At 47.0% G+C, this 72,089-nt stretch overlaps 1 protein-coding gene across 1 annotated transcript; it reads left to right on the forward strand.

Annotated features, from left to right (window-relative positions):
• Nucleotides 1-19,602: 19,602 nt before the first annotated feature.
• LOC120944251 (glycophorin-C-like) lies at nt 19,603-59,530 on the forward strand. Its single transcript, XM_040358235.1, has 3 exons — nt 19,603-19,757; nt 54,527-54,571; nt 58,656-59,530. Exons 1-3 carry the CDS (start codon nt 19,625-19,627, stop codon nt 58,850-58,852), a joined length of 375 nt encoding a protein of 124 aa, XP_040214169.1. The 5' UTR covers nt 19,603-19,624; the 3' UTR covers nt 58,853-59,530.
• The last annotated feature ends 12,559 nt before the right edge of the window (nt 59,531-72,089 follow it).

Genomic DNA, 72,089 nt, shown 5'->3' on the forward strand with positions numbered 1-72,089 from the left:
ACTCCAGACTCCTACTCAGACTCTTCCTCAGAGACTTTAGACACGATACAGTTCTACAGTTCTGACCCGCTGCTCTCCACCATTTTTTTTACTGGGGTTGCTGGGCAGCCGATGGGGGCCCCCCAGGCAAGTGGGGCCCCCGGGCAACTTGCCAGCGTGCCCAATGGAAAAGACAGCCCTGTTCCCGCCCAGACCATTTTTTAGCTTTCAGTGCTGTTGCACTTTGAATGACAATTGGGCGGTCGTGCTACACTGTACCCAAACGACATTTTTATCATTTTGTACCCACAGATAGAGATTTCTTTTGGTGGTATTTGATCACCTCTGGGATATTTACTTTCTGCAAAAAAAAATAAAAAAATTACCGAAAATGTTGGAAAAAAAAAGTTTTTTTTTGTTTCTGTTATAAAACATTGTAAATAAGTATGTTTCTCCTTCACTGATGGGCACTGATGGTACTGCACTGACGGGCACTGATAAGGCGGCACTGATGGGCACCTATGAGGTGGCACTGATGTGGTGGCATTGATGGGCACTGATAGGCGGCACGGATAGGCGGCATGGATGGGCTTGGATAGGCGGCACGGACGGGCACAGATAGGCGGCACGGATAGGAGGCATGGATGGGCTTGGATAGGCGGCACGGATGGGCACAGATGGGCACACATAGGCGGCACGGATGGGCACGGATAGGCCGCACGGACGGGCATGGATAGGCGGAACGGATGGGCACGGATAGGCCGCACGGACGGGCAAGGATAGGCGGCACGGATGGGCACCGATAGGCGGCATGGATGGGCACTGATAGGCAGCATGGATGGGCACTGATAGGTGGCACGGATGGGCATATATGGACACTATTGTATGTGTTGTACTAATGGATGCCAATCAGTGCCAAACAATGCCTGCCAATCAGTGATGCCCATTGTGGGCACTGATTGGCATCCATTGCGGCACTGATTGGCATCCATTTTTGTATCCCTGGTAGTCTATATGGCAGTGGGCATCCCTGGTGGTCCAGTGGGCATCCTCGGGGGGGGGGGGGGGGCTGTGCTGATAATCGATCGCGCGAAACGGTCGGTCCGTTCGAAGGTTCTGGTGCGAACCTAACGGGGGGGGAGGGATGTTCGGCTCATCCCTAATGTTGAGCGCTGAGCCTTTTCTTTTGAGCTTATATGCCTACACACATGACTCTCCAATTACTTTAGCTTCAACCTTTGAACCCCTATCTCCTATATTAAGACAATAAGGATCACGGATTGCTTCATCATTCCCATTTATCATTTTCAATTTTTTTTTCCGGTTTCCCAACATTGGGATTTTGAATTATATTCCCTTTTTACTTATTATCTTTTTTTTAGCGCTTAATGTCCTGAGAGATTTTCTTTGGACTGTTTGGGAATTATCGGCATGTTACTTTGAAAACAATACTTTCTTGTCGCCTCCTGATTTTGTTCCTATTTAGCTATGAGCGCAGTAAGTTGCCTGTTGAGACATCTTGGCCCTGTTTGCTGGATTTTAACATGTCCGTTTAACCATAAGTTTGGTGCATAGGATTAAATCTATGCTTGTTTTTTTATAGCTTGGTCTCTATATATCCCATGTGGTTGGGCACGGCCCTTTTCACTCGACCTTGACCGTTGGACCATTTCCCATCTTTATGGAGTACCGCATGCATTTGCCCTTTGCAGTGGCGGCTGGTGCTCAAATTTTTTTTGGGGGGGGGCGCAAACGAAAAAACAAAAACAAAAACAAAATTGCAGCCTCACTGTGCCCATCAAACGCAGCCACTGTGCCATGCCATCAAACGCAGCCACTGTGCCATGCCATCAAATGCAGCCACTGTGCCATGCCATCAAACGCAGCCACTGTGCCATGCCATCAAATGCAGCCACTGTGCCATGCCATCAAACGCAGCCACTGTGCCATGCCATCAAACGCAGCCATCATGTGCCATCAATTGTCACCACTATGCCATGCCATCAAACGCAGTCACTGTGCCATGCCATCAAACACAGCCACTTTGCCATCAATTGTCACCACTTTGCCATCAATTGCCACCACTATGCCATCAATTGCCACCACTTGCCCATCAATTGTCACCACCAAACAGAAATCCCCGCGTACACGATACGCGGGGACGTGGCCGCGCCGTCGCCGCAACGATGACGCGGCGACGTGCGCGGCCCTGGAAGTTCAATTCTTCCACACATGCGTCAAAGTGATTCGACGCATGCGAGGGAATGGCGGCCGCTCGGACATGTACGGTGAGTCTGTACAGACGACCGAACATGTCCGACGGACAGGATTCCAGCGGACAGGTCTCTTAGCATGCTAAGAAACATTTGTCCGCTTGAAAACAGTCGGGTGGACAAATGTCCGCTGGAAACCTGTCCGGTCGGCCGTACACACGACCGAACATGTCTGCTGAAACAGGTCCGCGGACCAGTTTCAGCAGACATGTTCGGTCGTCTGTACAGCCGAGCGGACAGGATTCCAGCGTACATTTGCCCGCCAGGCCTTTTTCCAGCGGGCAAATATTTCCAAACTTGTTTAGAAACAGCCCGCTGGAATCCTGTCCGTCGGACATGTTCGGTCGTCTGTACAGACCTACCGTACATGTCCGATCAGCCGCCATCCCTCGCATGCGTCGATTGACTTTGACGCATGCGTGGAAGCATTGAACTGGCAGGGCCTCGTCGCCACGTATCGAGTACGCGCGGATTTCTGTATGATGGTGTGTACAGCCATCATACAGAAATCCCCGGGCAGACATGTACGCTGTAAACGGTCCGGCGGACCGTTTTCATCGTACATGTTTGCCCGTGTGTACAAGGCCTTAGAGTTACGACGCCGTATCCGGAGATACGCCGTCGTAACTCGTCTCTGAATCCGGGCCAATATTTCTAAGACCATGGTCTTATTTATATCAAAAAATTAAATATAAATAAAATAAAAATGTTAAACATAATTTTTTCATTTAATTTCCTCTCAATTTCTGCAGCTCATGCTGAAGTGAACATGAAAAAAAAAAAGAAAAGCTCTCTCCAACAATAAACCCGGAATCTTCCACAGACATCAATCTTTCAATTTCCCTTCTGTGAGAAATAACGTAACTGCCTGAGCACATACCTCTCCGGTGTGAGTTTACCGCACTTTGTTTTTACTGGAAGGTGAAATATTTGATGATTACCCAAGGTGGCCATAACCGTGTTTTATGGACTCGGATGCAACGCCGATCTGTGAAATTCCTCCAACAGCTGTGTACCGCAATCATACATCATCTCACACAACGGCCACGCGGAATAGGCACCGCGCTTCACCATCTCTTTTCGCTTTGCCGAAATTTTCCAATATCTTCTTTAAATTAAATGTCATTCTATTGTTCAACCCTTACAAATGCTACGATTTTTATTAGCCGGTAGTAATTAATCGTGTGGGGTAGGGCACAGAGGTGGCGCGCTGTAAAGCCCTGTTTGGCCACTAGATGTCCCCATAGTCAGAAGTCAGGGAAGACTTGTATGTTACTGAAGGTAAAGTGTCGCTAAATGATATCCATATTCTCCAAAAATAATCAGGGCCACCATCAGGGGGGGTACAGGCAGTACACCTGTAAGGGGCCCGGATGGCAACCCCCCTTTAGGGGTTCGGAGGTCCCCAGGGGCCCGGAGGCCCACAGGGCCCCACATGGCAACCCCCTTTTTTTTTTTTTTTTTTTTTTAATATATTTAAATTTTTTATTAAAGGGCCAATTTTTTTTTTTTAGAGGTCCGGAGGTTTCCAGGGGCCCGGAGGCACCCAGGGCCCCAGATGGCAACCCCCCCCCTTTTTTATATATATATATTTTTACTTAAATCTTTATTAAAGGGACAATTTCTTTTTTTATAAATGTTTCTTTTTTATATATATATATATATTTCTTTTATTTATTTTTTTATTAAAGGGCCCAGAGGTTTATTTTTTTTATTATTATTATTAAAGGGCCCAGAGGTCCCGGATGGCAACCCCCCCCCCCCTTTTTTGTAATTTATTTTAACAAATTATTTGTATATATATATATATTATTATATTATTATTAAAGGGCCCAGATGGCAACCCCCCTTTTTTCTATTTTTTTTTTTAATATATTTTTATTTAAATCTTTATTAAAGGGACAATTTCTTTTTTTTTTATACATGTTTTTTATATATATATATTTTTATTTTTTATTTTATTTTATTAAAGGGCCCAGAGGTCCCGGATGGCAACCCCCCCTTTTTTTGTAATTTATTTAAAAAAAATATTTGTGTGTGTGTGTGTATATATATATATATATATATATATATATATATATATATTATTATTATTATTAAAGGGCCCAGATGGCAACCCCCCTTTTAAAAAAAAAAAAAAATGTATTTTATTTTATTATATATATATATATATATATAGGGGGCCCATGCCTAAAGCTGTGTAAGGGGCCCCATAATTCCAGATGGCGGCCCTGAAAATAATTCATACAAATTTACTACTTAACCACTTGCCTACAGGGAACTTTCACCCCCTTCCTGCCCAGACCAATTTCCAGCTTTCAGCGCTCTCACACTTTGAATGACAATTGCGCGGTCATGCAACACTGTACCCAAATGAAAATGTTATCATTTTTTTCCCCACAAATAGAGCTTTCTTTTGGTGGTATTTGACCACCACTGCGGTTTTTATTTTCTGCGCTATAAACAAAAATAGAGCAACAATTTTGAAAAAACAATATTTTTTACTTTTTGCTATAATAAATATCCCCCAAAAAATATATAAAAATTATTTTTTTTCCTCAGTTTAGGTCGATACGTATTCTTCTACCTATTTTTGGTAATAAAAATCGCAATAAGCGTTTATTGATTGGCTTGTACAAAAGTTATAGCATCTACAAAATAGGGGATAGTTTTATGGCATTTTTATTCATAATTTTTTTTTTAAACTAGTAATGGCGGCGATCAGCGATTCTTATTATGACTGACTTTTGATGCTAATTTGGGACCTTTCACATTTATACAGCGATCAGTGCTATAAAAATGCACTGATTACTGTATAAATGTGACTGGCAGGGAAGGGGTTAACCACTAGGGGGCTAGGAAGGGGTTAAGTGTGTCCTAGGGAGTGATTCTAACTGTTAGGGGGCGTGGCTTAATGTGACACGTGACTGATCGCTGCTCCCGATGACAGGGAGCAGACGATCAGTGTTGTGTCACTAGGCAGAACAGGGAGATGCCTTGTTTACACTTGCATCTCCCTGTTCTGCAGTTCCATGACCCGATCGCGGGACACTGGCAGACATCATGTCCGCGGGAACCACAGGTACGATCAAGGAGCGCACGCTGCTAAATTCAAAGTGATGTATATATATATATGTCACTTTGCGCAGCCGTGCCATTCTGCCGACGTATATCCTTGTGATGCGGTCGTCAAGCTGTTAATGGTCCTGTTATCTATTTTTCACAAAATTACTTCTTAGGCCCCATACACACCATAGAATCCATCCGCAGATAAATCCCAGCAAATGGGTTTCAGCGGATAGATCCTATGGTGTGTACACGCCAGCGGATCTGTTTCTGCGGATATATCTCCCCTGGGATGGATTCCAGCAGATCGGATATTCGCTGACATGCAGAACATATCCATCTGCTGGAATCCATCCCAACGGATGGATCCGCTGGTCTGTATAGACTCACCGGATCCATCCGTCCGAAGGGATCCCCCGCATGCGTCGTAATGATTTGACGCATGCGTGGAATTCCTTATATGACAGCGTCGCGCACGTCGCCGCGTCATAATCGTGGCGACGGCGCGACACGTCATCGCCAGAGGATTTCGGCGCGGATTTCAATGCGATGGTGAGTACACTCCATCGCATGGAAATCCGCACAAATCCTCGAGAGGATTTATCCGTGGAAACGGTCCGCTGGACCGTATTCGCGGATAAATCCTCTCGTGTGTATGGGGCCTTACTGTTTTTTTTTGCTACATTCCTGTAGTATCCTCTGTGAGCTCCTGAACCTCTCCTTTCCCCTCCCTTCACTTCCATTTGCTGCCATTTGCTTATGTGGCCATGTACATTACCTGACCGCGATATTGTACATAACCGTGGCTCGGTGATATTCGCCCCTCCGTGACCTCCGTCACGGGAGCCAGCGCCAAGCTCTGTCGCTCCTCCCGGTCGCCGCCCCCCAATAGATTCCTATGGATACGCTGCATCTCTTGGGGGGGTGGCGAGCGCGAGAAGCACAGCCTCGCAGTGCCGATTTCCAGCGCGATCCCTACTCATGACTCCCGGGCATTGCTGTGTGCTTGGCCCTGACTTCTTGATCTATGATACTCTACCTTACCACTCCGTTCCACGAACGTTGTTTTTTCTTTTAGGGATCATTTCTGCCACTCACAGGAGATATGTGGTAATATACATTGAATTATAATACATCTTGGTTGAATTGCAGTAGCCGTGACACACTAATAGCTTCTAATGGGGTCTATGAGGCCGGGAAGCTGATGGGGTTTTATCCACAACTCATTACAGGAGTAATGAACGCTGAATGTGCGACGGATAAAGACGGAACATTTGCACTTAAAGCATTTATTCTTTCCATAGTAGCGGCTTCCTGAATTATGTTCATTGTGGAGTTGTTGATCAAGATCTGTGCTTAGAGGCAGGGACGTTGCTAGGTGCCAAAAAGACCAGGGGCTTCAGCCCAAAGCCAAGCCGACCCCGGGGGGGGCGCGGCCGGTTGAGTGGCGCAGGATGACCTACCTGACACATACCCAGACCTACGTGAGCGTGTGTATGTGTCAGTACACACTGACATAACCTGCATACACTAACACTGACCTGTCCTGACTACACTGACCTGACTACACTGACCTGCATACACTACACTGACCTGTCCTGACTACACTGACCTGACTACACTGACCTGACTACGCTGACCTGACCTGCATACACTACACTGACCTGCATACACTGACCTGACTACACTGACCTGACTACGCTGACCTGACCTGCATACACTACACTGACCTGCATACACTGACCTGACTACACTGACCTGACTACACTGACCTGACTACACTGACCTGACTACGCTGACCTGACTACGCTGACCTGACCTGCATACACTACACTGACCTGCATACACTGACCTGACTACACTGACCTGACTACACTGATCTGACTACACTGACCTGACTACGCTGACCTGACTATACTGACCTGACTACACTGACCTGACTACACTGACCTGACTACACTGACCTGACCTGCATACACTACACTGACCTGCATACACTGACCTGACTACACTGACCTGACTATACTGACCTGACTACACTGACCTACATACATACACAACCACTGACCTGTCCTGACTACACTGACCTGACTACACTGACCTGCATACACTACACTGACCTGACCTGCATACACTACACTGACCTGTCCTGACTACACTGACCTGACTACGCTGACCTGACCTGCATACACTACACTGACCTGACTACACTGACCTGACTACACTGACCTGACTACACTGACCTGACTACACTGACCTGACTACGCTGACCTGACTACGCTGACCTGACCTGCATACACTACACTGACCTACATACACTAACCTGACTACACTGACCTACATACACTAACCTGACTACACTGACCTACATACATACACAACCACTGACGTCACCTACCTCAGCCGTGATGTGCCCATCATAGCGATGGAGCCAAGGAGGAGACAGGAAAGGAGAGCAGCCTGAGCAGGGAGTGGGGATGTGGCGGGCAGCCGTGGTGCCAGAGGAGAGGAGGCTCAGTCAGCCAGAGGAAAGGAGGCTCAGGAGCCGTGGAGAGCCTCCGAACCGAGCGGGGATGTCGCATTGCGCGCCGGGCGGCATTGTAAATTCCCACCTTCTAAGCTTGTGGCGCCTATGATGGACGTCACACGTCCCGCAGTCCCGGATTGGACCAGTGGGACGTCCATCATAGGCGCTGCAGGCTCCGGAAGGCGAGACCTGCTCTGTCACTTGGCGGCGCTAGGAAATACAATGGTCCATGCTCGGCGGCACTCGGGGCTATTTATTAAATGCTCTAAGGCATGGGTGCTCAACCTGTGGCTCTCCAGCTGTTGCAAAACTACAATTCCCATAATGCCTCAGCCTTTGGGAGACATGCTTGTACCTGTCAGCGGCTTGCAATGCCTCATGGGAATTGTAGTTCCGCAACAGCTGGAGAGCCACAGGTTGAGCACCCATGCTCTAAGGCCTCGTACACACGACCGAACATGTCTGCTGAAACTGGTCCGCGGACATGTCCGACCGTGTGTAGGGCCGACCGGACAGTTTTCCAGCCTAGCGGACAGGTTTCCAGCGGAAAAAAGTTTCTTAGCATGCTAAGAAACTTGTCCGCTGGAAGCCTGTCCGTCGGTCAGTACGACTCATCGGACATGTCCGCTGGCCCGAAATCCCACGCATGCATGGAAGCATTGACCTTCCGCGTCAATGCATAAAAAGCGTGGACTCGGGGCGCAGAGCATTGTGCCCTGAGCCCACCCAGTTGTGTGACAATAGCAAATCATTTTTCGCTATTGTCTTCCTGATTCTCCTCCCAGCCAATCAGGAAGTGGGTCCTGAGTCCCAATTGGCTGTGAGGAGAAGCGCTTGTATTGGCGGTAGCGGAGAAGGAGGAGACGCAAGGGGAAGCCGCCGTGAAGCCGAGGAGGAGGAGACGCCGGAAGAAGCCGCCGCCGGCCGCCCAGAGGAATGCTGATCGTGACATTTATGGGGTAAGTGAGGGGCTGGTCCGACCGACCGAGGGGGGTGGCTATTGGATTGCGCCCCCCCCCCAAAAAAAAAATATATATATATAGCACCAGCCACCACTGGGATGTTTCTAAAACTGTAATTAAGTGGATATCTTTACACAGGGACACTAGTTCTGGTGACAACTTCCTGTTTTGGCTATGGGGTAGGGAGTGAAGGGAAATCTCCCCAACGGGGACACAGATGGCAAAAAAAAAACATCCTCTATCCAAAATGAAAACATTTGTTTTCCCCTTTAGTTCTACTTTAATAATCTGCCTCGCGCTGTGTCAGCTGTTATATATTCAGGATATTTCCTGCGAAATTGACTCTCTGGGATGGTGAAACTCAGGTCAATATTCTGAGATCACCCCCCACCCCTCCCCCTGTACTTCCTCTTCTATGGCTGCCGTGGAGTTTTCAAGTGTTTCACGGGAGAGGTCAGGAAATTCCGCAGGAACTCCTCTCCTCATACAGGAATGTTGGGACATATCCACAAAAGAGATACTCCGGCGTAAGCCGTCGTATCTCTGGTTCTAACTTTGGAACTGATCCTCAGAAGCAGTTTTCCTAAGTTAGGCAGAAGATCCGACATCTGTAAGGGACTTACACTGCCGGATCTTAGGATACAGTACCGCATCCGCCGCTGGGGGCATTTCGAGTCGAAATGCCTCTGTTAGTATGCAAATTAGCACTTAGGGCGATCCTCAAAGCTTTTGTGCCTAGTTTTTTCGCCGTAAGTGTTATTTTGCAAGTGTAAAACTAGGGCTGCTTTTACAAAGTGTAAAGTTAGTCACACCTTGTAAAGGCCCATTCAAGCGACGGCATTTGGTATGCATTCCCGAGGGAGAACTCCACGGCAATTTGTAAAATCCAAACCGGCATGGGTTCCCCCCCAGGAGCATACCAGGCCCTTAGGTCTGTTATGGGTTGTAAGGAGACCCCCCCTCCGCCGAAAAATCGACGTAGGGGGTCCCCCTACAATCCATACCAGACCCGTATCCAAAGCACGCTACCCGGCCGGTCAGGAAGGGAGTGGGGACGAGCGAGCGCCCCCCCCCCCTCCTGAGCCGTGCCAGGCCGCATGCCCTCAACATGGGAGGGTTGGGTGCTCTGGGGCAGGGGGGCACACTGCGGGCCCCCCCACCCCAGAGCACCCTGTCCCCATGTTGATGAGGACAGGACCTCTTCCCGACAACCCTTGCCATTGGTTGTCGGGGTCTGCGGGCGGGGGCTTATCGGAATCTGGGAGTCCCCTTTAATAAGGGGGTCCCCAGATACCGGCCCCCCACCCTAAGTGAATGGATATGGGGTACATCGTACCCCTATCCATTCACCTGGAGGCAAAAAGTAAAATTTAGTAAACACACAACACAAGGCTTTTTAAAATAATTTATTATTCTGCTCCGGATGCCCCCCCTGTCTTCTTTATTAGCTCTAATACCAGGGGGGGCTTCTTCTTCCACTCTCCGGGGGTCTTCTTCCACTCTCCGGGGGGGGTTTCTTCTTCCGCTCTCCGGGGGGGGGCTTCTCCGGACTCCGGGGGGCTTCTTCCATCTTCTCCCCTCTTCCGCTGTTGACTCGGCGAACCCCGGTTCTTCTGCAGCTCTCCGGTGCCTTCTTCTTCAGCGCTGGCTGCCTGCTATGTTTGTGTGTTAGCTCAATTTCAAACAGGCAGCCGGCGCGGTCTTCTGTGACGCCAGGGTCTTCTGTTCTTCTCTCTTCCGATGTTGACTCGTCGCCTGTTGTCGCTGTAATGATGGAAGCGCGCCTTGCATCCCATTTATATAGGCATCACCGTCCCATCATGCTCCGGCAGGTACCCACGTGGTGGGTGCCTACCCACGTGCACCCACCACGTGGGTACCTACCGGAGCATGATGGGACGGTGATGCCTATATAAATGGGATGCAAGGCGCGCTTCCATCATTACAGCGACAACAGGCGACGAGGCAACATCGGAAGAACAGAAGACCAGAAGACCCTGGCGTCACAGAAGACCGTGCCGGCTGCCTGTTTGAAATCGAGCTAACACACAAACATAGCAGGCAGCCAGCGCTGAAGAAGAAGGCACCGGAGAGCTGCAGAAGAACCGGGGTTCGCCGAGTCAAGAGCGGAAGAGGGGAGAAGATGGAAGAAGCCCCCGGAGTCCGCAGAAGCCCCCCCCCCCCGGAGAGCGGAAGAAGAAACCCCCCCCGGAGAGCGGAGAAGACCCCCGGAGAGCGGAGAAGACCCCCGGAGAGCGGAGAAGACCCCCGGAGAGCGGAAGAAGAAGCCCCCCCTGGTAATTGAGCTAATAACGAAGACAGGGGGGGTATCCGGAGCAGAATAATAAATTATTTTAAAAACCCTTGTGTTGTGTGTTTATTAAATTTTACTTTTTGCCTCCAGGTGAATGGATAGGGGTACGATGTACCCCATATCCATTCACTTAGGGTGGGGGGCCGGTATCTGGGGGCCCCCTTATTAAAGGGGACTCCCAGATTCCGATAAGTCCCCGCCCGCAGACCCCGACAACCAACGGCAAGGGTTGTCGGGAAGAGGTCCTGTCCTCATCAACATGGGGACAGGGTGCTCTGGGGTGGGGGGGCCCGCAGTGCGCCCCCCTGCCCCAGAGCACCCAACCCCCCCATGTTGAGGGCATGCGGCCTGGCACGGCTCAGGAGGGGGGGGGGGGGCGCTCGCTCGTCCCCACTCCCTTCCTGACCGGCCGGGTAGCGTGCTTTGGATACGGGTCTGGTATGGATTGTAGGGGGACCCCCTACGTCGATTTGTCGGCGTAGGGGGGGTCTCCTTACAACCCATACCAGACCTAAGGGCCTGGTATGCTCCTGGGGGGGAACCCATGCCGGTTTTTTCTTTGAAAATTGGCATGGAGTTCACCCTCTCAGGAATGCATGCTGAGCGACGCTGTCATTTTTTTTTAAAATTATTTGTTTTCCCGGCGCGTCTTTTTTTTCACCCGTCGCATTTTTAGTGTCCCGTCGCAATCCACAAAGCCGCCCGGCGTCAATTACGTTCGCGCGATGCACGTCGGGAAAATGACATCACACGCATGCGCAGTACGGCCGGCGCGGGAGCGCGCCTCATTTAAATTGTAAACGCCCCCCGGAGAGGAGGAACGCCTTACGACGGCGGCACTTAACTTACACGGCTTGAAATTTTTACGTAAGTGATTTGTGGATCAGGCACTTAGGTAAAAACTTTAAGTCAGTGTAACTTAACTGCTGAAAGTTAAGTTACGCCGCCTGGCTGAGGATTTGGCCCGTTAAGTGTATTTTTTTATTTATTTATTTCACTTTTCTAAACGTTTCATATCCTCCAGGAAACATTTAACCCCTTCAGCTCCTCCCCCCCCCCCAACTGTACATTCCCCTCCAGAGAAATTCTTACATTTCTTCTATGGGCCCATCTATTCAAAATAGTAATGCATACACTATATTGTCAAAAGTATTGGGACGCCTGCCTTTACACGCACATTGGGGCAGATCCACAGAGAGAGTTCTCCGGCGTATCTACTGATACGCGGGCGTACTTTCAAATTACCCGCGTCGTATCTTTAGTTTGAATCCTCAAAACAAGATACGACGGCATCTGGGTTAGATCCGACAGGTGTACGTCCTCGTAGGCCTTCGGATCTAAGATGCAATACTTTGGCGTCCGCTGGGTGGCATTCACGTCGTTTTCCGCGTTGGGTATGCAAATGAGCTATTTCCGACGATCCACGAACGTACGAGCAACCGGCGCATTTTTTTACGGCGTCTCTAGTCGGCTTTTTCCGGCGTATAGTTAAAGCTGGTATTTTGCGGCGTATAGTTAGACTTGCCATGTTAAGTATGGCCATCGTTCCCCCGACGAAATCAGATTTTTTTTTTACGTCGTTGCGACGTCATTTAGCGCAATGCACGGCGGGAAATTTAGAAACGGAGCATGCGCAGTTCATTCGGTGCGGGGACGTGCTTCATTCAAATGAAACATGCCCCCTAATCGTCGATTTGAATTCCGCCGCCAGAGATACACTACGCCGCCGTAACTTACGGCGCAAAATCTTTAAGGATTCGAAATTACGCCAGGTAAGGTACGGCGGCGTAGCGTATCTCTGATACGCTGCGCCGATCTATTTCTATGTGGATTTGGCCCATTAACTTTAATGGCATCCCAGCCTTCGTCTGTAGGGGTTCAATATTGAGTTGGCCCCGCCCTTTGCTTTCAGGAGCCCATTTGTGAGGTCAGGCACTGATGTTGGATGAGAAGGCCTGGCTCACAGTCTCCACTGTAATTCTGTAATTCATCCCAAAGGTGTTCTATCGGGTTGAGGCCAGGTTGCGTAGGATTTTTGTGTGTCGGAATTGGATTCACATGATCGGAATTTCCGACAAGAACTTTTGTTGTCAGAAAAATTGAGAACCAGCTCTCAAACATTTGTTGTCGGAAATTCCGACAGCAAATGTCCGATGGAGCCTACACGCGATCGGAATATGCGACCAAAAGCTCACTCCAAACTTTTGTTGTTGGAAATTCCGATCGTGTGTACGCGGCATAAGACTGTGATTCCATTAAAGTTCATGTGCGTGTAAAGGCAGGCGTCCCAATACTTTTGACAACATAGTAGATATTTTTATTTCACAACAACCACGATTTCCTAATGGTGATTTTTATTTTTATTTTAGGCCGAGTACTCACGAGCAGACATGTCCGATGAAACCGGTCCGCGGACCGTTTTCATCGGACATGTCTGCCCGGGGACTGCCCGGGGACTTCTGTTCGATGGCTATACACACCATCGAACAGAGGTCCGCGCGTAAACAATACGCGGGGCGTGTCCGCGGTGTCGCTGCGTCGATGACGCGGTGTCGCCGCGACAATGACGCGGCGACGTGGGCGGCCTGCCTTTAAAATGCTTCCACGCATGCGGCGAAGTCATTCGACGCATGCGAGGGATGGCGGGCGGCCAGACATGTACGGTAGGTCTGTACAGACGACCGTACATGTCCGGGAAACAGTTGTCCGCTGGAAACCTGTCCGATCCGCCCGAAAATGGTCCGCTCGGGCCAACACACGGCCAAACATGTCTGCTGAAACTGGTCCGCGGACCAGTTTCAGCAGACATGTTTGGTCGTGAGTACGGGGCCTCATAGTATCCATATATACATATTATATATATATATATATAAATAAAAGAAACACAACAAACTTTAAGAAAACACCATTTTATGTGGGACGGCTCCAGGTTGAAGGTAAGTATTGCAGCCTGAGCTGCTTTTCTATTTTGTAGCCTGCCTGGGGGGGGGCATTTTAATTAATACAAAAAACTGTTAGGCTGAGAATTTCTGAAAATATGAGGTGTGGCTCCTAACCATGGGACCTCCTTCCTTTGCTCAGAGCTGGAAAACAAACGCTGGAATATGTTCAGTAACAGAGCTCCATGGCTGAATTCCCACCAACACTTCTCAGGAAACTCCCATCAATTGTGAGACTTCAGAAGAGCTCAAAACAGAAAACAGTCAACCACAAAAACAACTCAGGCCCCATACACACCATAGAATCTATCCGCAGATAAATCCCATCAAATGGGTTTCTGCGGATAGATCCTATGGTGTGTACACGCCAACGGATATTTATCCGCAAATAAATCTCCCCTGGAATGGATTTCCAGCAGATAAATATTTGTCGACATGCACAGAATATCTATCTGCTGGAATCCATTCCAACGGATGGATCCGCTCGTCTGTACAGACTTACCGGATCCATCCGTCCAAAGGGATTCCCCGCACGCGCCGTAATGAATAGACGCATGCGTGGAATTCCTTATATGACAGCGTCGCGCCCGTCGCCGCGTCATAATAGCGGCGACGGCGCGACACGTCATCGGCAGAGGATTTCAGCGCGGATTTCAATGCGATGGTGTGTACACGCCATCGCATTGAAATCCTCTGAAATCTTAGAGAGGATTTATCCGCGGATACGGTCCGCTGAACCGTATCTGCGGATAAATTCTATCATGTGTATGGGGCCTCAGACAACCAAAATCACTGTACTTTTTTATTTTATTTTTTTATATATATCCCCTAACCCCTAAAAATAATAATAAACAACTAAACACCCTAACACAAAAGAAATAAATGTATTATTATTATTATTATTATTATTATTATTATTATTATTATAATTTTCAGGTTTGGGTGTTTATTATTATTATTTCTAATAATGTATTTAATTTTTATTAATGTTAATGACAAAATATAAAATATAACATCATAGAATATAATGAATAAAGTGTAATATATATAATAAACAAGGACAATCATTAATGAATAAATAAATGTAACTTAAATACTCAAATAAATAAAAATAGTCATACATAAATTCAATGAATGAATACTAATAAATTTTATTTATGTATGATGATTTTTAGTGAAAAAAATATATATATATATATATATATATATATATATATATATATATATATATATATATATATATATATATATATATATATTATTTATGACTATTTTTATTTATTTGAGTATCTATGTTACATTTATTTATTCAATAATTCAATAATGATTGTCCTTGTGATATATATATATATACATAATCATAAATAAATAAAATGTATTAATAATGTGTACTAATACATAAATAATTGATACTTAAAACAATTACTTAACCTTAAAACAATTAAATACATTATTAGAAATATAATAATAATAAACCCCCAAAAAATGATTAATAATAATAATGCTAATAATAATACATTTATTTATTTTGTGTTAGGGTGTTTAGTTATTATTATTTTTTTTTTAGGGGTTAGGGGTTATCTATTTATTTACTATTAATTAGTATTAATTTATTGAATTTACTTATGAGTATTTATGTTACATTTATTTATTCAATAATGATTGTCCTTGTTATATGTTATAAATAAAATGTATTAATAATGTGTAATAATACATAAATAATTGATACTTAACCCCTAACCTTAAAAAATTAAATACATTATTAGAAATATAATAATAAACCCCCAAAAAAATATTATTAATAATAATAATAATAATAATAATAATAATAATAATAATAATAATAATAATAATACATTTATTTATTTTGTGTTAGGGTGTTTAGTTTTTTTTTTTTTTTAGGGGTTAGGGGTTATCTATTTATTTACTATTAATTAGTATTAATTTATTGAATTTATTTATGACTATATATATATATACCAACCATCATAAATTAAATGTATTAATAATGTGTAATAATACATAAATAATTGATACTTAACACCTAACCTTAAAACAATTAAATACATTATTAGAAATATAATAATAATAAACCCCCAAACCCACAAAAAATGATTAATAATAATAATAATAATAATAATAATAATAATAATAATAATAATAATACATTTATTTATTTTGTGTTAGGGTGTTTAGTTATTTTTTTTTATTTTTTTAGTGGTTAGGGGTTACCTATTTATTTATTTACTATTAATTAATATTAATTTATTGAATTTATTTATGATTATTTTTATTTATTTGAGTATTTATGTTACATTTATTTATCCAATAATGATTGTCCTTGTTATACCATCATAAATAAATAAAATGTATTAATAATGTGTAATAATACATAAATAATTGATACTTAACCCCTAACCTTAAAACAATTAAATACATTATTAGAAATATAATAATAATAAACCCCCAAACACACAAAAAATGAATAATAATAATAATAATAATAATAATAATAATAATAATAATAATAATAAATTTATTTATTTTGTGTTAGGGTGTTTATTTTTATTTTTATTTTTTAGGGGTTATCTATTTATGTACTATTAATTAGTATTAGTATTAATTTATTGAATTTATTTATGGCTATTTTTATTTATTTGAGTATTTATGTTACATTTATTTATTCATCAATGTTTGCCCTTGTTTATTATATATATTATACTTTATTCACTATATTCTATGATGTTATATTTTATATTTTATCAGTTTTGTTAGTTGATACCTCCTGACCTGTAACTGTTAAATAGTTTATTTTTCTTTAGTAGCTCTCCTCTGTGTTGTTTATAAACACGGCATTTGTTTATTTCCTCTCCTTGGGGGGTAATGAAGTTCACAGTCTTTGGTTGGATGATACTTTGTATAAGATTGTAACTTATTTTTCTTCTGAATATCTTTGAATCATTCTGCTGCAGTACAGCCAGATGACCCCAGAAAACGGATCCTGTGTCCGATCGTTCACACCTCATGCCGCGTACACACTGTCTTTTTTTTGTGATGAAAAAAAACAAAATTTTTAAAAACGTCATTTAAAATGACCGTGTGTGGGGGAAAACGTCGTTTTATGTCTTCAGAAAAACAACAAAAAAAAAAAATTTGAGCATGCTTCAATTTTTTATGTCGTTGTTTTTTGTGTCATAAAAAATCACCGTGTGTAGCTACAACGACGTTTTTAAACCCGCGCATGCTCAGAAGCAAGTTATGAAGCTTGAATGGAACACCGCCGTACGTGCTGAACGTAACCGCGCTTTGCTAGAGCATTTTGAAAAAACGATGGTGTGTATGCTACGTCATTTTTTAAAATGATAAAAAATATGTTTTTTTTTATCACAAAAAACGACCGTCTGTACGCGGCATTAGCGTTTTGTAGCTTGAAGCTCCAAAACGCCGGAGGAGAAAAAAAATCAACGATTCTCTATGGAGACATCTCACATCTCCACTCCAAGTCGCCTGAAGCCACTGGTCACTGTCACCACTGCTGGGGGTTATTGTTGAGGTGACTGACACCAATGCTGGGGGTTATTATTGAGGTGACTGACACCAATGCTGGGGGTTATTGTTGAGGTGACTGACACCAATGCTGGGGGTTATTATTGAGGTGACTGACACCAATGCTGGGGGTTATTGTTGAGGTGACTGACACCAATGCTGGGGGTTATTATTGAGGTGACTGACACCAATGCTGGGGGTTATTGTTGAGGTGACTGACACCAATGCTGGGGGTTATTATTGAGGTGACTGACACCAATGCTGGGGGTTATTGTTGAGGTGACTGACACCACTGCTGGGGGTTATTGTTGAGGTGACTGACACCAATGCTGGGGGTTATTATTGAGGTGACTGACACCACTGCTGGGGGTTATTGTTGAGGTGACTGACACCAATGCTGGGGGTTATTATTGAGGTGACTGACACCAATGCTGGGGGTTATTATTGAGGTGACTGACACCAATGCTGGGGGTTATTATTGAGGTGACTGACACCAATGCTGGGGGTTATTATTGAGGTGACTGACACCAATGATGGGGGTTATAATTGAGGTGACTGACACCAATGCTGGGGGTCAGTAATATGATCACTGACACCAATGTTGTTGTTTTTTTTTAGGTCAATGGCACAGTGGTGACAATGGGCACAGTGGCAACAATTAAAGGGCACCGTGACATGCACAGTGGCAACAATGGGCACAGTGGTGACAATTGGCACAGTGGCGACAATTGAGGGGCACAGTGGCTGAGTTTGGCATGGCACAGTGGTGACAATTGGCACAGTGGCGACAATTGAGGGGCACAGTGGCTGAGTTTGGCATGGCACAGTGGCTGTGTTTGATGGCATGGCACAGTGGCTGCGTTTGATGGCATGGCACAGTGGCTGCGTTTGATGGCATGGCACGGTGGCTGCGTTTGATGGCACAGTGGCTGTGTTTGATGGCATGGCACAGTGACTGCATTTGATGGCATGGCACAGTGGTGGCAATTGATGGCACAGTGGCTGCGTTTGATGGCATGGCACAGTGACTGCATTTGATGGCATGGCACAGTGGTGACAATTGATGGCACAGTGGCTGCATTTGATGGGCACAGTAAGGCTGCAATTTTTTTTCATTTTCGTTTGCGCCCCCCCCCCAAAAAATTTTGAGCACCAGCCACCACTGCCCATAACAGAGAAATCCCTCTTCCAAGTGCCGACGTCTATATACAGTGGGAGGTCCGGAAGTGGTTAAAAAAGAAAAACGTGGAGTTCTGTGCAGTCTCTGGGGTGGTGATGGGGCCCCTAACTGAACTGTCTGGGTTCTCCTATCTCTAGGGACCGATCCCCTTTAAATGCGATGGTCCCGTCCTCGGAGTGATTGCGCTCGGTGTTGCTCGTCCCGTCCTCGGAGTGATTGCGCTCGGTGTTGCTCGTCTCGTCCTCGGAGTGATTGCGCTCGGTGTTGCTCGTCCCGTCCTCGGAGTGATTGCGCTTGGTGTTGCTCGTCCCGTCCTCGGAGTGATTGCGCTCGGTGTTGCTCGTCCCGTCCTCGGAGTGATTGCGCTCGGTGTTGCTCGTCCCGTCCTCGGAGTGATTGCGCTCGGTGTTGCTCGTCCCCGTCCTCGGAGTGATTGCGCTCGGTGTTGCTCGTCTCGTCCTCGGAGTGATTGCGCTCGGTGTTGCTCGTCCCGTCCTCGGAGTGATTGCGCTTGGTGTTGCTCGTCCCGTCCTCGGAGTGATTGCGCTCGGCGTTGCTCGTCCCGTCCTCGGAGTGATTGCGCTCGGTGTTGCTCGTCCCGTCCTCGGAGTGATTGCGCTCGGTGTTGCTCGTCCCGTCCTCGGAGTGATTACGCTCGGTGTTGCTCGGGAAGCCTCCCTGAGGGGTTTCTATAAACTTTTTTTTTTCTTGCTGTCAGCTGTTTGCTCCTCCTGGCTGACAGCCGAGCCGGCCTAAAAACAGTTCCTGTTATCTGGTGTGGGCGCCCCTCCCTCCCATCCCCCCCCCCCTCCTATGTTCCCCGGCTCCTCTGACACACATGTTGTGTCTCTTCCAGTCTACAGAGAGACCCACAGCCACTGCAAACCCTTTCCTCCAGCCCCAGGGCCACACTTCCAGCGGGGGCCCCTCCACCATGTCCAACAAAGGGGACTTCACCTCTCCAGATCCACGTGAGTACCACGCCGCGCCATGGGGGGGGCCTCCACCTAGGGTGACCACGTGTCCCGGATTGCCCCGGACAGTCCCGCATTCTGCAGGTCTGTCCCGGGCACCTTCACTCTGGGACAATACAGTGTCCCGGAATGTAACTGACACAGGTCTTAGCATCAACCCCTCAGAGCTTAAGGTGTGACACCCCCCACCCCCCAAATAGTGAAGAACTACAGGTCCCAGCATCCACCCCTCAGAGCTGAAGATGTGACCCCCCCCAAATAGTGACAAACTACAGGTCCCAGCATGAACCCCTCAGAGCTGAAGATGTGACCCGCCCCCACCCCCCAAATAGTGAAGAACTACAGGTCCCAGCATAGATCTGTGAAATCTATGGGATCACACCCTTAGATCTCACGGGTTCATGCTGGGAGTTTCAAATTTGGGGGGGGGGGGGTCACATCTTTAGATATCAGGGGTTCATGCTGTGATTGGTAGTCCTTTAATTTGGAGGGGGGGGGTGTGACCTCCCCAAAGTTAAGGACTACAGATCCCAGCATGACCCCCCCAGGGCTGAAGATGTGAGAACCCCCCGCCCCCCCCCCCAAATAGTGAAGAACTACAGGTCCCAGCATAAACCTGTGAAATCTATGGGATCACACACTTAGATCTCAGGGGTTCATGCTGGGTGTTGTAGTCCTTAAAATTTGGGGGGGTCACATCTTTAAATATAAGGAGTTCATGCTGGGACTTGTAGTCCTTCACTCTTGGGGGGATGTGACCCCCAAACATGAAGGACTACAGGTCCCACCGTGAACCCTCAGAGCTGAATATGTAAGCCCCCCAACCAGTGAAGAACTACAGGTCCCAGGATGAACCAGTAAAATATATGGGGGGGTCACAAAAAAAATGTATAAAAAAATGTATATTTTTTTAGGAAGGGGGGGGGGGGTGTCCCTGAATGGCAGTTTGGAAATGTGGTCACCCTACCTCCGCCGCCGCCGCCTTATACTGGCCATACAGAAATGGGATTGGAATACTGACTACCAATCATATCCAATTATCTACTTTCCTTCCCATGATCTGATTTTCAATCCTATCAGAGTCATTTCAATTAAATTGATTGGTTTTGCTTGAAACCGATCGATGACACAGTTTCAGTACTTCACAGGTCCGATCAGTCGGCGAAGAATCGTCCGATCGGATTAGTTACACGAATGGCCGTCATTCGTTTCCGGTGAGCTGGGATCCTCGTATAGTCATCGTCAGCGGTGACAAAATGTTATTGATCGATTTTATGATCGATAAAAGATTTTTAATTAAGGAAAAGGATTGACATTTCACTGTAACAAATGTCCAAAATCCGAGACAAACCGAAAGCCAGACTGAGGTCTTCACTGATGACCGTCTCTCTTCCGCGTTGTGTACGTATGCAGCGGATGGTTGCTACGAGTTGCTACCATCCACGCAATATTCACCGCGCTGCCAGACCTCCGTACATCTCTCTCCGATAGACAATCAACAGTGATTTGCGTTGTTTTGTTTATTTGGGGTATATTACTTGGTTGGGGAAAGTGTATGGGATGCCCATAGAACAGATCACACTCACCATGTTATAGCGGTTGCGCTTCAACCACTTCACCCCCGGAACCATTTGGCTGCCCAATGACCGGGCCAGTTTTTGCGATTCGGCACTGCGTCGCTTTAACTGACAATTGCGCGGTCGTGCGACGTGGCTCCCAAACAAAATTTACGTCTTTTTCCCCACACAAATAGAGATTTCTTTTGGTGGTATTTGATCACCTCTGTGGTTTTTAGTTTTAAACAAAAATAGAGCGACAATTTAAAAAAAGCAATACTTGTTGCTATAATAAATATATATAAAAAAAAATTCCTTAGTTTAGGCCGATACGTATTCTTCTACATATTATTGGTAAACAAAAAAAAAAAAAAAAAAAACGCAATAAGCGTTTATTGATCGGTTTGTGCAAAAGTTATAGCGTCTACAAAATAGGGGATAGTTTTATGGCATTTTTTTAAATATATTTTTTACTAGTAATGGCGGCGATCAGCGATTTTTATCGCGACTGCGACATTATGTCGGACACATCGGACACGTTTCACGCTATTTTGGGACCATTGTCATTTATACAGTGATCAGTGCTATAAAAATGCACTGATCACTGTGTAAATGTGAGGCCTCGTACACACGACAGAGTTTCTCGGCCGAATTCGGCGAGAAACTCGGTCAGAGCCGGATTCTGCCGAGAAACTCTGTCGTCTGTACACTTTTGGCCCGATGGAGCCGCCGAGGAACTCGTCGAGAAAATAGAGAACATGTTCTCTATTTTCTCGTTGTTCTATGGGAGAAGGCGGCCCGCCGAGCTCCTCGGCGGCTTCATCCCTGAACTCGACGAGGAACTCGACGTGTTTGGCACGTCGAGTTCCTCGGCCGTGTGTACGGGGCCTGACTGGCAGAGAAGGGGTTAACCACTAGGGGGCAGGGAAGGGGGTTAAGTGTGTCCTAGGGAGTGATTCTAACTGTGTGGGGGCGGGGCTTACTGTGACACGACAGTGATCACCGCTCCCGATAAAAGGGAGCAGACGATCAGTGTCCTGTCACTAGGCAGAATAGGGAAATTCCTTTTTAACACAGGCATCTCCCCGTTCTGCAGCTTTGTGACACAATCGCCGGACACCGGCGGACATCGAGTCCGCTGGTCCCGCGGGCACGGCGCTTGTGGCAGGAGGCGGGCGGCAAGCGGTTAAACTGGAAATGGTCGTTGTGATTGTCAGCGCTAAATAAACTTGAATAGAGAACTTAGAAATCTGATGGACTTGACAGACTTTACACTTCTCCTCTGCACAACTCCTGCAGACTATTACTCCTGCAGACTATTACTCCTGCAGACTATTACTCCTGCAAACTATTACTCCTGCAGACTATTACTCCTGCAGACTCTTCTCCTCCTACACAAACTTCCCTGTTATACAGCGTTAGTCTTTCCGCCCCATCATCTTGAACTGCACCAGACATCACTCTTGCTGAATTCTGATAGGGCAAGGGCCTGCAGTACCCCTACTTGGCGTCCAATCAATCACTGTACCCCCAATGCACTGAGCACAGTTGCAGGCTTCAATGCAAACATTTAATAAACTCAAATTTTTTTTTCATTATTGTGGGACTACGCGTTTCATGACTCATACAAAAGCAACTTTGTGTTTAGTTCCTCTTTAAAAAGTTCCGGGTATTCATCTCTCTACTATCTCCTAGATCAGGGGTCTCCAAACTGCAGCCCAGGGGCCAGATGGGGACCTTTGCTTGCTTTAATCGTGCCCATGGGACATTATTCTTCCCACCGTCCGTCATAATGGGGCATAAGTCCTCCCACTGACACCAATAATGGGACACTATTCCTCCCACTGATACCAATGATAGGGAACTATTCTTCTCACTTATACCAATGATGGGACACTATTCCTCCCACTGACACTAATGATGGGGCTCTATTCCTCCCACTGACACCAATGATGGGGCACTATTCTTCTCACGTATACCAATGATGGGGCACTATTCCTCCCACTGACACCAATGATGGGGCACTATTCTTCTCACGTATACGAATGATGGGGCACTATTCCTTCCACTGATACCAATGATGGGGCACTGTCCCAGCTTGTGTGTGTTGGTAGTTCATCAGTCAGTCCGGGTACATGACGGCTGGCGGCGGGGGAGAAAGCTGCAGAAGAAATTTCTTTTTTTTTTCTTATCTGATCTAAAAATATTCTCAGAGCAGTGTGTGGGTGAGTTGGGAGCAGGCCAGCTCTCCAGGATTAGCCATGTGTGGAGTGTCCAGGCTGTGTGTGACACATGGCATAGATACCAGGGCGGTCACACCGCGGGGTCACTCCGGGTCTTGGTGTCGCATATAAGGGAAGTCTAAGGTATTTCCTGATATGTGTGGCCTCTACTCATAGTATACTCATAGTGTACTCATAGGGTACTCATAGTGTACTCATAGTATACTCATAGTGTACTCATAGTGTACTCATAGGGTACTCATAGTGTACTCATAGGGTACTCATAGTGTACTCATAGTATACTCATAGGGTACTCATAGTGTACTCATAGGGTACTCATAGTATACTCATAGGGTACTCATAGTATACTCATAGGGTACTCATAGTGTACTCATAGTATACTCATAGGGTACTCATAGGGTACTCATAGGGTACTCATAGGGTACTCATAGTATACTCATAGGGTACTCATAGTATACTCATAGGGTACTCATAGTGTACTCATAGTATACTCATAGGGTACTCATAGGGTACTCATAGGGTACTCATAGTATACTCATAGGGTACTCATAGTATACTCATAGGGTACTCATAGTGTACTCATAGTATACTCATAGGGTACTCATAGTGTACTCATAGTATACTCATAGGCCCGGATTTACAAAGCACTTGCGCCGACGTATCTCCAGATACGCCGCGTAAGTGCAAATATGTGCCGTCGTATCTGTGCGCCAGACCCACATACTAAGATACGCCTAAAAACAGGCTTCATCCCACCGAGGTAACTTGCCTACGCCGGCGTAGAGTGGGCGCATATTTACGCTGGACGCATGTGGCGCTCCCATTGATTTTCTATTCACATATGTAAATGAGGGAGATACGGCGATTCACGAACGTACATGCGCCCGACGCAAGTGCGAGTAAGTTATACGTACGTCGTAAAGTTATGCCCCATAAAGGAGGTGTAACTCAGCAGCATCCATGCAAAGGGCTGCACCAGGGAACACAAGCCGACATATTTTACGTAGTTTATGTTGGACGTGAATATGACTAGGCGTAGGTTACGTTCACGCCGTAGGCCAGTGTTTCTCAATTCCAGTCCTCAGGCCCCCCCAACAGGTCAGGTTTTCAGGATTTCCCTCAGATGAAAAGGCTGTGGTGATTACTAAGGCAGTGAAACTGATCAAATCACCTGTGCAAAATAATGGAAATCCTGAAAACCTGACCTGTTGGGGGGACCTGAGGACTGGAATTGAGAAACACTGCCGTAGGCAGTGATCCGACGTATCTTAGGGAGTATTTTCGGCGTGATTCTGAGCATGCGCACTGGGATGTGTCCACGGGACGGCGCATGTGCCGTTCGTTATACGTATCTGTCTGGCACTCGGCCCATCATTTGCATGGGGTCACGCCTCATTTGCATGACTCACGCCTACTTCCACCTACGGCGGCTTATGCCTAGGAAACCCAGCGCAGTTTTGGGAGCACTGGCTTTGTGAATTCAGTGCTTGCCTCTCTGCGCTGCGTCGGCGTAGCGTATCTTATTTGCGCTACGGCGGCGTAATGTGCGCCCGCTCTCTGTGAATCCGGGCCATAGTGTACTCGTAGTATACTCATATAGCCAGATTCAGGTACGGCGGCGCATCTTTCAGGCGGTGTAGTGTATCGTATTTAAGCTACGCTGCCGTAAGTCAGAGAGGCAAGTGCTGTATTCACAAAGCACTTGCCTCCTAAGTTACTGTGGCGTAGCCTAAATGGGGCCGGCGTAAGCGCGCCTAATTCAAATGAGGATGAGGGGGCGTGTTTTATGTAAATGGGTGGTGACCCGACGTGATTGACGTTTTTTTTACGAACGTCGCATGCGCCGTCCGTGTACATATCCCAGTGTGCATTGCTCCAATGTACGCCGCGAGGATGTATTGGCTTCGACTTGAACGTAAATTACGTCCAGCCCCATTCACGGACGACTTACGCAAACGACGTAAAATTTTCAAATTTCGACGCGGGAACGACGGCCATACTTAACATTGGCTAGGCCAGCTATTTGTTCGACTAGCTTTACGCCGGAAAAAGCCTTACGTAAACAACGTAAAAAAAATGCGCGGGGCGCACTTACGTTCGTGAATCGGCATATCTAGTCATTTACATATTCTACGCCAAACTCAACGGAAGCGTCACCTAGCGGCCAGCCTAAATATTGCACCCTAAGATACGACGGCATAGGAGACTTATGCCGCTCGTATCTTAGCCTAATTTAAGCGTATCTGGTTTCCAGAATACGCTTAAATCTAGGAAGGCGCAGATTCAGCGTTAAGTCGGCGTATCTACTGATACGCCGGCGTAAAGCTACCTGAATCTAGCCCATAGTATACTCATAGTGTAAACATAGGGGAATCAACAACAAGCACTTTGGAATGCCCTGCTCTCGTGGGCAGGAAGATCTGCAATTATCAAAGTGTTCCTCCTGCGTACCATACCAAACCCAATCCTCTCACATCTTCTTATTTGTAAAAGTTACAGTCTGTAATTAACTGTTACATTTGGGACTGGAAAAAACGTTGTATATAGATCTAAATCCAACACCGGCATGGGAATGCCGAACCGCAAGGCCTATTATCAAGCAGCGATCTTACACCATCTCGAATTCTGGTCACCAACCACAGATCATCTTTGGGCTTCCATTGAACACTCACTGCTGGGACTCTCCCTACAAGGCACACAATAAGTACCATACTACTGGGCTTCCAACCTCCAACGTCCCTATTCCTTACCATGAGAGCAGCACTCTCCACATGGCGGAATCTTCCATTGACAAAATTAGAATCTTTCACGTACGGACTTATCAAATTCTGGTGGTCACCAACTGCAGATTGTCTCTGGGCTTCCATTGAACACTCACTGCTGGGACTCTCCCTACAAGGCGCACAAGGGTGCCATACTACTGGGCTTCGGGCCTCAAACATCCCCATTCCTCACCATAAGAGCAGCACTCTTCACATGGCGGAATCTTCCATCGCCAAAATTAGAATTTTTCATGTCTGACTTATCAAATTCCGGTGGTCACCAACCGCAGATCGTCTCTGGGCTTCCATTGAACACTCACTGCTGAGACCCTACAAGGCACACAATGGGTGACATACTACAGGGCTTCGGGCCTCCAAGGTCCCCATTCCTCACCATAAGAGCAGCACCACAGCCAAAAGCTCTATGAAACAAAGAAGGAGTGTATATGATGAATACTACCAGCACACGTATGAAGCCCAAACAATCATCAAAGTGCAAAATATTTCCTGATCATTGTCCTTTAACCACTTCCCGACGGCCGTACGACTATATACGGCCGCAGGGTGGTTCTACTTCTCTGGGGCGCCGTCTTTTTATGGCCGCCCCTTTCCGCGCTCCCGAGCGGGCAGCGGGGAACTGCTGTGCTGGCCGTGTCCCTTGGACACAGCCAATCACAGATCGCCTTGAACGGCCAATCGGAGCGGCCGTTTACTAGGCGATCTGTGCGGCCAATGAGAGATGATCTCATATGTAAACATATGAAATCATCTCTCATTGCCGGCTCTCGCAGACAGCGGTGCTGTCAGGGGAGAGAGGAGACGGATCTGTGTCTCTTATACATAGAGACACCGATCGGTCACCTCCCCCAGTCACCCCCCTTCCCCCACACAGTTAGAACACACCCAGGGAATACATTTAACCCCTTCCTCACCCCCTAGTCTAACCCCTTCAATGCCAGTCACATTTATACAGTAATTAGTGCATATTTATAGCACTGATCGCAGTATAAATGTGAATGGCGCCAAAAATGTGTCAAAAGTGTCCGATGTGTCCGCCATAATGTCGCAGTCGCAATAAAAATCGCAGATCGCCGCCATTACTAGTAAAAAAATAAATAATAAAAAATAATAATTCTGTCCCTTATTTTGCAGGCGCTATAACTTTTGCGCAAACCAGTCGCTTATTGCGATTTTTTTTTTTTTTTTACTAAAAATATGTAGAATACGTATCGGCCTAGACTGAGGATAAAAATGTTTTTTTTTTTTTAATTGAGCTATTTATTATAGCAACAAGTAAATTTATTTATTTTTTTTCAAAATTGTCGCTCTATTTTTGTTTCTAAAGCAAAAAATTAAAACCGCAGAGGTGATCAAATACCACCCAAAGAAAGCTCTATTTGTGGGAAAAAAAGGACGTCAATTTTGTTTGGGAGCCACGTCGCACGACCGCGCAATTGTCAGTTAAAGCGACGCAGTGCCGAATCGCATAAAGTCCTCTGGGCAGGAGGGGGGTTTAAGTGCCCAGTAAGGAAGTGGTTAATAAATAAAAGCACAAGTCTATTCCATGAACACGCTGCTGGCGTCCTGCTGCGTTCAGTTTATCGGGTTCCTTTATATAAAGGAAGTGTTGCGTTTCGCTCCTTCTGCTGTCCGGCGTGATTGATGCCGGGCGATCCGGCAAGCCTTCTGCTCACCCTCCGGTGTCGCTCTCCGGCGTACACAGTCCTGGGGATCGGCGTACACGCGGCACACATCGGATTATGTCTGGGAACGGCTCTGATCATCACACTCTATTAGCTCTCCATCTGTCCTGTGATGGCCTAACAGTGAGTCTTCTTCCCGCTGAACACAAACAGGATATTCCAACTTCCTCTCCCCACCCCCGGAGGACGCCGAATGGAACCTCAATGTTAAAGATGCTAAAGCTTGGGCATAAGAAATAAAATAAAAAATCCTCAATAGGCACTATGGGCTGGATTCACGTAGATCGGCGCATTTTTACGGCGGCGTAGCGTATCGTATTTACGCTATGCCGCCGTAAGTCAGAGAGGCAAGTGCTGTATTCACAAAGCACTTGCCTCCTAAGTTACGGCGGCGTAAATGGGGCCGGCGTAAGCGCGCCTAATTCAAATGAGGATGAGGGGGCGTGTTTTATGTAAATTTTTGGTGACCCGGCGTGATTGACGTTTTTTTACGAACGGCGCATGCGCCGTCCGTGTACATATCCCAGTGTGCATTGCTCCAAAGTACGCCGCAAGGACGTGTTGGTTTCAAAGTGAACATAAATGGCGTCCAGCCCCATTCACGGACGACTTACGCAAACAACGTAAAATTTTCAAATTTCGACGCGGGAACGACGTCCATACTTAACATTGGCTACGCCACCTAGGGGGCATGTTTATCTTTACGCCGGCATACCTCTTACGGAAACAGCGTATCTTTACTGCGACGGGCAAGCGTACGTTCGTGAATCGGCGTATCTAGTTATTTACATATTCTACGCTGAAATCAACGGAAGCGCCACCTAGCGGCCAGCGGGAAAAATCGCACCCTAAGATACGATGGCGCAGGCTGTCGTATCTTAGCTAGGTTTAAGTGTATCTCAGTTTGAGCTTCCCCTAAACTTACAACGGCTTAGATTCCGAGTTACATCGGCGTATCTACTTATACGTCGGCGTAACTCTTTGTGAATCCAGCCCAATATATGTATATACACTATATACTATATTGTCAAAAGTATTGGGACACCTGCTTAGTCCATAGGGTTCAATATTGAGTTGGCCCCGCCCTTTGCAGCTAAAACAGCTTCAACTCTTCTGAGAAGGCCGTCCACAAGGTTTAGGAGTGTGTCTTTGGGAATGTTTGACCGTTCTTCCAGAAGCGCATTTGTGAGGTCAGGCACTGATGTTGGATGAGAAGGCCTGGCTCGCAGTCTCCGCTATAATTCTTCCCAAATGTGTTCTATCGGGTTGAGGTCAGGACTCTGTGCAGGCCAGTCAAGTTCCACCTGAGTGCAGGATCTGAGCAGCGGGTTCGGGCTAGCGGGTGCGGCGTCCGGGCAGCGGCTCCAGGTTAGCGGGTGCGGCGTTCGAGGAGTTGCTTCGGGGTACCAGGTGCGGGGTCCAAGCAGTGGCTCCGAGCTAGCGGGCGCGGGTCTGGGCAGCGGCTCCAGGTTAGCGGGTGCGGGGTTCAGGCAGTGGCTCTAGGCTAGCGGGTACAGGGTCCGGGCAGGAGCTCCAGGCTACCGGGTGCGGGGTGCGGGTAACAGCTCCAGGGTGGCGGGCTTCCTCTCTGGCTCGAGCGGCCTCCTCCCTGGCTCCACGTCAGGCGTCCAATAGAATCACCTGTCGTTTCGGTCAATCGGAAAACAGGTCTCACACCCTTTTTTGAAGCCTATTAACTAGCCTCTGGCTCTAATCATGTGCTTCAAAAACCACCCCCCCCAGGGTTGCTACCTGTCCAGTATTCACCCAAACAGTCCGGACTGAAACCCGGACACATTATTCAGACCAGGCTGTGGCTCCCCAAGTACCCTAGACAGTCACACACAAATCTGCTGCTGTCCGGGAGCTGCGCCCAGCTGTCTGGGGGCAGGTTCGGCATCCCTGGTGGGGGGGGGGCAGGGCGATGATGTCAGCAAGAGCAATTTGGCCACACCCACTGTTTGCCATGGCATGCTATACGCACCGCATTACTGTTTTCCTTGGGGCTAAAGTGTGCAGATTTGGCTTGTAGACAAGGTGGAAACCGTAACCCCCCCTCCCCCATCCACGCCATAGTAATTTATGTGTCGGGTGTCCTGAAAGGGGCCTGGCGCATGGATAGGGAGGACGGCACTGGTGTCAGGGGGGGGGGGTGGTGCCTCCTGCGCCCACAATGCACGGGTCATCAACGAATGGATTACTGAACAGATCTGGAAAAAATACACCAGCGCACCCCAAGATTCCTGAAGACTCCACTCGATCGCTCTGCTGGATCGTCTCTCGCCCTCTTTAGCACGCCAGTAACAAGACTTTGAATCCCGCCGGTTGTATTTTAGTGACATCCCTGTATGTTTCATTGTTGGTTCCAGTAAATGAACAGCTTGGGAAGTCAGGTAATAATTTCCCTTCAGGTGATACGTCTCGGCGTTGACAGCTTCCGTTTTGCTGGCAGAAGCCATCGGCACAGTTGGGACGTTGAGCAGCTGCTGCCGCAGTCCTGTCCGTTTATCTAATTCATAATTAAATCCGTATGCTATGTATTGTATTATATTGTATTGTATTATATTTGTAACGAAATGACCCGGGACAAACAGAGACTTTGGAAGGATGAGGGGTACTCCTGTGCCAGAAATGATATCCTAAATTACAGGACAGGGGACATTACTGATAGCTCATATTGCAGGAGATATTGCAAAGTGTTGGTTTATTCTATGACTCATCTCTCTGTGTAGACTGTTGACATGCTAATGGAGTCTGGTCCAGGATCTCTCATTATGTATGCTAAATACTGTTGTGTGTGTGGAATGGAACTTGTCAAGCTGTATGCGGAGACAGAACGTCTGTCTAAAGATGTGGATTGAGGGGGATTTATTGTGTGATTGTGTTTTTTCTGAATTCTGTTAATGAAGGAATGTGACGTCTCAGGTGCAGGTTAATGACTTATTGTCGGAGACGTAAAGTCGGGGGATAATTAACTCCTCTATGTAATTATCTAAAAGAATGTGATTGAAGCTCATCGTGTGATGTATGGGTGGGGTGTGGTTTTGTTCATGTGATTACTGTAACCTGTTGTACTGTATATAAGGCTGAAAGTTACCATTAAAAGTGTTCATACATTTTGAAGCAGAGAATAGAGCGGTCAGTCTCATTTTCTGGGGAATTGATATGGATTGTGCCCGCTGGTTTGTCTGTGTGTCAGATAAGCTGTCGTGGGTTGATGGAAGGTCGTAAACGGTGGTGACCGTTACAAGTGGTGGCAGCAGTGGGATGTTTCCATCGTCAAAAGGGCGGCTACAAGGACACAGGACAATGGAGACGCTGTATGAACGGCTGAAGCTCTCTTCCCTCAAGGACTTATTGGAGAGCCGGGGCAGATCGGCCTGCAATCGTAAGAGAAGGGACATTATTGCAGAGCTTGTCCAAATGGATAGAGCTGAAAGGCCAAGCGTAACAGAAAGGCCCAGCATAACAGACAGGACACCCGAGGAAGAGTTTTTTGACCGGGCTGTTAGACGTGGACTGGCACAGTATGGACCTAATCCTCCACCGAGGATCATAGACCGGGTTATATCGGCTGTGGATGCCACTTGGCTACAGCAAAGAGATGCTGCAGCAGCAGAAGTCACAGCAGCATCAACTGAAGAGAGGGGAGAGGTACAGATGCCAGTCACCATGGAAGTGGAGTTCCAGGGAGCCGGGGCAGTTGGCCCCTCTCCCCAGCAACAAGCTGTGGTGGTAAAGCTTTTACTCCCAGCTGAATCACTGGCGGCAGGGCAGGATGCTACTGGCTGCTGCACACAACTGCAGCTTGAGCTGATATCGGGGGATGGGACTGTGGTCTCCCCTCAAAGCGACACAGCGGAAGAGCTGGCAACAGAGTGTCACAAGCCTCTGCTCTCACTTAACGGAAGAGGGAGTTCCTGGGGCAGTGGATGGGACTTCAGTCTTCACTGACACAACCCCAGAAAATGGTGCGTCACCGAGACAGGAGGATGTCGGCTTTGCTTTGCAAGCATCAGGGGATTTTCTACCACCAGTGGATGGGACTTCAGTCTCCACTGTTATACCCCAGGGATGGGGGCCAGTTGGCCCAGATCCCCAACAACATGATGGACTGAGCCCAGTCACCCTGTCTTCTCTCCAGCGGCTCAAAGGACTCCAGGGAGAAGGGTCAGTCCAGGCCTCTCCCCAGCGGCAGGCAGGTTCTCTGAGAGAGGCAGAGGTTGGCGGGGTGAGTAGTGCTCTGTTTGGAGCAATTTATTTGGGGCACGGTATGGATACCAGCATTGAAGGACTGGTACTACTGACTAACTTCGGAGTCAACCCGTTCGGGGTTCCCTCCTGTGTCAGTCTCCCACCGAAAGGGGAGAGATGTAACGAAATGACCCGGGACAAACAGAGACTTTGAAAGGATGAGGGGTACTCCTGTGCCAGCGTCATTAATAACTCTTATGTCTAGGGTCACCTTATGTCCGATAGGGCCATAGGGTGACTGAGAAATTATATCCTAAATTACAGGACTGGGGACATTACTGATAGCTCATATTGCAGGAGATATTGCAAAGTGTTGGTTTATTCTATGACTCATCTCTCTGTGTAGACTGTTGACATGCTAATTGAGTCTGGTCCAGGATCTCTCATTATGTATGCTAAATACTGTTGTGTGTGTGGAATGGAACTTGTCAAGCTGTATGGGGAGACAGAACGTCTGTCTAAAGATGTGGATTGAGGGGGATTTATTGTGTGATGGTGTTTTGTTTGAATTATGTTAATGAAGGAATGTGACTTCTCAGGTGCAGTGATAATTATAGCCCTGCGCCGAGATGTCTGGAATGTTTAGCAATTAGCCATTTGAAGGTGTATTGAAGCCCCCCCAGGGTGTGAGGTGTGGGTGGAGAGTTTAATTGTTCCTTTCATACTTAAACTGTATATAAACTTGAGAGCTAACCATTAAAGTTGTCTTTCATTTGAAACCAGAACAGAGCTGTGTGTCTCGTGTCTGGGGGGAATTCTTATGGGTCGTGTTCGTTTGCCTGATTGTGGAGTGTCGATAAGCTGTCGTGGGTTGATGGAAGGTTGTAAACGGTGGTGACCGTTACAATATTGTATTGTATTGTACTGTATGCCTGGAGTAGGGTTGCCACCTTTTCTTCAAGTCAAAGCCAAACACTTTAGCTGCGCACAGCAATTTTTTTTGTAGTATAAATTATACATAGATTTTGCTATTAAATAACATTTCTAATAATATCAAGTTATTAACAAGAGTTCCCCATTACATCAGAGTCCACAGAGTTCCCCTTTTATATCTGAACTAGCAGAGTTGCCCTTTACATCAGAGTCCACAGAGTTCCCCTTTTACATCTGAATCCACAGAGTTCCCCTTTACATCAGAGTCCACAGAGTTCCCCTTTTACATCTGAATCCACAGAGTTCCCCTTTACATCAGAGTCCACAGAGTTCCCCTTTACATCTGAACTCGTAGAGTTCCCTTACACTGTAAGCAATGGGGCACTGCAGTTATACTGCCGGCAAACTTCGGTACTTAAAATTCCCAATAGGCGACGCTTAATTTTTTTTACTGGTTACATGTTTGAGTTACAGAGGAGGTCTAGGGCTAGAATTATTTCTCTCACTCTAACGTTTGTGGCAACACCTCACATGTGTGGTTTGAACACCATTTTCATATGTGGGCAGGGCTTACATATGCGTTCACTTCTGTGTGCGAGCAAAAATAAATAAATAAATTGATCACTTTTATTCCTATTACAAGGAATATAAACATTCCTTGTAATAGGAATATGACATCACAGGTCCTCTTTACAGTGAGATATGGGGGGGGGGGGGGTCAATAAGATCTCACCTCTAGGCTGGGAAGCCTAAAATAAAATAAAATTAAAAAACTATCACGGCTTCCCATCCGAGGCGTTTTTTTGAAAGCAGAGGCCGGGCGTGACGTCATAACATCGCGCCCGGCCTCCGACGGTCATAGAGACTCCGGTGACCACCTGGTCTGCTGGAAATCTCTATGATCAGCATCCGGGGCCGGCGGATTCATTCTCCGACTCTAGTTAGCAGCGGGAGGGGGGACGTCCCCTTTCGCTGCCCGTAAGAACAATCAAGCGGTGCAACAGCCGCTATGATCATTCTTATGGTGTAGGGAATCGCTGACTGAAAATGACGATATCTGAATGATGTCTATAGCTTCACCCATCATTCAGATATAGCCCCACAAATCCAGGACGTCATATGACGGCCTCTGGGTGCCAAGTGGTGAATAGCGGCTATCATCGATTTTTTAGCGGGACTGCAACACTGCGGCGGACAAATCGGAGACCTAACTGACACTTTTGATACTTTTTTTTGGAGACCAGTGACACTAATACAGTGATCAAAGCTTCAAAATAGGCACTGTCACTGTACTAATGACACTGGCTGGGAAGGGGTCTACATCAGGGGGCAATCAAAGGGTTAACTGTGTCCCTAGGGGGGTGCTTGCTAACTGTGTGGGGGAGGTGCTCTGACTGGGGGGGAAGACATAGATCTGTATTACTGAAAGCTGAAAATTGGCCTGGGCAGGAAGGGGGTGAAAGTGCCTGGGATTGAGGGGGTTAAAAAAGAAAAAATCTGTTATAGGGAGGGGAAGGAGGAGGAGGCAGACGAGAGCAACATTAAAAAAAAGGTGAGGGACCCCTTTTAGTTGATCAGTTCATTTCCCAAATTTTGGCATTGATTGATGGGTAACGCGGCGAGGCGGTCTACTCCCACCCGAGTCTCCAAATCACAGAGAGACTCTTCATGCCGGATGGAATAACTTTACAAGTTGGTTTTGTTTGGAGTTTTTTCTTCCTCCTTCGTTCCTCTCCTGAAGATCTTTCTATCCTGATGACCCGGGCCTCCTGCCAGGGCTCGGCGGTAGCGCGGTCGGCGGCGGTATTACGGATTCCGTTATCTCTCTGGAAGAGTTTATTTCCAGCAGCTCTGATAACTCCTGAGGAGGCGCTAAGCTGTTTATCAGCGGAGTGCAGGAGGGGGGAGGGGGGGAGAGTTGGGCGGCTGGTCTTTGTAGTGTGCCCTGGGAATGTGCGCGGTCCGGTACCAGCTTCAGATAAGGACCGTGTGACTTCCACTCCACAGGAACTGCTGGCAACACTCACCGCACGAAGGGTGGGAAGGGCGTGGACTACAACTCCCAGCAAGACTTATCAACCTGCTGAGGTCTTCACATTATATATACCTGTCTATAATATCTGACTTCCCTTCCTCACGATACAGTAAGATCGTGTTACTTGAAAGAGAAATATGGGAATTTTTTATTTTTTTTGGAATCATACTTACCTAGGTGGATGGGGCATCTGTCCCCCTGCCGGCTCTAAGGCTGAGAACTGAGCGATCAAACACCGCAGATGGCTCAGTTCTCAGGGCTCTCTGAGCAGGGAGCTGGTGACTGTCATTCAGGGACGCTAATAGAAATCATGCTGCCTCGGTACAGCCTACTTGACGGGGGCCCCCTTCAGCCCCGCCCCTTTGACCTCCTTCAGCTCCACCCCTGGCTCCACCCATGATACAGGAGATGGTCAGAGGCTGCAGACATGATACAAGAGATGGTCAGAGTTTACAGACATGATACAAGAGATGGTCAGAGGCTGCGGACATGATACAAGAGATGGTCAGAGGCTGCGGACATGATACAGGAGATGGTCAAAGGCTGCGGAGAAGATACAAGAGAGGGTCAGAGGCTGCAGACATGATACAGGAGATGGTCAGAAGCTGCGGACATGATACAGGAGATGGTCAGAGGCTGCGGACATGATACAAGAGATGGTCAGAGGCTGCGGACATGATACAGGAGATGGTCAGAGGCTGTGGACATGATACAGGAGATGGTCAGAGGCTGCGGACACGATACATGAGATGGTCAGAGGCTGCGGACATGATACAAGAGATAGTCAGAGGCTGCAGACATGATACAAGAGATGGTCAAAGGCTGAGGACATGATAAAAGAGATGGTCAGAGGCTGCGGACATGATACAGGAGATGGTCAGAGGCTGTGGACATGATACAGGAGATGGTCAGAGGCTGCGGACATGATACAGGAGATGGTCAGAGGCTGCAGACATGATACAGGAGATGGTCAGAGGCTGTGGACATGATACAGGAGATGGTCAGAGGCTGCAGACATGATACAGGAGATGGTCAGAGGCTGCGGACATGATACAGGAGATGGTCAGAGGCTGCAGAAATGATACATGAGATGGTCAGAGGCTGCAGACATGATACAAGAGATGGTCAGAGGCTGCGGACATGATACAAGAGATGGTCAGAGGCTGCGGACATGATAAAAGAGATGGTCAGAGGCTGCGGACATGATACAGGAGATGGTCAGAGGCTGCAGACATGATACAGGAGATGGTCAGAGGCTGCAGACATGATACAGGAGATGGTCAGAGGCTGCAGACATGATACAAGAGATGGTCAGAGGCTGCGGACATGATAAAAGAGATGGTCAGAGGCTGCAGACATGATACAGGAGATGGTCAGAGGCTGTGGACATGATACAGGAGATGGTCAGAGGCTGCAGACATGATACAGGAGATGGTCAGAGGCTGCGGACATGATACAGGAGATGGTCAGAGGCTGCAGAAATGATACATGAGATGGTCAGAGGCTGCAGACATGATACAAGAGATGGTCAGAGGCTGCAGACATGATAAAAGAGATGGTCAGAGACTGCGGACATGATACAGGAGATGGTCAGAGGCTGCAGACATGATACAGAAGATGGTCAGAGGCTGCAGACATGATACAAGAGATGGTCAGAGGCTGCGGACATGATAAAAGAGATGGTCAGAGGCTGCAGACATGATACAGGAGATGGTCAGAGGCTGCGGACATAATACAGGAGATGGTCAAAGGCTGCGGACATGATATAAGAGAGGGTCAAAGGCTGCGGACATGATATAAGAGAGGGTCAAAGGCTGGCGGACATGATACAAGAGATGGTCAGAGCGGTGATCAGTGTCGTGTCACACGTAGCCCATCCCCCCTACAGTTAGAACACATCCCTAGGATACATGTAACCCCTTCAGCGCCCCCTACTGGTTAACCCCTTCCCTGCCAGTGTCATTTACACAGTACCTAGTGCATTTTTATAGCACACTGGTCGCTGTATAAATGTGAATGGTCCCAAAATTGTGTCAAAAGTGTCCGATACGTCCGCCGCAATATCGCAGGCCTGACAAAAAAAAAACGCAGATTGCCGCTATTACTAGTAAAAAAAATAAAAATAAAAAAAATCATAAATCTATCCCCTATTTTTTAGGCGCTATAACTTTTGCGCAAACTAATCAATATACGCTTATTGCGATTTTTTTTTAACAAAAATATGTAAAAGAATACGTATCGGCCTAAACCGAGGGAATTTTTTTTTTCTTTTTAATTGGGATATTATTATAACAAAAAGTAAAAAATATTGGCCCAGATTCACGTAGAACCGGGCAAATCTGCGGCGGCGTAACGTATGACGTTTACGTTACGCCACCGCAAGTTTTTACGGGCAAGTGCTTGATTCGCAAAGCACTTGCCTGTAAAGTTGCGGCGGCGTAGCGTAAATTCCCCCGGCGCAAGCCCGCCTAATTCAAATGATCCGGGTAGGGGGCGTGGATCATTTAAATTAGGCGCGTTCCCGCGCCGAACGTACTGCGCATGCGCCGTCCCTAAAATTTTCCGACGTGCATTGCGGTAAATGACGTCGCAAGGACGTCATTGGTTTCGGCATGAGCGTAAATGGCGTCCATCGGCATTCACGGACGACTTACGCAAACGACGTAAAATTTTCAAATCGCGACGCGGGAACGACGCCCATACTTAAAGCGGTGGTTCACCCTAAATAACACAATTCTACCATTAAATCAAGCATACTAGCGTGAGCTACAGTATGCCTTTTTTTTTTTTTGTTGGCGCTGTACTCACTGTTTAATCCCATAATGAAGTTTCAGACTCCCCACGGGGAATGGGCGTTCCTATGCAGAGGGAAGATGATTGACGGCCGGCTATGGCGCGTCACGCTTCCCGAAAATAGCCAGAGTAGGTCTCGGCTCTTCACGGCGCTATACGGCGCCTGCGCACAGACTATGCGCAGGCGCCGTGAAGAGCCAAGTCCTATTTCGGCTATTTCCGGAGAAGCGTGACGCGCCATAGCCGGCCGTCAATCATCTTCCCTCTGCATAGGAACGCCCATTCCCCGCGGGGAGTCTGAAACTTCACTACGGGATTAAACTGTGAGTACGGCGCCAAAAAAAATAAATAAAGGCATACTGTAGCTCGCGCTAGTATGCTTGATGGCATGGTAGAAAAATATTTTTTTTTTTAGGGTGAACCCCCGCTTTAACATTGGCTGCGCCTCCTAACAGCAGGAGCAGCCTTACGCCGAAAAAACGTTAACGCAAACGACGTAAAAAAAACGAACGCCGAGCGTACGTACGTTTGTGAATCGGCGTATCTAGGAAATTAGCATATTCTACGCCGACAACAACGGAAGCGCCACCTAGCGGCCAAAGTTATATTTCACACAATTCTACGCCGCCGCAATTAAGTTACGTCGGTGGAGGAAGCCTATTTTTTTAGCGTAACTGCCTTTGTGTATCGGCGTAATGCTACGCGGGCGAGGAATTCAAATTACGGCGGCATATGTGGAGATACGCCGCCGCAAAAGGTACCTGAATCTACCCCATTGTGTTTTTTTTTTTAATTTTTTTTTTTTTTTTTTGTTTATAGCGCAAAAAATAAAAATTGCAGAGATGATCAAATACCACCAAAAGAAATCTCTATTTGTGGGAAAAAAAGTGATAAAAATATAATTTGGGTACAGTGTTGTATGACTGCGCAATTGTCATTCAAAATGCGTCAGCGCTGAAAGCTGAAAATTGGTCTGGGCACGAATGGGGTTTAAGTGCCCGGTAATGAAGTGGTTAAAATAAAAAAATTAATAAAAAAATTTAATAAATAAAAGTTTTGTGTTAGATAAAGTTTTCATTAATACAACAAATTCAGATACAAAGTCTCCACTTTCCTCGGCTTTGATAAGATGGGAGCAGAACCCCTCGGCAGACGTAATCGCTACTCTCTACATTCCGGGTGAAAAATGAAACCTTTGCGCCATTTGAAAAAAGCGATTTGAGAATTGGAGAAATTATTCTTCACAAACGAGGGTAATACTTTTCTGAAACCTTCTGCCAGGCAGGAGATCACATCGCCCTTCGCTGCCAATCACCCGTCACCCAGAGCGCCAGCCAAGGCAGTTTTATTTTTTATTTTTTTGTGAGTCAAAAAATTCCACTTTGTCGTGTTTTTGGCATTTTATTTGTTTAGCGGCAGTTTTTCCATTCTTCAGAAAGTGCATTATTTATTATTGTGTTTTTAATTATTTAACCGCTTTCTTGCCGGGCACTTATACCCCCCCCCCCTCCTGCCTAGGCCAATTTCAGGTTTCAGCGCTGTTACAGTACACTTCGAATGACAATTGCGCGGTCATACAACGCTGTACCCATATGACATTTCTATAATTTTTTTTCACACACATACAGCTTTCTTTTGGTGATATTTAATCACTGCTGTTTTTTTTTTTTTTGCTAAACAAACAAAGAAACATTGGAAAAAAAAAAAAAAAAAAAAAAATGAATCATGTTTCATAGTTTGTTATAACATTTTGCAAACAGGTAATTTTTCTCCTTCATTGATATGCGCTGATGAGGCGGCTCTGGTGGGCACTGATAGGGACAGATAAGGTGGCACTGATAGGCACAGATAAGATGGCATTTATGGGTGGCACTGATAGGTGTTACTGATAACTACCATAGATAGATGGTACTCATGGGCACTGATATGTGACACTGATGGGCACTGGTACTTGACAATGATGGGCACTGGTAGGTGAAACTGATGGGTAGCACTGATGGGGGGCACTAATGGGTGGCACTGATGGGGGAACATATGGCACTGATGGGCACTGATAGGTGGCACTAATGGGCACTGGTAGGTGACACTGATGGGCACTGATAATTGACACTAATAGTGGACTGATGGGCGGCACTGGTAGGTGACACTGCTAGGTGGCACTGTGTGCTCTGATGAGTGGCACTGATGGGTGGCACTGTGGGCTCTGATGGGTGGCACTGGTGGGTGACACTGTGGGCACTGATGGGTGGCACTGTGGGCAGAACTGTGGGTACTGATGGGTGGCACTGTGGGCACTAATAGGCGGCACTGTAGGCAGAACTGTGGGCACTGATGGGTGGCACTGTGGGCACTGGTGGGTGGCACTGTGGGCAGAACTTTGGGTACTTATGGGTGGCACTGTGGGCCCTGATGGGTGGCACTGTGGGCACTGTAGCCAGAACTGTGGGTGGTTATGGGTGGCACTGTGGGTGGTTATGGGTGGCACTGTGGGCACTGATAGGTGGCACTGTGGGCAGAACTGTGGGTACTGATGGATGGCAGTGTTGGCACTGTTGGGTGGCACTGTGGGCACTGATGGGTGGCACTGTAGGCAGAACTGTGAGTGGTGATGGGTGGCACTGTGGGCACTGATGGGTGGCACTGTGGGCACTGATAGGTGGCACTGTGGGCAGAACTTTGGGTACTTATGGGTGGCACTGTGGGCACTGATGGGTGGCACTGTAGGCAGAACTGTGAGTGGTGATGGGTGGCACTGTGGGCACTGATGGGTGGCACTGTGGGCACTGGTGGGTGGCACTGATAGGTGGCACTGTGGGCAGAACTGTGGGTACTGATGGGTGGCAGTGTTGGCACTGATGGATGGCACTGTGGGCACTGATAGGTGGCGCTGGTGGTCACTGGCAGGTAATGGTGAATGGCTATTTTTTTTCTGATCGCGTGAGGAGAAAAAATAGCCGATTACCGGCTCTGTTTACATCACATGATCAGCTGTCATTGGCTGACGGCTGATCACATGGTAAGGGGTCAGGTTCGATCCCTTACTCTGATCTGTGATCAGCCAAGTCTCATAGACTCGCTGACCACAGAGCGCGCCGCGCGTGCCCTGCAGGGAGGAGCGCAGGCCGATCGTGCACAGGAGGAGGTCCAGGGACGCCCTCCTGGCAATTCAGGTCGGTGCTGTAGCCGTCTTTTGGCAATAGCGCGGATCTGTAGTGGTTAATATATTTTTTCCTGTTTTTTTTCTCTCTATTGCTTTTCCTAACCCCTTCTCGCTAATTGTACACGGCCTCCTTGAAGCGGGTATTCAGGCATAAATTTGAGTTTTTTCTGCTGCATTAGCCCCACCCCAATCCGGTAACAACACACGGCACACTGACTGAAGCAACGGCCCTTATGTGCCATTGTTTCAGTTTGCCCCCAATGACATTGGCACATGCAGGGGACAGGGGATATCTCTCTGACATGCGGGGTAGCTACAGGTAAGCCTTAACTACTTGGCGCCCCGGCCATTGTACATTGACGGCTCTACAATGCTGGGAGGATGTCTATTGACGTCCTCCGGCCACTGGGGGGCACTCGAGCGTGTCTGTGTCCCTATGTCCCCCTTGTACATAGGGACACAGATCGGTCACCTACCCCAGTCAGTCCCCTCCCCCCACAGTTAGAATCACTAGTAGGGAACACATTTAACCCCTTCCTCGCCCCCTAGTGTTAACCCCTTCCCTGCCAGTCACATTCATACAGTAATCTGTGCATATTTATAGCACTGATTGCTGTATAAATGTAAATGGTCCCAAAAATGTGTCAGAAGTGTTTGATGTGTCCGCCATAAGGTCGCAGTCCCAATAAAAATCGCAGATCGCCGCCATTACTAGTAAAAAAAAAAAATATAAAAAAAAAAGTTCATAATCCTGTCCCCTATTTTGTAGACGCTATAACTTATGCGCAGCAAACCAATCAATATACGCTTATTGCGATTTTTTTTTTTTTTTTTACCAAAAATATGTAGAAGAATACGTATCGGCCTAAACTGAAAAAAATATATATTATTTAAAAAAAAAAATTGGGATATTTATTATAGCAAAAAGTAAAAAATATTTAGCCGGATTCAGTAAGACTTACGACGGCGTATCATACGCCGTCGTAAGTCCGAATGCGCGCAGTCGTATATTTAAGCGTATTCTGAAAACCAGATACGCTTAAATTTGGCTAAGATACGACCGACGTAAGTCTCCTACGCCGTCGTATCTTATGTGCATATTTACGCTGGCCGCTAGGGGGCGTGTACGTGTATTTACACGTCGAATATGTAAATGAGCAAGATACGCCGATTCACGAACGTACGTACGCCCGTTGCAGTAAGATACAACGTTTACGTAAGACATACGCCGGCGTAAAGATAAACCACCAAAAAGATGGCGCAGCCCATGCAAGGTATGGATGACGGAACAGCCGTCGTATTTTATGTCGTTTGCGTAAGCGTACGTGAATGGGGCTGGGCATAGGTTAAGTTCACGTCGAAAGCATTGAGCCTTCGTCGTGACGTAGGGAGTATTTGCGACGTGATTCTGAGCATGTGCGCGCATGCACCGTACGAACGGCCCTCATTTACATGGGGTCACGGGTAATTTAAATGTAGCCCGCCCACTACATGCCTACTTTGAATTAGGCGGGGTTACGCCGGGCCATTTGCGCTACGCCAAAGTAACTTAGGGAGCAAGTGCTTTGTGAATACTGTACTTGCCTCTCTGTGTTACGTCGGCGTAGTGCAAATGGGATGCGCTACGCCGGCATAAAGATACGCCGCCATACGTGAATCTGGCTAATTGTGTTTTTTTTCTAAATTGTCGGTCTTTTTTTGTTTATAGCGCAAAAAATAAAGACCGCAGAGGTGATCAAATACCACCAAAAGAAAGCTCTATTTGTGGGGGAAAAAAAGACGTCAATTGTTTGGGAGCCACGCCGCACGACCGCGCAATTGTCAGTTAACCTCCCTGGCGGTATGATTCTGTCTGGAATTACGTACCAAAAGCGGTACAATTATTTTGCAAGGAAATTTGGCGTTTTATACTGTAGGCCTGTAATTTTTAGAAATAACTCACTTAAATCTGACCAAGCAAGAGTCTAGTAGGCATCCCGGGTATGATATTTTTTTAAAAAACAAAATTATAAATTATAATATAATAAATAATTATAAATAATTATAACAAATAATAATATAATTATAATAAAAATTATTCAATAATGTAATCAAATCAAAATCACTGATATTTGCTCAGTTGCAGAATTGTCGCTGTCATTACTTTTATTTTTTTATGACGAATTTCCCCACAAATCGCTATCGCACATTTCTGCAAGTGATTATAATTTATTATCGCTGTTTTCTAGCTGCTCTAAAACCATTTTTGACATAAAGGGACACTTTTGGACAATCTACAGTTTGCAGGCAGAAATGACATTTTTTATTATATAAAAGTACATGTAGGACACTGGGCAGACCACTAGGGACAAGGGGGGGGGTGTATTTTTTACATACAGTACTGTAATCTATAAGATTACAGTATACTGTGTGTATTGTGTTTGTTTACTTTTTTGAATTTGGCGCCGTTCTCCGCTCCCGTGCGTCGTAACGTCGCAGGGAACGGAGATCGGCGGCACACGGGGAGACTGTGAATCGAGCGAGGAGGTCCCGCTCGCTCACACAGCGGGGTGGCATCGCTGGATCCAGGGACAAGGTGAGTAACTTGCCTGTGGATCCAGCAAAAGGTAAGCCGCGCCGCTGCACACTCTGCACGTCCACCCCGAGCGTGACTCGGGGATACCGATCTTAGCATTGAGAACCAACCCCAAGTCACGCTCGGGTTTACCGCCAGGGAGGTTAAAGCGACGCAGTGCCGAAAGCTGAAATTTGGCCGGGCAGGAAGGGGGTGTAAGGAAGTGGTTATTATTGGCTTACATGAGAGTTTACAGCCACTTTAATGTTTTTATTACTATAAGACATATAAAATGATTCTCCGCTTTCCCTCTGGCCGTCCTGTTTTGATGCGACAGGAGCAAAACCCCTCGGCCGACTTAATGGCCACATTCGAGGTGAAAAATGAAACCTTACGCCATTTAAAAACGTATTTGAGAATTAGGAAAATTCTATTTCGCTAAAGCTGTCTGCCAGATAGGAGTTCACGCCGCCTCGCGCTGCCAATCACCTGTCACCCTCAGCACAAGCCCAAGTCACACATTTCAAGCAGCTGTTTTTCCGCGTGTCGGAAAATAACGCTCTGTCGTATTTTTTGCCACTTTGTGAGGGGCGTCCTCTATACTCTACCTGACAGCAATTTACTTTTTCGTACTTTAGAAAGCACATTATTATTGTTTTATTTTATTTACTTTTTTTTTTTTAACCACTTCAGCCCCGGACCGTTTGGCTGGCCAAAGACCAGAGCACTTTTTTTGCGATTCGGCACTGCGTCGTTTTAACTGACAATTGCGCGGTCGTGCGACGTGGCTCCCAAACAAAATTTACGTCATTTTTTTCCCCAACAAATAGAGCTTTCTTTTGGTGGTATTTGATCACCTCTGCGGTTTTTATTTTTTTGCGCTATAAACAAAAATAGAGCAACAATTTTGAAAAAAAAATGCAATATTTTTGACTTTTTTCTATAATAAATATCCCTCAAAAATATATAAAAAAAAAAATTTCCTCAGTTTAGGCCGATACGTATTCTTCTACATATTTTTGGTAAAAAAAAAAAAAATCGTAATAAGCGTTTATTGATTGGTTTGCGCAAAAGAGTTATAGGGCCAGATCCACATACATGTAGATCGGCGCAGCGTATCAGAGATACACTACGCCGCCGTACATTACCTGGCGCATTTTTGAATCCTCAGCGAGTTCGCGCCGTAAGTTACGGAGGCGTAGTGTATTTCTGGCGGCGGATTTGAAATTGGGCGGGTTGGGGGCGGGTTTCATTTAAATGAAGCGCGTCCCCTCGCCGAATGAAATGCACATGCATCGTCCGGAAATTTCCCAACGTGCATTGCGCTAAATGACGTCGCTAGGACGTAATTTTTTTAACTTAGACGTGAGTTACGTCCATCCCTATTCACGGACGTATAAAAAAAAAATATTCAAATTTAGACGCGGGAACGACGGCCATACTTAACATGGCAAGTCTATCTATACGCCGAAAAATACCAGCTTTAACTATACACCAGAAAAAGCCGACTAGAGACGACGTTAGAAAATGCGACGGCCGCGCGTACGTTCGTGGATCGTCGTAAATCGCTAATTTGCATACCCGACACGCCAAAGTATTGCATCTTAGATCCGAAGGCGTACGAAGACGTACGCCTGTCGGCTCTAACCCAGAAGCCGTCGTATCTTGGTTTGAGGATTCAAAACAAAGATACGAAGGAATTTCGAGGGAATTTGAAAGTACGCCGGCGTACTTCGTCTGTGGATCTGGCCCATAGCGTCTACAAAATAGGGGATAGTTTTATGGCATTTTTATAAAAAAAAAATTTTTTTTTTACTAGTAATGGCGACGATCAGCAATTTTTTATGGCGGACACATCGGATACTTTTGATGCCATTTTGGGACCATTGTCATTGATACAGCGATCAGTGCTATAAAAATGCACTGATTTCTGTGTAAATGGCACTGGCAGTGAAGGGGTTAACCGGTAGGGGGCGCTGAAGGGGTTAAGAGTGTCCTAGGGATGTGTTCTAACTGTAGGAGGGATGGGCTGTGTGTGACACGACACTTATCACCGCTCCTGATTACAGGGAGCTGTGATCAGTGTCCTGTCACTAGGAAGAATGGGGAAATGCCTTGTTTACATCAGCATTTCCCCGTTCTCCCGCTCCGTGAGACGATCGCGGGTATCCCAGCGGACATCGAGTCTGTGGGACCTGCGGTCGGACTCACGGGGAGAGCGGCGGGCACACGCCCACAATGCCGCATCTTAAAGGGGACGTACAGGTACGTCCATCTGCCCAGCCGTGTCATTGTGTCGACGTATATAGGTGTGCGCTGGTCCTTAAGTGGTTAATCCATATTTATTTTCTTCTGTTGCTATTCCTTAGGACCCTGAACTATTTATCATGTATAAAGCCTCGTGCACAAGATCGGATTTTCCGACGGGAATTGTGATCAGGGGAGGGCTGGCAGCCTTAGGCCTGTGGGGCAAGTCCAGTCAAGTGGCCCATAGAGCGTGGAAAAGTGATGGATCGAGGAAAACAGCTTAAGATTTTTCATGATCACAAGAGTCCGCACAGAGCCTCCCCTTACTTCAGAATCCGCACAGAGGCCCCACTTACATCAGAGTCCGTACAGAGGCCCCCCTTACATCAGAGTCCACACAGAGCCTCCCCTTACATCAGAATCCGCACAGAGGCCCCCCTTACATCAGAGTCCGCACAGAGCCTCCCCTTACATCAGAGTCCGCACAGAGCCTCCCCTTACATCAGAATCCGCACAGAGGCGCCCCCCTTACATCAGAGTCTGCACAGAGGCCCCCCTTACATCAGAGTAATCACAGAGCCTCCCCCTTACATCAGAGACCTCACAGAGCCTCCCCTTACATCAGAGTCCGCACAGAGCCTCCCCTTACATCAGAGCCCACACAGAGCCTCCCCTTACATCAGAGTCCGCACAGACCCCATATACATCAGAATCCGCACAGACCCCATATACATCAGATCTGATGTAAGGGGTGTTCTGTGAAACTTGATTTAGGGGTGCATGCTGTGGACTATTGTGTAAAGAGGGTATCTGCTCACCAAAGCCTGCCCCCCCTCCCCTTTAACAAAGTCCACAGAGCACCCCTTTTTATACACTGGGAGGCAGGAGAGACTAGAGAGAGTGAGCTTACCAGGATGGAGGCTGAGCCACAGGCAGGCTGTCTGATACTTTTTTTCGGTTCAAACTTCCTGTCCAGTGCCCACACATACCCAGGGAGTGTGGGCAGGGCAGACTCAGAAAGAGGAGGAGCAGATGAGCTCTATCTCTCCTCGTGTATGTGCAGAGAGAGAAGAGGATGTCAGTGCTGGTGTGCGCTGAGGCTGAGCTATGTGTCAGGCCCCGTACACACGACAGAGGAACTCGACGTGCTTGGCACGTCGAGTTCCTCGTCGAGTTTTGGGATGAAGCCGCCGAGGAGCTCAGCGGGCCGCCTTCTCCCATAGAACAACGAGAACAACGAGAAAATAGAGAACATGTTCTCTATTTTCTCGTCGAGTTCCTCGGCGGCTCCATCGAGCCAAAACTGTACAGACGACAGAGTTTCTCGGCAGAATCCGGGTTTTGACCGAGTTTCTCAGTGAATTCTGCCGAGAAACTCTGTCGTGTGTACGAGGCCTGAGACGAGACATAGCTCAGCTCTGCAGCCATCTACCTCGGAGCTGACACCGGCACGGCTGCACAGTGGGAGGGGAGCAGCGGCCGTGACCTGTGTTAACAGAGCTCCAGCAGGCAAAAACAGCATTTGGTAGCGGCGGCCAGTGGCTGTGCATAGTGTCACCGGCCCGGGGGGAGATTTCCACCCTGCCCCCCCTGCCAGCCCTCCCCTGAATTGTGTGATGGCAGGATGTTGTCAGATAATCCCACCGATTGTACACTCCATCGGACAATTGTTGTCGTATTTTCTGACAACAAATGTGGGATAGCATGCTTTAACCACTAGCCGACCAGCCAGTTATACGGCGGCAGGTAGGCTCGGCTGCGCGAGATCACGTAATGTGCTGATAATCCCCCTGTCAGAGGAGCAGCCGATCGGCTCTCCTCTACTCGCGTCTGATAGATAACCGGCTCTTCTTGTTTACATCGTGATCAGCCGTGATTGGACACGGCTGATCACGTGGTAAAGAGTCTCCTAGGGGGATTGTCATCTGGGAGGTCGCCCAGATGATTGATGTCTGTTACCCACGGCGGATAAGGCCCCGCCCCCGTATTGCGTAGGCGCTCACGAGTTACCGGAAGCTTTCGGAAACCCCGTAACTCGTGAGCGCCTACGCAATACAGGGCCTTATCCGCTGGGGGGAACAGCCGTCAATCATCTGGGCGACCTCCCAGATGACAATCCCTCTAGGCATAGAAACGCCTACTCCCGCGGGGAGAAGTAGAGTGAAAAAATGGATTACAAGGTACGTACAGCATAAAAAAAAAACGAATTGCGGACAGTACTTGTTACGAATATAAAGGAGATATACATGCTATTAGGGTGAACCCCCGCTTTAAGCGACGCAGTGCCGAATCGCAAAAAGTAGCCCGGTCTTTCACCACCAAAATGGTCCGGGGCTGAAGCGGTTAAACAGCTTTTCGTTAATTCGAATATTTCCGAATGAATGAATTTGTTGAATTTCGTCGCAAAACGAAATCGGAACAGAACAAATTGAATTGCACATGTCTAATGCTCCCCTCCTCTCCCCAATCCGGCGCTGCCCCCATCAATATTGCCGGGAATTACCGGCTGTCAAAATTACAGGCAGGAATGGGTTTGTGGTTATAAGTTGCTGGGTACTTATAGGATTGGAAGTATGCCTGCAAAAAACATTTAGGGTATCTGTATCTTGTAATACATGGAAATCAGAGGGGGAAACCACAACGGGAGACCCAGAATAGTGATATTCCTTGACGTTTCGGTCTACCTGCAGACTACGGGGGACTGGAGCAGCCAGGGCCGTTTGAAGGAATTTGGGGGCCCCAAGCAAAATGGACATGGAGGCCCCCCAAGCCCACCCCCCCCCCACACGCACGCAAAGCCTACAGGAACCACACCATAGCGATACAGTTTAAGCTCCCCCTCCCGTGTCCTTCTTACTCCCCTCCCCCCATGTTCTTTTTACTCCCCCCCCCCCGTACCGCGCGGCAGGAGATTCAGTTTCCTGTTCCCGGCTGGACTGACAGGAAGTGAGCATTCATAGCTAGATTCAGGTACAATGGTGCAAACTTGCGGCGGCGTAGCTTAGCGTGTTTAGGCTACGCCGCCGTAAGTTAGCTAGGCAAGTAATGATTCTCAAAGTACTTGCCTGCTATGTTACGGCGGCGTAGCCTAAAGCGGGCGGGCGTAAGGGCGTCTAATTCAAATGTGTTTGAGGGGACGTGTTTTATGTTAATGAGGCTTGACCTCAGGTTTTTTACGCTTTTTTATTACTGCGCATGCGCCGGGCGCCTACATTTCCCAGTGTGCATTGCGGCTAAGTACGCCGCATGGGCCTATTGATTTTGACGTGGACGTAAACAACGTAAATCCCGATTCACGGACGACGTAAAAAAATCGAATTTCGACGCGGGAACGGCGGGCATACTTGACATTACTATTCCACTAGGGCTTAGCTCTAACTTTACGCGGCCTATCTCTTACGCAAACGGCGTAAAAGTACGTTCGTGAATCGGCGTATCTCCTCATTTACATATTCTACGCCGACCGCAATGGAAGCGCCACCTAGCGGCCATCCGAAAAATTGCAATCTAAGATAGGACGGCGCAAGCCGTTGTATCTTAGATATGTTTAAGCGTATCTCTGTTTGAGCATACACTTAAACATAGGTCGGCGTAGATTCTGAGTTAGGTCGACTTATCTACTGATAAGCCGTCCTAACTCTTACTGAATCTACCTATACGCTCCCCCTCCCTGTGTCCTTCTTACTCCCCTCCCCCCATGTTCTTTTTACTCCCCCCCCCCCCACCGTACCGCGCGGCAGGAGATTCAGTTTCCTGTTCCCGGCCGGACTGACAGGAAGTGAGCACTTCCTGTCAGTCCGGACGGGAACAGGAAACTGAATCTCCTGTACTGCGGTACGGTGGGGGGGGGGGGGGGGGGGAGTAAAAAGAACATGGGGGGAGTAAAAAAAACATAGGGAGGGGGCACTCAGGAGGCTGCAGCATTTATAGGAAGCGCGGCAAGGGCCCTGCTTGGGGCCCCAGGCCAGTTCGGGGCCCCAAGCAATTGCTTGGTTTGCTTGCCTTGTCGCAACGGGCCTGGGAGCAGCGCACAGAGGCGCAGGCAGCAGGACAGGTGAGCATTCTTTTTCTTCTTTGTTGGTTCCCTTTAAGAGGTTGGACTCTCCTCTCAGCAGAAAGTGCGTTGTGTTCCCCCCCCCCCCCGCGTCACCTCTCAGCTGAATCAGCCGTTTACAAACCGCAAAACGTTCGTCCTGTAGCTCCAGGTGTAAGGAATTAAAACAAAATAAATAATCAGCATTTTCCACCTGCTGTGAGGTTGTGTTGCATTATTTATCTATTTCTGTTTATTCATGGCCATCCGGGTACAATGTGTATGTGAATGGAAAGCCTGAGAGCAAATACGTATGTCATCAACGCCAAACGGATGTCTATTGAAATGCGTAAAGAGGACCTGTCACCAGGCTAGTCATTCCAAAAACAATCTTCCAATAGGATTTTAGATTTGCATCTAACCACTTCACCCCCTGGAAAGGATTTCCCCCCGCGTTCAAGACCGGGCCATTTTTTGCGATTCGGCACTGCGTCGCTTTAACTGACAATTGCGCGGTCGTGCGACGTTGTACCCAAACAAATCCCCGTAGAGAATGATCGTCTGTTCCTAGTGATCAGGAACAGCGATCTCTCTCCTCCTCCAGTCAGCCCCACCCCCCCACAGTTAGAAACACCTCCCTAGGGAACACATTTAACCCCTTGATCGCCCCCTAGTGTTAACCCCTTCCCTGCCAGTGTCATTTATACAGTAATCAGTTCCTTTTTTTTTTTTTAGCCCTGATCACTGTAATAATGTCACAGGTCCTCAAATGAATGTCCGCCGCAATGTCGTAGTTCTGCTGAAAACTCGCAGATCGCCACTAATTACCAGTAAAAACAATAAATAAATGTCCAAATATCTATCCCCTATTTTGTAGACGCAAGAACGTTTGCGATACGGCACTGCGTCACTTTAAGGCTGCATTCACACCTAGGCGACAAGTAACGCCGAGTACGCGGCGTATTTTGCCGCAATTTCGTTTACTTTTTTTTATTTATTTTTTTTACAAAGAATTAAACATTGCTGTCTATGGCCGAACGCCAATGCCGCCTGAAAAAAATGGTCCGGGACTTGTTTTTAGGCGGCAGGCGTACGGCGTTTCGGCGTTCGGCGTGAGATGTGAACCATCTCATAGACAGCAATGGAAATTCGCCCCTCCAGCGTATCGAGCGTCGGGCGTCGGGCGTTTTGTCGCCAAGGTGTGAATGGAGCCTAACTGACAATTGCGCGGTCGTGCGACGTTGTACCCAAACAAAATTTACGTTCTTTTTTCCTCACAAATAGAGCGTTCTTTTGGTGGTATTTGGTCATCTCTGTAGTTTTTATTTTTTGCATTATAAACAAAAAAAGACCGACAATTTTGAAAAAAATATATATTTTTTAAATTTCTGCTATAATACATATCCAAAAAAAATTATTTATTCATCAGTTTAGGCCAATATGTATTCTACATATTTTTGGTAAAAACTGATGAATACATTTTTTTTTTTACATTTTTGGATATGTATTATAGTAGAAATAATTTTTTCTTTTTTTTTTACATTGTCGGTTTATTTTTTGTGTATAGCTCAAAAAATAAAAACCGCATAGGTGATCAAATACCACCAAAAGAAAGCTTTATTTGTGGGGGGAAAAAAGGACGTCAATTTTACGGACGTCAGATAAAGTGACGCAGTGCCGTATCGCAAACGTTATTGCGTCTACAAAATAGGGGACAGATATTCGGACATTTATTTATTGTTTTTACTGGTAATTCGTGGCGATCTGCGAGTTTTCAGCAGAACTACGACATTGCGGCGGACAAATCTGACCCCCAAATTACATTATTACAGTGATCAGTGCTAAAAAAAATGAACTGATTACTGTATAAATGACACTGGCAGGGAAGGGGTTAACACCAGGGGGCGATCAAGGGGTTAAATGTGTTCCCTAGTGAGGTGTTTCTAACTGTGGGGTGGAGGGGACTGACTGGAAGAGGAGAGAGATCGCTGTTCCTGATCTCTAGGAACAGACGATCATTCTCTACGGGGATCTGTTTGTTTACATTGACATGTTACACACGATTCGAAATTCCGACAGCAAAAGTCTAGCGTGACCTTTCCGACCGTGTATAGGCTCCATCTGACTTTTGCTGTCGGAATTTCCGCTGGTTCTCAATTTTTCCGACGGAAAAAAATCCTATCAGAAAATACGATCATCTGTAGCAATTCAGACGTGCAAAATTCTGCCGCGTGCTCGGAAACAATTCGGAGTTTTTCCGTCGGAAATTAGAAAAAAAAACTCTGGGGTAGATTCAGGTAAAAGCGCGCACTGATACGGCGGCGCAGCGTATCGTCTTTACGCTACGCCGCCGTAAATTACAGGAGCAAGCGCTGTATTCACGAAGCACTTGCTCCGTAAGTTGCGGCGGCGTAGCGTAAAAGGGGCCGGCGTAAGCGTGCGTAATTCAAATGATCCGGTAGGGGGTGTGGATCATTTAAATTAGGCGCGTTCCCGAGCCGAACGTACTGCGCATGCGCCGTCCCTAAAATTTCCCGACGTGCATTGCGGTAACTGACGTCGCAAGGACGTCATTGGTTTCGACGTGAACGTAAATGGCGTCCAGCGCCATTCATGGATGACTTACGCAAACAACGTAAAATTTTCAAATCGCGACGCGGGAACGACGTCCATACTTAACATTGGCTGCGCCTCCTAATAGCAAGAGCAACGTTACGACGAAAACGAGTTACGCAAGCGACGAAAAAAACTATCGCCAGGCGCACATACGTTTGTGAATCGGCGTAAGTATGTAATTTGCATTCTCTACGCTGACAACTACGGAAGCGCCACCTAGCGGCCAGCGTGAGAATGCACTCTAAGATACGACGGTGTAAGAGACTTATGCCAGTCGTATCTTAGGCTAATGTCGGCGTATCGAGCTTTCTGAATACAGAAAATAGATACGCCGGCGCAGCTTTGAATTTACGCGGCGTATCTATGGATACGCCGGCGTAAATCGTTCCTGAATCTACACCATTGTCATGTTATGCCCCCGTACCCACAATCAGAAATTCCGACAGCAAAAGTCTGATGTGAGCTTCCAACCGTGTATAGGCTCCATCGGACTTTTGCTGTCGGAATTTCCGCCGGTTCTCAATTTTTCCGACGGAAAAAAATCCTATCAGAAAATATGATCGTCTGTAGCAATTCAGACGTGCAAAATTCCGACGCATGCTCGGAAACAATTTGGAGTTTTTTCCGTCGGAAAAAAAACTCTCTTTTTTTCCAGACAGAAAAAAATTCTATTGGAAATTCCGTTTGTCTGTATGGAACTCCGACGGAGAAAAAAAACAACGCATGCTCGGAAACAATTCAACGCATCCTCGGAAGCATTAAACCTAATTTTCTCGCCTCGTCGTAGTGTTGTACGTCACCGCGTTCTTGACGGAGGAAGGTTTCCGAGAACTTTTGTGTGACCGTGTGTATGCAAGCCAAGCTTCAGCGGAATTCCGACGGAAAAAACAACCAAGGTTTTTCCGAGGGAAAATCCGATCGTGTGTATGGGGGCATTCGTTGACTCAATGGTGGCAAGAAGGAATGTTCGGCTGAATGACCTTTCAGAATTTCCATACAAACGTTTTAATAAAAATCTAACCGTGTATGGCCAGCTTCAGACAGTCATTCATTTTTGGAAAATATGGGGCAGATTCTCGTACAGCCGCGCAAAATTGTTTACGTTTACGTTACGCCTCAGCAACTTACACGGGCAAGTGCTGTATTCTCAAAGCACTTGCTCCGTAAGTTGCGGCGGCGTAGCGTAAATCACCCGGCGGAATTCAAATTCGACGGGTAGGGGGCGTGTATCATTTAAATTAAGCGCGTCCCCGCGCCGAACGAACTGCGCATGCGCCGTCCGTAAAATATCCCAGTGTGCATTGCTCCAAATGACGTCGCAAGGGCGTCATTGGTTTCGACGTGAACGTAAATGACGTCCAGCCCCATTCACGGACGACTTACGCAAACGACGTAACTTTTTCAAATTTCGACACAGGAACGACGGCCATACTTATCATTGGCTGCGCCTCATATAGCAGGGACAACTTTACGCCGCGAAAAGCCTAACGTAAACGTTGTAATTTTACTGCGTCGGCCGAGCGTACGTTCGGGAATTCGCGTATCTAGCTAATTTGCAAACTCGACGCGGAATTAGACGGAAGCGCCACCTAGCGGTCAAAAAAAAATTGCAGTTAAGATCCGACGGCGTAGGAGACTTACGCCTGTCGGATCTAATGGATATCTATGCGTAACTGATTCTAAGAATCAGTCGCATAGATACGACGGCTCAACGCAGAGATACAATGGCGTATCTGAAGATACGCCGTCGTACAGTATCTCGGTTGAGAATCTGGGCCTATGTTTTTCTCTGCAACATTACAACACCAAAAGTTATTCTTAAGTTTCTATATTTTTCAGGAAGTTTTTTTGTTGTATCCGCCGTCGCGATTCTGGTGGGTGTCGTATGTTTGTAATAAAAGTTCTAATATTGACTCTGTGTTCTCGTGTCGTTGCAGCTGTGGAACATTCCAGAAGTGGAACAGATGTCGCGGTGATCGCAAGTAAGTCTGTCCTGAAAATAACGCGGAACGCACAACCAGATGTCAGGAAACTCGAAAAACTGACGGATTTATCTCCCTTCCAATATTAATCTGCAGGAGGGTTCAAAACACACCGAGGCTGAAAAATGTCAGATTTGTAATCTGTACACAGGCCCAGATTCTCAAAGGGCTTACGACGGCGCAACGCAATGTACGCCGTCGTAAGTCCTAATCTGGGCCGTCGTATCTATGCGACTGATTCTTAGAATCAGTTACGCATAGATATCCATTAGATCCGACAGGCGTAAGGCTCTTACGCTGTTGGATCTTAAATGCAATTTTTTTTTTTGCCGCTAGGTGTCGCCTCCGTCGTTTTCCCCGTCGTGTATGCAAATTAGCAAAATACGCGAATTCCCGAACGTACGCGCGGTCGACGCAGTGAAGTTACAACGTTTACGTTAGATTTGCGATGCGTAAAGTTGCCCCTGCTATATGGTGGCAACCAATGTTAAGTATGGGCGTCGTTCCCGCGTCGAAATTTAAAAATATACGTTGTTTGCGTAAGTCGTCCGTGAATGGTGCTGGACGCCATTTACGTTCACGTCGAAACCAATGACGTCCTTGCGACGTCATTTAGCGCAATGCACGTCGGGAAATTTTAGGGACGGCGCATGCGCATTACGTTTGGCGCGGGAACGCGCCTAATTTAAATGCTCCACGCCCCCTACCCGGCTCATTTGAATTAGGCGGGCTTGCGCCGGGGGATTTACGCTACGCTGCCGCAACTTTACAGGCAAGTTCTTTGTGAATAAAGCACTTGCCTGTAAAACTTGCGGCAGTGTAACGTAAAGCAGATACGTTACGCCCGCACAGTTTTACGCCCAGATACGAGAATCTGGGCCAAATTGTCTTCAGTTCACTTCAGAATCGGGAATAATAACTGATGATTTGTGTCGTATTTGAACAACTAAAACATCGATGGAAACTTTGAGAACCGATTATACCGAGACAGATCTGGAGCCTGACAACAACGTTTACTGTATGGCCAGCGGCGGCTGGTGCTCCATTTTTTGAGGGGCGGCAAACAAACTACACAACACCACCCCCCTCATTTGGTCGGTCCTTCAGTCGAAGCCCCCACCCACTACTCCCCCCCCCTTTTGTTCGGTCCGTCCATCAGTCAGTCGAACCCCCCCACCCCCCCGTCGCTCGGAAAAACCACCCACCAGTGCCACCTCATCTATGGCAGCTTCCCCCTGCGTCTCCTCCTCCTCTGCACCTTCCCCCTGCATCTCCTCCTCCTCGGCTCCTTCCCCCTGCGTCTACTACTCAGCGCCTTTCCCCTGTGTCTCCTCCGCCTCGGCAGCTTCCCCCTGTGTCTCTTCCCTCTCTGCAGCATCCCCCTGCATCTCCTCCTCGGCAGCTTCCCCCTGTGTCTCCTCATCCTCGAAACCTTCCCCCTGCGTCTCCTCCTCTTCTGTGCCTTCCCCCTGCATCTTCTCCTCTTCTGTGCCTTCCCCCTGCATCTTCTCCTCGGCAGCTTCCCCCTGCGTCTCCTCCTCCTTGGCACCTTCCCTTTGCGTTTCCTCCTCCTCTGCAGCTTCCCCCTGGGTCTCCCCCTTGACGCCTTCCCCCTGCGTCTCCTTTTCCTTGGCGCCTTCTCCCAGCGTCTCCTCCTCGGCAGCTTCACCCGCATCTCCTCCTCGGCAGCTTCCCCTGTGTCTCCTCCTCCTCTACGGCATTCCACTGTGTCTCTTCCTCCTCGGCGGCTTTCCCCTGCATCTCCTCCTTGATGGCTTCCCCCTGCATCTCCTCCTATTCAGGCTGCTTCCCCCATACCCCATCCTCCTTGGCGGCTTCCTCCCACATCTATTCTTCCTCATGAGCTTCCCCCAGCATCTTCTCCTCCTCAGCCGCTTCCCCCTGCGTTATCTCCTCCTTGGCAACTTCCCCCTGCATTTCCTTCTCAGCAGCTTCCCCCTGTGTCTCCTTATCCTCGGTGGCTTACCCCTGCATCTCCTCCTCCTCGGCCGTTCCCCCCTACATCTCCTCCTCGGCAGCTTCCTCCCACGTCTCCTCTTCCTCATCGGCTTCCTCAGCTGCTTCCCCCTGTGTATCCTCCTACTTGGCTGCTTCCCTCTGCGTCTTCTCAGCAGCTTCCCCCCATGTCTCCTCTGTGACTTCCCCCTGCGCCTCCAACTCAGGGACTTCCCCTTGCATCTCATCCTCCTCGGCCGCTTCCTCCTGCATCTCCTCCTCTGCGGCTTCCTCCTACGTCTCCTCCTCAGGGGCTTCCCCCTGCGTCTCCTTCTCCTCGTCCACTTCCCCCTGTGTCGACCTCCTCCTGAGCGGCTTTCCCCTGCTTCTCCTCCTCTGCGGCTTCTCCTTGCGTCTCTTCCTCCTCAGTGGCTTCCCCTGCATCTCCTCATCGGCTTCCCCTGCATGTCGTCCCCCTCGTCCACTTCCACCTGCATCTCCTCCTCCTCAGCAGCTTCCCCCTATTTCTCATCCTTAGTGGCTTCCCCCTGCATCTCCTCCTCCTCATCGGCTTCCCCCTGCGTCTCCTCCTCCTCAGTGGCTTCCTGCTGCATCTCCTCCTCCAAGGCCACTTCCCCTTGTGTCTCCTACTTCTTGCCCATTTCCATCTCCTCCTCCTCCTTGGTCATTTACCCTGAATCTCCTCTTGGCGGCTTCCCCCTCATCTCCTCCTCATCGGCTTCCCCCAGCATCGTCTCCTCCTCGGCAGCTTCCCCCTGCATCTCCTCTGTGGCCCCCCCCTTGTCTCCTCCTCGGCGGTCAATACGATCGATTCTCCTCTCGGCCAATCGGGTCTTAAGACCGCTTCCTTATTGGCCAGGAGGAGAAGCAGGAAGACATTAGCAAATATGAATTCACTATTGTCACACAACTGGGTGGGCTCAGGCCGCAGTGCTCGGCACCTTGAGCCCACCCTTTTTTGAAGCCAATTAGAGCCTCGATGTATATTGTTTGGTTTACGCAAAAGTTACACAATCTACAAACTGGAATTGTATTTAATTCTTTACTAGTAATGGCTGCAATATAGCAGAACTGTGATATTATGGAAGACAAATCTGATGCCTAACTGACACTTTTGGGGACCAATGACACCAACACAGCAATCAGTGCTAAAAAATATGCACTGTCACTGTACTAATGACACTGGCAAGGAAGGGGTTAGCATCAGGGGCGATCAAATGGTTAAATATGTTCCTAGGGAGTGCTTTCTAACTGAATGGGGGGTGCTTGTACTGTGAGAAAACAGAGACCTGTTTCCTGAATGATCAGCGGGTCCCGGCGCACATCGCATCTGCTGAACCCGCTGATTGGCTCCCGCTGTGTCCACATGTATGCTATTTTGCCCAGAGCGGCCGCCCTGCCATAGTTAATGTACATGGGGCAGTCAGCATCTGGTTAAGACCAAACCTTGGCTGTTTAGGCATTTAAAATAATGCCCAAACCTTTGCTCATTCGGCCCCCTGTTTCCACTCTCAAGGGTTGCTCTAATTCATCCCAAATGTGTTCTGTGGGGCTGAGGTCAGGCCAGTCAAGTTTCTCCACCCCAAACTCACTCATCCATGTCTTTATAGACCTTGCTTTGTGCACTGATTTGCAGTCATGTTGGAACAGGAAGGGGCCGGCCCCAAACTGTTTCCACAAAGTTGGGAGCATGAAATTGTCCAAAATTTCTTGGTATGCTGACGCCTTAAGAGTTCCCTTCACTGGAACTAAGGGGACCAAGCCCAACCCCTGAAGAACAACCCCCACACCATAATCCCCCCTCCACCAAATGATTTGGATCAGTACACAAAGCAAGGTTCATAAAGACATAGATGAGCGAGTTTGGAGTGGAGGAACTTGACTGTCCTTCTTGTCCAACATCCGTGCCTGACCTCACAACTGAACATCTAAAAGAATGGTCCCATAGACAAACTCCTAAACCTGGGATGTCATTAAAGTTCATGTGCCTGTAAAGGCAGGCGTCCCGATACTTTTGGTAATATAGTGTATGTATTTATCTGTATATATACAGTACCGTTTGCCTGGAGTTTAGCTTTGAACCCGATCCATCTATATCTCTTCTCAGGTGTGGTCATCCTTGTGATCCTAATCCTTGTGATCCTCATGGTCGTGGTGCTCCGGTACACATGCAGACACAAGGGGACGTATTTCACCAATGAGGCCAAGGGCACGGAATTTGCAGAGAATGCCGACGCTGCCCTGAAAAATGACCCGTCGCTGCAAGAGTCCAAAGACGAGTCAAAGAAAGAATATTTTATCTGAGAGGACAGAGAATCGTCTCTCCACCCCCTCACCATACTCAACGTGTTTACATCGGGAAACACTACCGCGTTCTACGGCAGAAGAACTCTATCAAAGTCCTGTTTCTCAGAGCGGTGCCCATTGTGTCTCAGGGGATCACCACTAACATGCTTTATGGTCTAGTTTACATGTGGATTATGTAACCAGAACAGCGAGGTTCCACGAATATCACATGTTCCACCCTGTTCTTGGACAATCAACATTTGTCTTGACAAATTCTAGGATGATTCGCTTAGGGGGACTCATTAGAACTGAAGAAGTGGATTGGATAAGTTCCCAAATGTCTTCAACATTATAGAACAAGTCCAGTTGAATGTGACTAACTACTGCTAGATATATCATGACCTGGATATATATAAATATATGGTCTTCCAAAAGTTTCCGCACTTTCATAAATATATAACTTAGTTAAAAAAGCTCCTCCGGCACCGCGCACGTGCCCACAGTATCTATTACATGAAACGACTTATGGGTATGTCGTTCCGCGCAATAGAGCCGTCCTGCTGCAGTATTCGTGCGGTGGGCGGTCTTTAAGACTTCATCTATAATACAGTATATACAAAATAGGGAACATGGTTCAACAGGGTAAAACTGGAGGTGGAAGAAACAGTCAGGAGGGAGGCCAGAATTGAAATTAGGGAGCAGGTCCAAGGCAGCAGGGCATAGGTGATAGGTACAAAACAAGAGTTGGATCCATCAGGAATTAGGCTCAGGCTATAGCATCAAGTATAATCTGGGTAGAAGACAAAAGAGAGGATAATAGTAGAGGAGGGACTAAACACCCGTCCAGCAGCCAGCATCAGGTGAAGACTGATTACTGCGATCTGCTGGGAGACACCCGAAAAGGTCCTGACAAAAAAAGCTTCTCCGGCGCCGTGCACGTGCCCACGGTATCTATTACATGAAACGACTTATGGGTTCGTCGTTCCACGCAATAGAGCCGTCCTGCTGCAATATATGTGTGGTGGGCAGTCTTTAAGAGTTTATCTATAATACAATACACTACAGTATATACAAAATGGGAAACATGAATCAACAGGGTAAAACTGGAGGTGGAAGAAACAGTCAGGAGGGAGGCCAGGACTGAAATTAGGAACAAAGGGAGCAGGTACAAGGCAGTAGGGCACAGGATATAGGTACAAAACAAGAGTGGGATCCATCAGGAAACAGGCTAAGGCTGAAGCATCAAGTATAATCTGGGTAGAAGACAAAAGAGAGGATAATAGTAGAGGAGGGAATAATCACCCTTCCAGCAGCCAGCATCAGGTGAAGACTATTATTGCGATCTGCTGGGAGACACCCGAAAAGATCCTGACAACGTGACTTACTGCTCTCCTCCCATGTGACACGAAAGGTACTTGATGATTGGCTGCTGAGACACTTAGCACTGTGACATAGGGGTAGAGAGACATTCCTCAGCCTGGTGTAAATTATGAGCTCCCTCTGTTTGCCTCCCAGCATTTGACCGGGGTAGCAGGGGAAAAATGGAAGGTGAGTACTGTATGTGCAGCTGGAGATGGTGCCATCATATAAATGCGGAGAAATATCTTGTAATAGAGTGGGTTATAAGATTTTTCAAGCATTTTATACTAGGGATTATTTTTGGGGTAGGGCTTATATTGCAGCCCTCTTGTAAAATAATGCTAGGTCTAATTTCAGGGGAAACATGGTAGTATTCCAGTGTTTCTCTTCTTCCTTCGTTTTTCTCCATCACTCAGCTAATGTGATACCAGTGTTGATGGAGCGGGGCAGGGGAGAACTAAATAAGGATGCTGTGCAGACGACCAACATCCTCCTTATCAACTGATGATGTCATTGGTTGTTAGGATGCCAACTAGAAGGTCGTAATGGTGCACAATGAAAACCCGGGGCTTTGTGTAGCTAAAAGGTAGGCTTGATCCATCTGCTGGCTTGTATACGATATTTTGGGCAATTTTTTGGCATCTTGCCACGCCACCCCCTGAGAAACCCTCAAGGCACCCTGGTTGAAAAAGGCTGGTCTAGAGCATATTATAGTCCAGAGCTATGAAGACTAAAGGGGAAGAGAGATGTGTCCACATTTCGGGATTCTCAGAACTAAGGCCCAGATTCACGTACAGGGGCGTATCTTTGTGCGGGTGTAACATATCCTATTTACATTACGCCTCCGCAACTTAGACGGGCAAGTGCAGTATTCTCAAAGCACTTGCTCCGTAAGTTGCGGCGGCGTAGCGTAAATAGGCTGGCGTAAGCCCGCCTAATTCAAATGTGGAAGATGTGGGCGTGTGTTATGTAAATGTTATGTGACCCCACGTAAATGACGCCTTTTACGAACGGCGCATGCGCCGTCCGTGGACATATCCCAGTGTACATTGCTCCAAAGTACGCCGCAAGGACGTATTGGTTTCGACGTGAACGTAAATTATGTCCAGCCCCATTCTTGGATGACTTACGCAAACGACGTAAAATTTTCAAAATTCGACGCGGGAACGAGGTCCATACTTAACATTGGTACGCCGCATGTACGCCTCATATAGCAGGGGTAACTTTATGCCGGAAAAGCCTAATGTAAACGGCATATCTGTACTGCGTCGGCCGGGCGTACGTTCGTGAATTTGCGTATCTAGCTGATTTACATATTTCTAGGCGTAAATCAGCGTACACGCCCATAGCGGCCAGCGTAAATATGCAGTTAAGATCCGACGGCGTAAGAGACTTACGCCGGTCGGATCTAATACAAATCTATGCGTAACTGATTCTAAGAATCAGGCGCATAGATACGACCGCTCAGACTCAGAGATACGACGGCGTATCTGGAGATACGCCGTCGTATCTTCTTTGAGAATCTGGGCCTTAGTTTAGAGGCTACTCAACTCAAAAGTGATATTTTAGTTACTGGCCCCCTACTAGTATTGTGTATCCCTTGGAGACACTGGCCTTTAGTTTTTCCCTCAGTGGTTTTTGCTAGGGATGAGTGGAGTCATTTAAAGTGTAAGTTCACCTTTTCACAAAAAAATTAAAAGGGCAAATTAACACCCTCCTCCTCCCGGGTCCCCACTGCACTTACCTCCGTGGGTGATGCCTACACAGCAGTCCAGGCAATTGAACGCCCTGTTCTTCTGCACCTTCTTTCTTTCTAGGGCTTCAGAACGATTTTGATTGGTCAAAATGGTCACGTGCCAGCACATGACCAATCGGAATCACTACGATCCCTCCTGGAAGCCCCTAAGGAAAGAAGAGTGGGGCTTTCAAATCCCCAAAACTCTGCACCGGTTCTTTGGGAGGTTAATCGGGGAAGTGCGGGGGGAAAGCGTTTGGGGGGGGGGGGGTTATAGGGCATTAGCTCACCTTTTTTCATTTTCCGTTTGTATGAAATTACTAAATTTGCAGTCAATGAAATATCGATGAGGCGGAAACTCTCAACTTCATTTATTGGGATGCCTAAGCAAAATTTTCTTAACGTATAAGTGACCCCCCCCCCCCCCCCCCCTATAATTTTCAGCCATGGAAGCTGCCATCTTTGCCTCTGTTTAATCTACAACTGTCATGATGCTGCACATGTGATCAGTTATGACACCAGCCATTGGATGGATTGAAAGTTTGGTTGAGAGGACAACCAATGGGAGTGCAAATAAAACTGGTTTTATGGATGGGTTTTCTTTCTTTCTTTTTTCTTTCCTTTTTTTTTTTTATTAGGTTGAGGTGTATCTAAGGTAGGTTGGTTTATTTCATTGGTTGCGCTTTGTACTAATATTATATATATATATATATATATATATATATATATATATATATATATATATATATATATATATATTTTTTTTTTTTTTATTGATCATTATTTGTGTGTTGTCACTCTAAAGTGCTTTATTGTTCCTATCTGTAAAAATAAATAAATAAAATAAAATGATAAAATAATGAGATTAATGGCTAAAAAGCCTTGGTACAAGAAAATCTTCAGGATAATTTAACCATTTGACCCCCGGAAGATTTACCCAACTTCATGACCAGGCCATTTTTTTTTTGCGATACGGCACTGCGTTACTTCAGCTGACAATTGCGCGGTCGTGCGACGCTGTACCCAAATAAAATGCATGTCCTTTCTTTTGGTGGTATTTGATCACTTTTTGCGGATTTTATTTTTTGCACTATAAATAAATAATAATAAAAAGACAATTTTGAAAAAAAATATATATTTTTATTTTTCTGCTATAGAACATTTCCAATAAAAAATATATATATAAAAAAAAAATCGAATCTCTTCATAAATTTAGACCAATTTGTATTCTGCTACATATTTTTGGTAAAATAAGCCTATATTGATTGGTTTGCACAAAACTTATAGGCCCGGATTCACAAAGCACTTGCGCCGACGTATCGACGTATGCATTGCACAGCTGATGAAGGATGCCTGTGAGACCATGGCCCCTTTTATAGCGGACATTGTAAGCACATCTTTTTCATCTGGAGTGGTGCCAAGTATTCTAAAGCAGGCGGTGATTATACCACTGCTGAAGAATTCTAACTTGCCACGCTCCGTGCTCAGTAACAATCGACCTATTTCCACCTTACCGTTCCTTGCTAAGATCATGGAAAGAGCAGCGGCATGGCAGTATCAGCCTCACTTGGAATCTAACAACATCTTTGATGACCTCCAGTCAGGATTCCGACCTGGTAGAGGCCCTGAAACGGCCTTGGTTAAAGTCCAGGATGATCTCCTCTGGTCTTTGGATAGGAATGACATCTCGGCCTTAGTACTTCTGGATCTGTCTGCAGCCTACGACACCATTGATCATACCAGACTGTTGGAAAGACTAGGGACTGTGGCTGGCACTGATGGTACTGCTTTGGCATGGATGGCCTCTTTTCTGCAGGAGAGAGTTCAGCGGGTAAGATTGGGACCATATTACTCTGCTGATAGTTCTCTCTCCTGTGGGGTCCCTCAGGGTTCGGCATTATCGCCCATCCTGTTTAATATCTACATGAGACCATTGTTGTACATCATACGCCGCCATAACCTTCTCTTCCACGTCTACGCAGACGACACCCAGATATACTTCCGCCTTCCCAGGACCAACGAGAGGCAAGTTGATCTTGCCTCTTGTTTGGAGGAGATTAGAACCTGGATGGGAGCCAATTACCTCAAGCTTAATGGCTCCAAAACTGAAACTATGATCTTCAGTAACCATGATTGCCCTAGTAAGATGCCGACTGGCCAGACTCCTTTAAACCGAGTCCAGTACCAGTCTCTAAGGTCAGGAACCTGGGGGTTATCCTTGATTCTAAGTTGGCATTGCGTAGCCAGGTGAATCAAGTGGTAAGTGTATGCCACTTCCACTTGAGACTCCTAAGATCTACGTTTCGCTTTATCGAGGACTCTGACAAAATCTCTATGGTCAATGCAATGGTTGGTAGTCGACTTGATTATTGCAATGCCCTGTATATGGGTGTGTCCAAGAACATCTTGCACAAGCTTCAGCTGGTGCAGAATGCGGCTGCCAGGCTACTCACGGGCGTGGGCCGGTACGTTCACATCACTCCATCCCTACAAGCCTTACACTGGCTGCCCGTGGCACAACGGGCTCAGTTCAAGACAGGGAGTCTTGTGCATAAGGCCATCCATGGTTTTGGACCGGGCTATCTCAGAGAAAAATTCATTCCGACCGTCCAAAACGCGGTGACGTTAAAAACACTACGGCGAGGCGAGAAATATGAAGTTCAATGCTTCCGACTTGATTCTGAGCATGCGTGTTTTTTTCTCCGTCGGAGTTCCGCACAGACGATTGGAATTTCCATCGAAAAAAAAAAAAAAAAGTTTTATTTCTAAACTCCGAAGGAGAAAAGTCCGATGGGGCCCACACACGGTTGGAATATTTGAAGAAAAAATTTCCGTCTGAATTTTTTCATCGGAGATTCCGATCGTATGTACAAGGCATTATACTCCATGGAAGAAGATTGTGTTCTCTGATATTCTGAGCAGGGGAAGAGTTGAGCCATGGCGGTATGGTTCCATTAATGGTGGAATTGTAAGCCGGCTGTTAACATTTATAACCTTAAATCAATGTTTGCTGTGCTGGAAAAGGTCAGGCAGCTTAACAGGCCAGATGATATCACAATTTAGACTTTTATAGGTCTGCGATAATGAGCCGAGCTTAACCATTTCATAGAGTCTTTAGTGGAGGAATATTTCCATCCTATTGTAGCAATGAGAATGATTACAGCCAATCCCCCGGAGTACGGAGCTGTAGATAAATGGCGCTGTATATTCAGAATAAGTGGTTTATGTGCCATGAAAAATGCTGAGATCAGGGGATGGCGGAGAAAAGCGACTCCACTTATAATATCGGAAAATGAGAACAAAACTCGCAAATGTTTAATAACATGCCAGAGGAATCATTAATGTAGTCACCCCCCGGATCCAAGCAGATCCATCTTCCTTTCCTTTCTTCCTTCCTTCTTCACTTTACCTTTTTTTCCCTGTCCTCTTTCCTTCCTTTTCCTCTCCTTCCCTCCATTTTTTTCCCATCCTTTCCTCTCCCGTTCCCCTTCCCTTTTCTTTTCTCCTATCTCCCCTCCTCTCCTATCCTCCCCCTCTATTCCTTTCTCCTTTCCTTTCCCCTCATCTCCTTTACTCTCCTCCCCTTTTTATCTACTTTTCTCTCTTCTATCCTCTCTTGTCACCTCTTCTCCTTTGCTTTTCCTATACTCCCATCTCCTTTACTCTTCTCTCATTTTCACATCCTCTCCTCTCCTTTGCCTTTATTTTCCTTCCCTTTCCTTTTCTCTCATTTCCTTTACTCTCTTCTTTTCCTTTACTCTAATCTTCATTCCCTTACTATTCTCTCTCTTTTCTCTCCTCTCCTCTCCTCACCTGTTCCCATTCCCTTTTCTTTCTCCCATTCCCATTTTCTCATTTCCCCCTTACCCTTCCTTTATTTTTCACTGCTCTTCCCTCTCTTGTTCCTCTTCCCTTTCTCCATTTCCCTTTCTTTCTTATCTCTTCTCATTTTCCTTTTCTCTCCTCTCCTTTTTCTTTATTTTTCTCTTCTTTCCTGTTCCTGTACTCTCCTCTCCTTTACGCTACTCTCCTTTTCTTTTGCTCTCCTCACCTTTCCTTTATTTTACTCTCCTCTCCTTTCCCTTTACTCTTCTCTTTTCTCCTCTTCTCCTTTCCCTTCTCCTCTCCCCACCCTTCTCCTCTCCTCTCCTTTCCTCTCTTCTTATTACTTCTCCTCTCCTTTCCTCTCCTCCCCTCCCCTTTCCTTTACTCTACATTTCCTTTACTCTTCTCTCCTCTACTTTTCCTTTACTCCCCTCCTCTTTTCCTTTACTCCCCTCCTATTTTCTTGTACTCCCCTCTACTTTTTCTGTACTCCCCGCCTCCTTTCTTGTACTCCCCTCTACTTTTTCTTTACTCCCCTCTACTTTTCCTTTAACACCTCTACTTTTCCTTTACCCCCCTCTACTTTTCTTGTACTCCCCTCCTCCTTTATTCTGCTCTACTTTTCCTGTACTCCCCTCTACTTTTCCTTTATTCCCCTCTACTTTTCCTGTACTCCCCTCTAGCTTTCCTTTATTCTCCTATACTTTTCCTGTACTCCCCTCTACTTTTCCTGTACTCCCCTCTACTTTTCCTGTACTCTCCTCTACTTTTCCTGTACACCCCTCTACTTTTCCTGCACTACCCTCTACTTTTCCTTTATTCCCCTCTACATTTCCTGTACTCCCCTCTACTTTTCCTTTATTCCCTCTACTTTTCCTGTACTCCCCTCTACTTTTCCTTTATTTCCCTCTACTTTTCCTGTACTCCCCTCTACTTTTCCTTTATTTCCCTCTACTTTTCCTTTATTCCCCTCTACTTTTCCTGTACTCCCTCTACTTTTCCTTTATTCCCCCTCTACATTTCCTGTACTCCCCTCTACTTTTCCTTTATTCCCCTCTACTTTTCCTGTACTCCCCTCTACTTTTCCTTTATTTCCCTCTACTTTTCCTGTACTCCCCTCTACTTTTCCTTTATTCCCCTCTACTTTTCCTGTACTCCCCTCTACTTTTCCTGTACTCCCCTCTACTTTTCCTGTACTCCCCTCTACTTTTCCTTTATTCCCCTCTACTTTTCCTGTACTCCCTCTACTTTTCCTTTATTCCCCCTCTACATTTCCTGTACTCCCCTCTACTTTTCCTTTATTCCCCTCTACTTTTCCTGTACTCCCCTCTACTTTTCCTCTACTCCCTCTACTTTTCCTTTATTCCCCTCTACTTTTCCTGTACTCCCCTCTACTTTTCCTTTATTTCCCTCTACTTTTCCTGTACTCCCCTCTACTTTTCCTGTACTCCCCTCTACTTTTCCTTTATTCCCCTCTACTTTTCCTTTATTCCCCTCTACTTTTCCTGTACTCCCCTCTACTTTTCCTTTATTCCCTTCTACTGTTCCTGTACTCCCCTCTACTTTTCATTTATTCCCCTCTACTTTTCATTTATTCCCCTCTACTTTTCCTGTACTCCCCTCTACTTTCCCTTTATTCCCCTCTACATTTCCTGTACTCCCCTCTACTTTTCCTTTATTCCCCTCTACTTTTCCTGTACTCCCCTCTACCTTTCCTTTATTCTCCTCTACTTTTCCTGTACTCCCCTCTACTTTTCCTGTACTCCCCTCTACTTTTCCTGTACTCCCCTCTACTTTTCCTGTACTCTCCTCTACTTTTCCTGTACTCCCCTCTACTTTTCCTGTACTCCCCTCTACTTTTCCTGTACTCCCCTCTACTTTTCCTGTACTCTCCTCTACTTTTCCTGTACTCCCCTCTACTTTTCCTGTACTCTTCTCTACTTTTCCTTTACTCCCCTCTACATTTCCTGTACTCTCCTCTACTTTTCCTGTACTCCCCTCTACTTTTCCATTACCCCCCTCTCCTTTCTCTTTCCTCTCCTTATCTTCTCCTTTTCTTTTCCCTTCCTATTCATCAACGTTTCTCTTTCCCTTCCCATTTACTATTTTTCCCTTCCTCCCTCTTTCCTTCCTTGCTTTAAAAGTAACTTTCTCATTTCTCGTCCCCTGTTCCTCGAGCTGCACACACTTCACTCATTTGTTGCGTTTATCGGGTAATTACTTACAAGGAACTTACAAGGATTACTTCCCTTCTGTGGGAGGTCATTAGAAGTGGAAATATACGACTGTCACTTTTTCCTGGAACTCCGAGGAAAGATGAAGAGGTGGCCGCAAACACTCCCCCTTCCAGTCATTAGCAGCTCTGAAAACAAATCGTCCTTTTAGAGGGGGAAGATCCTAAAAGCACTACAGTCATCTCTCGGTGAGATTGTGCCGGTTATGTACACAACCAGATACCGATCATAGCAATGTGCTACAACCCTTGTTTGAGATTGGTGTCAGAAGGGCAGTGGATGGTGTCAGTAGGATAGAGATTGGTGTCAGTGGATGGTGTCAGTAGAGCAGAGATTGGTGTCAGAAGGGCAGTGGATGGTGTCAGTAGAGCAGAGATTGGTGTCAGAAGGGCAGTGGATGGTGTCAGTAGGATAGAGATTAGTGTCAGTAGGGCAGTGGATGGTGTCAGTAGAACAGAAATTGGTGTCAGTAGGATAGAGATTGGTGTCAGGAGATCGGTGGATGGTGTCAGTAGGACAGAGATTGGTGTCAGTAGGGCAGTGGATGGTGTCAGTAGAACAGAAATTGGTGTCAGTAGGATAGAGATTGGTGTCAGTAGGTCGGTGGATGGTGTCAGTAGGATAGAGATTGGTGTCAGTAGGTCGGTGGATGGTGTCAGTAGGATAGAGATTGGTGTCAGTAGATCGGTGGATGGTGTCAGTAGGATAGAGATTGGTGTCAGTAGGTCGGTGGATGGTGTCAGTAGGATAGAGATTGGTGTCAGTAGGTCGGTGGATGGTGTCAGTAGGATGGAGATTGGTGTCAGTAGGGCAGTGGATGGTGTCAGTAGGATAGAGATTGGTGTCAGAAGGGCAGTGGATGGTGTCAGTAGGATAGAGATTGGTGTCAGTAGGTCGGTGGATGGTGTCAGTAGGATAGAGATTGGTGTCAGTAGGTCGGTGGATGGTGTCAGTAGGATAGAGATTGGTGTCAGTAGTTCGGTGGATGGTGTCAGTAGGATAGAGATTGGTGTCAGTAGATCGGTGGATGGTGTCAGTAGGATAGAGATTGGTGTCAGTAGGTCGGTGGATGGTGTCAGTAGGATAGAGATTGGTGTCAGTAGATCGGTGGATGGGGTCAGTAGTATAGATTGGTGTCAGTAGGTCAGTGCATGGTGTCAGTAGGATAGAGATTGGTGTCAGTAGGTCAGTGGATGGTGTCAGTAGGATAGAGATTGGTGTCAGTGGATGGTGTCAGTAGAGCAGAGATTGGTGTCAGAAGGGCAGTGGATGGTGTCAGTAGGATAGAGATTGGTGTCAGTAGGGCAGTGGATGGTGTCAGTAGAACAGAGATTGGTGTCAGTAGGATAGAGATTGCTGTCAGTAGGTCGGTGGATGGTGTCAGTAGAACAGAAATTGGTGTCAGTAGGGCAGTGGATGGTGTCAGTAGGTCATTGGATGGTGTCAGTAGGATAGAGATTGGTGTCAGTAGGTCGGTGGATGGTGTCAGTAGGATAGAGATTGGTGTCAGGAGATCGGTGGATGGTGTCAGTAGGACAGAGATTGTTGTCAGTAGGTCGGTGGATGGTGTCAGTAGGATAGAGATTGGTGTCAGTAGGTCAGTGCATGGTGTCAGTAGGATAGAGATTGGTGTCAGTAGATCGGTGGATGGTGTCAGTAGTATAGAGATTGGTGTCAGTAGATCGGTGGATGGTGTCAGTAGTATAGAGATTGGTGTCAGTAGGTCGGTGGATGGTGTCAGTAGGATAGAGATTGGTGTCAGTAGGTCGGTGGATGGTGTCAGTAGGATAGAGATTGGTGTCAGTAGGGCAGTGGATGGTGTCAGTAGGATAGAGATTGGTATCAGTAGGGCAGTGGATGGTGTCAGTAGGATAGAGATTGGTGTCAGGAGATCAGTGGATGGTGTCAGTAGGACAGAGATTGTTGTCAGTAGGTCGGTGGATGGTGTCAGTAGGATAGAGATTGGTGTCAGTAGATCGGTGGATGGTGTCAGTAGTATAGAGATTGGTGTCAGTAGATCGGTGGATGGTGTCAGTAGTATAGAGATTGGTGTCAGTAGGTCGGTGGATGGTGTCAGTAGGATAGAGATTGGTGTCAGTAGGTCGGTGGATGGTGTCAGTAGGATAGAGATTGGTGTCAGTAGGTCGGTGGATGGTGTCAGTAGGATAGAGATTGGTGTCAGTAGGTCGGTGGATGGTGTCAGTAGGATAGAGATTGGTGTCAGTAGGTCGGTGGATGGTGTCAGTAGGATAGAGATTGGTGTCAGTAGGTGGGTGGATGGTGTCAGTTGGATAGAGATTGGTGTCAGTAGATCGGTGGATGGTGTCAGTAGGATAGAGATTGGTGTCAGTAGGGCATTACTTTTTAAATTATTTTTTACAATTATTATTTTTTATTTACAATTTTTTTTAGGATCCCAGTTATGGGGGTTTGGTGAAATATTGAGGGTCTCACTTTTGAGACAGAGAATAGGACTGAGGACAGAGCTTCCCCGGTCTCTTTCTCTGCAGCCTCAGCTGCACTGGACAGCACTGCAGGGGGAATCGGTATCGCACAGGGGGATTAGGGTATGCCCAGGCACACCCGGCACACCCTGTGTGCACACCTATGATCTGCCTGCATTGCATAGAGACCTTGTGATGATGCCACTGGGGTCTAAAATAAGTTATGTAATAAAAACTGAAAAATATCATTAGCATGTAAATGGGGACGGGGGGGGGGCAGGGATAGGTAAAATATAAGCAGATTAAACTTCAACTTTAAAGCAGGAAGGATGCTGCATAGCGTATCTAGTGTGCGCTCCTTCCATTCTGCACTTACAAACCTTCCATTCCATCCATTATATGCAAAGTTCATATATCATCACGCTTCTAGGTTAGTCCGGCTCCACGGCACAGCCGGCTCGGCAATCCATTTATCACCGGTAAGCAGCCTCAGTCCAGCTCAGCAGCATTTGTTCAGTACGAACGTCTCCTAAATTTAAATAATGGCAACAAGGCGGATGGAAGCTCCGGCAAATTATGACTCCGGTCTGCCGGCTCTCACACTTCTTCCTCTGGAAGGACCCGGCAGAGTGTGATAGAGAAAATCATTTAAATATTACGGGCTATTATCTCCTATAAAGCATATGTAAACCACATAAATACCGGCCGTGATAACATATTTCAGGAGACTAACCCCATTCTGTCGTATGTAAGAAATGTCTTGGGGGGGCAGATTTATTGCTTCACTAATAAAGCTTTTACACAAAGACAGTTAAAATTCTAGTATTTTTAACCAGTTCAGGTCTCACGCCTGTACAACCCCCCCCCCCCCCCCCCCCCAAATGAAGCAAGAGCAATTTTTTAAATGTCTGCTATGGGCCTGTTTATTTGGCAATAACTTTTGTTCTGTTTCAAATACCACTTTTTTTTGCCTTGACATACAGTACCTCCTTAGACCCAGTCTGTCCAGACAGTATGGTCTCCAGGCAGTGTAAGGACATGGGTCACCTGCTGGTGGCACTGTGCTTCCCAGAGCGGAAGGTTGTAGTTCCAGTGTCCACCAGCGGGTGTCTCCCAGCAGCCAGCAGATCCCACTAATCAGTCTTTACCTGATGCTGGCTGCTGGGAGGGTATTTAGTCCCTCCTCTACTATTCCCTGGTGCTTCAGTGTTTTGCCCTGCTTGCTGTTGATTTTGAGCCTGATTCCTTCCTGAGTCTGTTCTTGCCTTGTACCAGGGGTATCTTAACAAAGGGCCATGTTAACTGTCTTTCAGATTTCAGGGGGGGGGGGGGGGCAGACTGTGGGCATCGGGAGTTGAAAAGACCCTGACATCAGCGGGAATAAAACAATACCCCATCTTTGATGTCAGTGGGAGGAATTGTGCCCCATTGTTGGTGTTATTGGGAGGAATTCTGTCCTATTGTGTCATTGGGCCCCATTTTTGATGTCATTGGGAAAAATTGTGCCCCATCCAGCGGCCGCCCCCCTAATCCATGCGTCTGGCCCCCTAATATACATGTAGGGTGCCAGACACATGGATTCCAATGTTTTTTTTTTTTTAGAAGCAAGTTATTGGAGCCAGAGCACTGCGCCCGAGCCCACCCAGTTGTTCAGAATT

The sequence above is a fragment of the Rana temporaria genome, chromosome 6, assembly GCF_905171775.1.
Source record: "Rana temporaria chromosome 6, aRanTem1.1, whole genome shotgun sequence".
NCBI lineage: Eukaryota > Metazoa > Chordata > Amphibia > Anura > Ranidae > Rana > Rana temporaria.

What these genes read in the sequence shown, in the direction of transcription:
- LOC120944251 (XM_040358235.1), top strand. Translation starts at nt 19,625, where the DNA reads ATGTTGTGTCTCTTCCAGTCTACAGAGAGACCCACAGCCACTGCAAAC. An exon ending in CTTCACCTCTCCAGATCCAC is followed by an intron (nt 19,758 to 54,526) that starts GTGAGTACCACG and finishes GTGTCGTTGCAG; the next exon opens with CTGTGGAACATTCCAGAAGT. An exon ending in AGATGTCGCGGTGATCGCAA is followed by an intron (nt 54,572 to 58,655) that starts GTAAGTCTGTCC and finishes ATCTCTTCTCAG; the next exon opens with GTGTGGTCATCCTTGTGATC.